This window comes from Plecotus auritus, assembly GCF_963455305.1.
Source record: "Plecotus auritus genome assembly, chromosome: 14".
Taxonomy (NCBI): domain Eukaryota; kingdom Metazoa; phylum Chordata; class Mammalia; order Chiroptera; family Vespertilionidae; genus Plecotus; species Plecotus auritus.
Window position 1 is genome coordinate 17,543,711 of NC_137780.1, and position 72,089 is coordinate 17,615,799.

Genomic DNA, 72,089 nt, shown 5'->3' on the forward strand with positions numbered 1-72,089 from the left:
GAGCACAAGAACAGGTCCCAGTCGCTGCTCTCTGAAATCCACCATAGTTTGCGCTGAAGACACATCTGTGCATGACTCCTAGACCAGGACTGAGCTGAGCGGTGACACAAGCGCAGGCCATCGCTGGGAGACACAGTGTCATGTGTCAGAAACATAGGGCTCAGGAAATCTCTAGTGGATTTGCTGGGCCTCCCTGAAACGCAAGCAGGTTAACCAAGTTCCACATTTCCTGGAGAGACTGTGATTGTGCGCTGATGGTTTCCCCAGTTCACCAACCCCTCTGCATTTTCCTTCCTCCATAAGAGATACATGAGTGTTTGCATGTGAGAATGTTCCTATTAATAGTGTAAATGTTTTAAAACACAAAGCCATCACTGGTATTCACTGCACCATGGTTCTAGACTCTTGGCAAAGTGTTATATGGAGAGGAAGGCAAGGACATTCAGAGAAATCAGCTATGAATACTACCTGCAACTCAGAAAGAGTGGGTCTTGAGCGCCTCCTGGTAGCCTGAGCGCCCATTGCAGCCCAGCCCTGCTGCCTCCCTCAAGGAGGTTTGTGTCAGGGCTCACACTGACTTCCCCTCACTGTGTCTCTGGCACAGTAATACATGGCCATGTCCTCGGCTCTGACACTGCTCATTTACAGATACAGTGTGTTCTTGGTGTTGTCTCTGGAGATGGTGAAGCGGCCCTTCACAGAGTCTGCATAGTATGTGCTACCACCAGTATTAGTAATGAGTGAGACCAACTCTAGCCCCTTTCCTGGAGCCTGGCAGACCCAGTTCATATGGTGGCTACTGAAGAGAGTCTCAGAGACCCCCCAAGCTGTACCACGCCTTCCCCAGACTCCGCCAGCTGCATCTCACACTGAACACCTGCAAACACAAAGATGTCCTGGTCAGGGAACTCTCACACATCCACTGTTTCTCTCACTCATGTCCAATCACACACTCAGTGTCTCTTGTTCTCCATAAATTACCTCTTTAAAAAGTCACAAGGAAAACGCAGCTGAGCCCAAAGCCCATGGTGAGTGGTCTGTGTTCAGTCCTGATCAGGGAATGGGAACCTGGGGATCCCAGGGCTGGACTCCTGTCCCAGAGCTGCAGGGTCAGGGCTGGGCTGTCTTTTATGAGCAGAGGGGGCCCTATTTGCATGTCCTCCTGCTATATTGGGAGCTCTGGGGTTGGAGACCTACTAGGAGGGCAGTGTCTCTTTGCAGGTGAAAGTGTCCTGCAGAGAATTGTGCTAAGCAAACAATTCAATAATGAAATACAGAATCATAAGGAAGTTTGGAACTTGACCAAGTGTCCACCTCTGGGTACCAGGGAGCCCAGCATGTGGCCTGTGTCCTCCCTACTTGTCCCCCCTGCTTCCCTGAACTGAATCCAGGGCAGAGTTTGGCAGGCCCACTGAGGGTACAGAAGCCCTGGTGTGAGATGAGAGCATGGGTGAGTGTCTGGTGTTACCCCCTTCAGGGCTGGTGACCAGCACACACCTGGGAAAGCGACCAGAGGCTTCAGGCCGCATAAGGGTGGACACCTTGCTCTCGGTGGGTTGGTGCCCTTGGGCCTGAGGTTCTCTGGGTGTCTGACCTTCAAGCAGACAAAGAAGACAGAGTGCTGAGAGATGCTTTTCTGTCCCTGGGGCTCATAGACACTGGGAAGCTGGAGAGACTCATGGAGCTGATGGGGAAGGTGTGGGTTCCCCACAACCAGACGTCCACTTACTGAATGGAAAACCTTAAGGATGTAACATAATAGAATAATTAGGGAGATAATATAAGTCAGGTTACCTGTGGTCAGTGAGAATGCTCAGATTTAAGGTACATTACTCATGTCTGAAATGTACATATTTGCAGTTTAAATTCACAGTCATGCCATGACGATATGAGTTTCAGTGATCATAGGGCCTGGTCCTTGGCAAGTTTGGTTATTACAGTTCTGAGAGTTTGTTGTAAAAAGAGGACAGCTCTGTGTTTGTATGGCGTTTAGATAATGGTTCGTAGTGACTGCGTGTAATAAAAATATTTCAGATCCAGGAGATGAAAACCTGAACATTAGAGAAACGCATAGCCCACCTCCTCCAGTGGGAGAGGAGTTCAGTGGATCATGAGTGCCCCCTGGTGTCCTGAGAGTACATTTTCCTTCAAAGCCCACAGAGGACCAGAGACTCCCCATTGCCCTCCCCTCATTCAGGCTGCCTGTGGGGTCCCTTCCTTCAGGACCACCATGGTCCCTGCTGTGCAGAGGATGTGATTGGATTTGGACTTTTCAGATGATGGCATTCAGATGAAATTGGACTTGGGTTCCTGCTTCATTGAGCAGCATTTGGGGGATGTTGGGATACCTGTAGGGTGGATGTGAATATGTGGATGACTGAGGAGGCTGTGGTCATCTGAATCAGGCTTGGAGCCTGTGAATGCTACATATTTAATTAATTCAGAGATCTTGAGATCCAACCATTTCCCAGGATAATCTGGGAGGTGGAGGGAGGTTAGACTCCAGGAGAACAAGAACCCCATTTGACCAGGGACCTCAGGTGACCTAGTCCTGGCTGTGGAGATGGAGGAGGAGGTCGAGGACAAGGGGTGCAGTTCTAGAAGCAGGAAAAGACCAGGACATGGACACCCCTGTCTGAAACTGTTCCATCAGCTGTCATAAAATGTCAAAAGCTGGGAAGGCAATAAACCCCAAACATGTGGGTCCCACAGTCCTGGAGATGCGAAGTCCTCGAGTAAGGTGGCAGCATGGTGCCTTCTGGGCAGGGAGTTCTTCCTGTGTTTCTTTTTAAAATATTTTGTATTGATTTCAGAGAGGAAGGGAGAGGGAGAAAGAGATAGAAACATCAAGGATGAGAGGGAATCATCAATCAGCTGTCTCCTGCATGCCCCCTACTGGGGATTAAGCCCGCAACCTGGGCATGCACCCCTGACCAGAATCAAACCTGGGACCCTTTAGTCAGCAGGCCGATGCTCTATCCACTGAAACACACCAGCCAGGGCTCCTCCTGGTTCTTATCTGACAACCTGGTGCTGAGTCCCCATGCAGTGGAGAAGGAATGTGGATAGCAGGACATTAGGAAGCAGAGAGCCCAATGTATAGCCCTACATGTACGTCCATGGGCATATTACACTCAAATAGTGATTATACCCTTTAATAAAAGGGAAAACGCCACCCTGTGCAGGAAAACGATGATCGCTGCTTATCACGACCTGTGAGTGAATTTCCCATCCTCTCCTTAAAAAACTGCATAATTGGAAAAAACATGTAAAATATAGGTTCTCTCTAGTCAGACACCTGCAGAGGCCTGCTGTGTCTTCAGGGTAGAGCTGGTCAGCACATGCAGATGAAGCAACTCTCAAAGGCCAGGAGAAAACCACAGGGAAGGACTCCAGGGAACATGCCCTGGGCTCCCACTGGGCCAGAAGTCCTTCCTCCTCGTCACCAGAGGAGGAAAAGGAAAATCTCATTCAGGAAGCCTCAGGTAGACACTGGGAGATGCTTAACTCACTAGGCCCCAAAGAGCTTTGAAGCAGCAATCAGCAGGAACTCATGGTTGAAAACTTCTTAGCTGCAGACCAGAAGAAGACACATATAGTTACAGAATTAAACCGTGTAAAGAACTACTAGGGTAAAATTAACAAAGCCCAGCTCACCTGCCAGAGACTTAGGGAGAAGCGGCCCCATAACAAGAACAACAGTGACCCTTGGGAAGTGACGCAGGTGCACCGTGGCAACAGTGTTGAAGGGACTTTAACTGCTGAAACTAAACAGCATGTGTGCAGGTTGCTAGAGGGAAGCCTGAGGTGTGCAGGGGAGTCCTGGCTCTGCTTCCTTCTCTATTTCCACCTTAGCATTCAGACCTGCCTCTCACCTCCCCCACCTCCACCCCAGCTGAATGCATGTCCAGCCCCACCCACTGCCACACCCTGTCATTGTCACCTCAGCTGACCCAACCAGGGTAGGTTTTCTGTCACTATCCCATTGGCAGGAAGTGTCCACGGCAGATAGTGAGGACCTGGATTCACTGAGGACCCTCCCTCCCTCGTTCCCATTGACAGTTCTCCCCCACCAAGGGCATGAGGCTGGCAAAGGACCCTGTCACCCTGAGGATGCCCCCTTGCTGCTTGGGCTCTGGGTGGTGCTGGCTCCCGCCCAGTATTCTCAAGGTTGTCACTCCTGGCACTACATCTTCTCAGAGGTGGTGATTCCCAGGAAGGAGCTGCACCATGGCAAAGCCGTGCAGGCAGCAGGATGGCTCTTCTATAGCCTGAGGTTTGGGGGCCAGAGACATGTCCTCCACATGCGGCGCAAGACTGTTTTGGCCTGGACAGCTGGTGGTGATGACTCAGGATGACCAGGGGGCCTTGCAGGTGGACTACCCCTTTTTCCCTCTCAACTGTTACTACCTGGGCTACCTGGAGGATGCCCCTCTCTCCATGGTCACCGTGGACATGTGCTATGGGGGCCTAGAAGGCATCATGAAAGTGGATGACCTGGCCTATGAAATCAAACCCCTCAAGGATTCCCAGAGATTTGAGCACATCATTTCTCAGATCATAGCCAACACCAACACCACAGGACCAGCGTCCAGGCTGGAACACAAGGCAGAGAGGCACCTCCTGTTCTCCAAAGTGAACACCAGGGAAGCCTCCAGGTCAGCAGTAAGCTCTAAGCATCCCACAGAGGAAACATGAAAGCCTGTCTCATGAGTTCCAATCCCATTTATAACCCTGTACACAAATATGTCAGAAAATATCCAATCCCTAGTATATCTAGGTAGTTTAATGGACTCCATGTTCCGAGGTCTTGACATAAGGTACTACATCAGCATCATGGTCATTTATAACATGACAACATAGGCTATGAACAACTTTTTCGTGCAGGTGGGTCCATTTGCTCAGAATTATCTGAACAATGTTTTTACTCCTTTTCATCCCTATTCAGGCTTAATGGTGCTTAAAGATGCATCCCATGAACTTAATTTTAATCTAGTTGTGAATAGTTTGTGCTGGTCCAACAGTCTGGTCTATGTAGGTCACCTGTACAGACATTATTTATTGTTGTTGGTTATAGCCCCCCATCAAGTTGTGAGGATTAATATTTGGATGAAAAGTCTTGTGTTTGCCAGCGAAGGACCACCTGTGTCATGAACAGGTACCCTGTGTTGACAGATGCCTTTAGCAACTGCTCCATGGTACACCTGCAAAACTCCTATAGTGCTGACCAGGCAGAATGCCTCTACTTAAGTGGATTTACATTTTTAAACTAAAGCCTGACAGTCACTTGATGAGGAAACTCTGTGGTGGAAGTCAAAGAGCAATGTGAGTGTGGATACTTCAAGGAGTGTTATAGCAACACCTGCTGTAAAACAGACTGCTGCTTCATGCCTGGAAGCATTGGTAACAGAGAAATATGCTGCACAAATTGCATCTTATACCCCCACAGGGACACTCTGTAGACCCATCCTGAACACCGGTGACCTTCCAGAGTACTGAGTTGGGAAGTACATGAGGTGCCCCAGGAATTTTTATCTACAAGATGGAACCCCGTCCACTGAGGACAGCTACTGCTATCATGAACATTATATCGACCGCAGTATGCACTTCAATGAGTGAAGGTGTGATGAATGCTCCAGACATCTGCTACTGCATCAACAGAAAGGCCGACCGATTTGGACACTGTAAAATGACTCATGTGTTCAATCCAACCGGTTGTGCTCCCGCTGATGCTAAATGTGGACGCCCAAAGTGTGTCAATGTCACTCATCTGCCTCGGTTGCAAGAACACATAGGTTTCCTTCAGTCTCTCTGGGGAACGACCTAGTATTTTGGGCTGAAAACACACTGTGGAGCAGAAACAGCTATCATTGGTTTTGTGAGATCTAGTATCCCCTGTGGTGAGAAAAACTTCAGTCTTGAGGGCTTCTGCAATGGTACCATATATAGAAGACATAAACTACAACCGCCCCCCTTCAAAATGCAACTACAAGGGAGTGTGCAGCAACAAAGGGAGCTGTCATTGCCATGTAGGCTGGGATCCTCCCCTGTGCATGAACAGTGGTACCGGGGAGGGGAGTGTGGACAGCGGACCCCCTCCAAGAAGAATACGGTCAGTGAGGGCTATTCCTATGTCAGTGGTGTATTTAAGAGTGGTATTTGGTCACTTGCTTGCCCTCATAGCTACATTCCTCTTCAGCATGGCCACAAATGTAAGAACAATCCAGACCATTGTAATTACTAAAGTGAGAGAGGTTGAAAACAAAACAGCAAGTCTGCCTTCTGACCCCCTATACAACTCAGTCAACATGAAGACACACCTGAGCCCTAGCCGGGTTGGCTCAGTGAATAGAGCGTCTACCTGTGGACTGAAGGGTCCTGGGTTCATTTCAGGTCAAGGACACATGGCAGAGCTGCAGACTCGGTCTCCAGTGGGGAGGCGTAGGACACATGCCCAGGTTTTGGGCTCAGTCTCCATTGGGGGGCATTCAGGAAGCAGCTGGTCAGTGGTTCTCTCTCAGCATTGATGTTTATGTCTCTCTCCCTCTCCCTTCCTCTCTGAAATCAATAAAAATATATTTTTAAAAAACTGCAAAAAGGTACCATAACCCAATGGCAGAACTGAAACCCACATTTCTAAGTGTCTTCAGGGTCCTGCCCCACATCCTGGGTGAGCGCTGTGTGGGTGTTTTCATGCCACTCTCTCTGACAGCTCGGTGGCCAGCGTCTGCAATAAAGCTTAAGCACCACACATTGCATCCTGTGCAGTTCTTGTAGGTCTGTAAGAGCCCTGAATGAGCCCCAGACTCTGGCCTGGATAGGAGACCTGGTCAGCAGCTGGTCTTGTGCTGTGAACGCTTGTCTCAAGATTAGTGACAGTGACCACAGGTCCCTTTAAGGCCAATTCCTGGCAGTTCTCCACAATCTGCCCTTGAGCACTGAGTGTCCCCCAGTCCCTAGGTAAGGTCTCCTACTCTAAACAAGTGTGGTTCAGGGCAATGGCGTGCTCCTGCCCCCCAACCTTGCCTGTTTCACACAGGTTGGCTGCAGGCTGTGGGCTGAGAGTGAGGGTCTTTGTCTGCTAGTGACACCTGAGCCCCCTGGAGAGCACCCTTCCCTGTGTGGAGGTGTACCAGTCAATGACACTCAATCAGAAAAGAGAAAGGAGTGGCCTTCCTGACTCTGGCCTAAGGGGAGCCTGAGCATGTGGACCCCTCCCCTGTGCACTGCAGAGAGTGGCAGTGAGTATGAGCTGAGTCCTGGGGAGGCACCGACACCCTCTTCCCTACAGGCCTGTGGGGCTGGAAATCTTCCTCCTCTGTGTCTTCATAGTTTCCCATGAAATGTCATTGTACAATGTCATGTAAACCTGATGGAAGTAAAACTTTATCTGAACATTAAAAATTAAATATTTTCTCCATGCAACACAGGAACATCATGTGGAATTTAAAAGCCAAAAATTCCCACAAATTCAAAGACCTGGGTGGCCGTGGTGGACAGACATGTCAGGTGGATGTTAGGAGCTGAAGTTGGGGCCCCTGTGGTCCCTTATTGATTGAAAGTTTCTTCTGTGACAGGTAATGTGGGGGAGCTGGGGAAAAAAGAGCAGAGCCCCAGGTTTGGGGCCCATGGAGCTCAGGTCAAGGTCCAAGTCGGTGAGAACTAGAACAGCAGGTGACAGCGGTTCCTGCTGGGGTGGCTTCTACATGCACCTGAGTAACTGAGCAGCCAGATGGACACACACTCGAAGGTGAAAGTCCCAGGGGATTATCATAACCCCTGTGGGTCAGGTGGGCCTGTCAGGAGGCAGGAGAGTGGGACAGGTGGGCATGTGGGGACAGGGTCTGAGCTCAGCACAAAGCTACTTGGACTAAGCTGGGGTTTCTCTTGGTGGGAAATGTTCCAATTACAGGCTCATGAGAGCACTTAGGATGGTCTCTCTTGAGGAAGAAAAGCAGAAAATATAGGAACGTGGGGAGGAGAGGCCCCAGTCACTGCCCATATGTCATCTGCCAACAGCAATGTGACCTCCTCCTCTGGTGTCTGCACTGAGAATGCAGGAGATTAGAGACACAGAGAAAACAAGAATCTTCCCTGGAGGCAGCTGAGAGCTTTGAGAGGAAATCCCTGATCCCAACAGGAAGGCCCTTCCCTCCCCACCTCCCTCTGCCCCTGTCCCTGGGAATCCTTTCTGTGCTGTGGGTCCTGTGCACCTCCTGGTGACACAACTTTTCCCTCAGGGAGATTCGTGTCTGGGCTCACACTGACTTTCCCTCACTCTGCCTCTCCAACACAAATACACAGCCTTGTTTTTTTGGCTCTCAGGCTGTTCAGTGTTAAATAAACTTGGCTCTTGGAGGTGTTCCTGGTGATGCTGAGTCTGGATCTCAGTGTTGAGTTATAGGCTGTACCTCCACCAGCCCATATAACCCCAACCCACTCCAGCCCCTTTCCCAGAGCCTGGCGGATCCATTTCACATCATAGTTCACTAAAGAGAATCCAGAGACAGAGCAGGTGAGGGAGAGGGTCTGTAAGGGCTTCACCAGTCCTAGGCCTGGTTCCTGCAGCTGCACCTGGGATAGGACACCTGGGGACAAGGAGCATCAGTCCCTGTCAGTCACCTGCAGTCACAGCCATCCCACCCCCTCCCTGACCCCTGAGACCCTCAGCTTGGGGGGCTGTCACCAGGCACAGGAGAAGACCCAGCAGCCCCATCTTCTTCTAGACCACAGCTCTGCCTTCCCAGAGACCTCAGCCCTGTGTGAGGGATAGCTGTTAGCCTGCACAGCCCAGGAGAGGATTTACCCTGGACCTTGAACAGAGATTTGCATGTGAGACAGCCTTTCCTATAAGTGTAGGCTGCCCTGGTAATTCTGGAGCTCCTCTTCAGTCATCTGTTCTCTTGACCACACTCACCGTATAAGTCAGGGACAGGGGATCACATGGGAAATGAAGAACATTTGAATTAGATCAAAAAATGCCTACACTTTCTCAGCATAAGAAGTAATAGTGGATTCGATGAGTAGGTTACACTTTTAATTTTCTTGCATCTTTCAAACAGGTATAATGGGGATTAGTATTTATTTGATCAGACCATTTCTGAATGTCAAAATGTTTTTTAATACACAGTTTACAATTTTTTGAATTGAATTTTATAGAAATAATTACTACTGTTGTGAAAAAAAAAATAAATGACAGCCATTCTCAATATCTTATACCTTAATTTATGATGTTACTTTGATCTGAAAAACTTCCTCCCAAGCTCAGGCAGGTGGGACATTCATGATTCTTGATGTTGGATATTTTGTGATTGTGTCTACTGCTTCTTGTGCAAATTATTGGATATGCAAGCCCATGGCCGATGGCAGAGACCTCTAACTAGTTATATCAGAAATAGTCATGGTTCTAAGCAGAGAAAAGACAAGAAATAAAAGCAGTGATCATGTATGTGCACAACTCAGAATCATTCATATGTTGAAATGATAATAGAAGGGGGTTTACCTGTTTTCTCAGTCTAGTGTTATCAGTGATGTTGGGGCTCAGAGGGAGGTGAGGGAAGAGAATTCTGGCCATAGCATTTCTCACAAGTAGGGAAACTTAAACCCTGAGAGGAATCCCTCACTCCAACCCTCCCTCTGCCCTTCCCCTGGGAGGTCACTGTGGACTGAGGTTTCTCCCATAAACATATAATGTCTTTAATGTATAATTCATTAATTGTCCCATCAGACATTTTATTTGGAAATATATATTTTATATTTATGTTTTAATTTTCTCAATGGAATCTTGGATGGGACAAAAGTCTTTAATTTAGACCAAGGCTAATCCTATATAATAAAAGCCTAATATGCAAATTGACTTAATGGCTGAACAACCAGTCACTATAATGCACACTGACCATCAGGAGCAAACAATCAACACAGGAGCTGCCCCTGGTGGTCAGTGTGCTTCCATAGGGGGAGCACCACTCAGCCAGAAGCCAGGCTCATGTCTGGCAAGCATAGCAGCAGTGGAGGGAGCCTCTCCAGCCTCCACTGCAGGCAGGTGGTAAGGAGCGAGGGGCGCTGAACTGCAAGAGCCCTGGACTGCAAGAAGGATGTCTGAGTGCCAACTTAGGCCTGAGGATCAAGCCTAAGCTGGCAGGCAGACATCCCCCGAGGTTTCCCAGACTATGAGAGGGCACAGGCTAAGCTGAGCCTCCCCCCCCCCAAGTGCAAGAATTCCATGCACTGGGTCTCTAGTTTAATAATATTTTATTTAATGGGACAAGTTTTGGGTGATTTTACAAAGAACTCCCCAGAAAATGCTGAGCTGCCACTGTCCATGTGGACTGGCTACATAAGCCACGGGGACTGGAGCAGGTTCTGGTACCAGAGGGGAACACTTCTGGGAAACTACCCATAAATCAGGAAGTGACTGTGGAACTGGGTGAGGGGAGGAAGCTGGACTGTTTTGAGTCACATGACAGAAATATGCCTGGTGTTCATAGGCAGAGAGTTACTGGGCATATGGATATATAGCATCTTCCTGTGAAAGCCCAGAAGGAAGTACAGGACATCATAGAGACAGCTTGTATCATTGTAGGGAATTTATAATAATAAAAGTGTGATATACTAATTAGGCTGGATGTCCTTCCTGTTGTCCTTCCTGATGATCTTCTAGATGTAGCTGAGGCAAGCAAGGGTCAAGGATGAGGTGGTCAACATGGTGGTGAGGGTCTGAGCCCCTTGCATGAATTTTGTGCTTCAGGTCTCTAGTACCTGAAAAATTATGAGCAGGAGTTGTTAGAAACAGAAACATTAAAGATCAAGCAGGTAGGGATCAAGAGAAATAAGGAACGTGACATTGCAAACCAGTAGTAAGGAAATCCCCTGTTTCCTACATGCACATTCTCACAGTGTCTCTGTTCTAGAAGGTAACACCTTTCCAGATCCAGGAGAACCGCACTTGGACAACTTTGGGGTCATTAGTTACATGGTCTCACCATGGATCATTCAAGCTGCATAATTCACTGTGGTCCCATTTATGAAATCTTTCAATACTTACAGGGAAGAGTGGACACCCCTCACTGGATTACTCATTTTGATGGTGTGTCTCTATGAGGAACTATCATTTCATTGGACCAGAACCTGTGTCACAGACCATTGTAGTGATCATTATCATCATCAACATCATCATCATCATCATCGCCATAGTCATCATCATCATTTGTTTACTTACAATCATTCTTCTAATTTTCTATAGACATGGGGGCTGTCCATACACAATGACATTTTATAGGAAAAGAAGGCAAGCTTCTTCTCTTTAGATGTTATTGGGAAATTGAAACCCCTATGACCCAACTGTAAGTTGATGCAAGGCCTTCTTAAAACTGATGTCCTTGGATAAAGTACAAACCCTACTAAGACATTGGACTAAAACTAGTGTCTAATTCTATCATCTCCATCACCACTACCATCACCATCATCACCAACATCATCATTATCATCATGATCATCCTCACTTGCTTACTTATAGTTATTTTTCTCATTTCCTGTACACCTGTTTTTTTAACACATGACACTTTATATCAATATTTACTTACTTTGTAAAGTTGTTAAATTCAATAGGGCCATACTCTATTTTATTTTTTGTTTGCTAATAACTGATGGCTTGTTCTTACCTTTTCTTCATCTGCCACTCAGGAGAAATATGATAAGAAATCATGGTTTTGTCTTTAGATGTCATTGGGAGATTAAAACCACAGAAGCCCCTGCAAGCAGAATTCTTCCTGCTTCCCCAGCACCTCAACAAAATAAAAGCCCCAAGCCAGACTCCTTTCCTGGCTCCATCAAAGCAGGTCTGACTTTCCTAGCATCCCAGAGGTTTCAACTCTGTGCACAATGAACATGCCATGTCCCCTTGGTGTGTGTGTATGTGTGTGTGTATGTGTGTGTGTGATTAGCCTGGACATCTGTACACAGCTGCTGTGGGTCCCTCTGCCTCTGCCTCATATCACCTGCTCTCCATGCTATAATTATGATCACAAGTCAATGACCTTCACCAACAAGTACTTTCTTCACTAGCTTTGAGGTCACAATCCTCTGGTGCCCACTGTCCAAGATGCTCATGCCTTTTGCTGCCTGATTGGGACCCTAAGCTGTGTGGGGCTGAGCTGCACTGTTAAATCAGCAACATCTCTGGTTGCATTTAGCTGACTTGGGCAGAAGACTTCATCATTAATTCATTCTTGGCACAAGAGTGTCTGAAAGAAACTACCTGTGGTTTCTCCACATGATAAAGTGGTCTCTGTTTACAACAGACATTCTAACTCAGAGATGTCAGAGGTAAGCATAGAATCAGGAATCCAGAGGTACCATGAGGAAACTATGACATGAAGTGGAATCCACACAGGAAACCAGCCCAAACCTCCAACTGTACCTGCTGCTGGGATGGTCCTTGTGTTCAGGGACCCTGAGCACCCCCTGGTGGTCACAACCTCTCCATCAGGGAGGTTTGTGTCTGACCTCACACTGACTTTCTCTCACTGTGTGTCTTGCACAGTAATACATGACCGTGTCTTCAGACCTCAGGCTGTTCATTTGCAGATACAGCATGTTCTTGGCATTGTCTCTGGAGATGGTGAATCGGCCCTTCACAGAGTCTGGGTAGTATGTGCTACCATCAGTATGAGTAATAGTAGAAATCCACTCCAGCCCCTTCCCTGGAGCCTGGCGGATCCAATTCATCCAGTAGCTACTGAAGGTGAATCCAGAAGCTGCACAGGATAGTCTCAGAGACCCCCCCCAGGCTTTACCAAGCCTCCCCCAGACTCCACCAGCTGCACCTCACACTGGACACCTGCAAACACAAAGATGTCCTGGTCAGGAAACTCTCACACATCCACTGTTTCTCTCACTCATGTCCACTCACATATTCAGTGTCTCTTGCTCTCTATAAATTACCTCTTAAAATAGCAACAAGGAAAACCCAGCTGAGCCCAAACCCCATGTTGAGTGGTCTGTGTTCAGTCCTGATCAGGGAATGGGAACACCTGGGCATCCCAGGGCTGGGCTCCTGTCCCAGAGCTGCAAGGGTCAGGGATGGGCTGGGTTTTATGAGCAGAAGGGGCCTTATTTGCATGTCTTCCTGCTATACAGGGAGCTCTGGGGTTGGACTCTGACATAAAGGACATAGTCCCATAGTGTGTCATGTCCAAGGATGCATGTCTGTTAACAATTACTCCCCACATCCGGGCCTGTGCCCTCCCCAGTGGACCCAAATTCTCCATGAGACCTGTACAGAGACCCAGGAGACAAAATTGTCATAAAAAGAAAGACACGAGGTTTAACCTGAGAGATACCTTTCACAGTCACCAGTAATGACAACCAAGAAAAATCAACCCTCACAACCATAGAAAGAAGTAAAAGTGCAGGAGGTTCATGTTCAGGAGACAGGAAGTTCCATCTGACACCATTTCCCCTACAGAGTGATCAGAGGATAAACTCAGACCAGAGTGTGAGCCTACAGCCAGTGGACCAAGTGTTGGGGGAGAGAAGCATCTGTTTGGGTTTCTGGGAGTCAGAAGCATGAACTATAGAGACACAGACAGAGCTCCATGTCCAATTCCTTCAGGGGAGTTTAGTGCTGAACTTGTAGCAGGTGCACTGCCTCCTTTGTGGCATTTATTCTTTAGTCTCTGTTGTAGATCCAGGTTCATCCATTGGCATATAGAAGAAAATAATCATGATGAGCTGTGTTTAGGAGAAGATGTGGGTAATGATTGAGGAATAATTAAGTTTAGGTTATGAAAATATTGTTATTGAAAACTTGATGTCAGCAATGTGACCCTTGGGACCACTGTCCTATGTCCCCACATGATGGGGGTCAACTGGAACATTCACATGACTCAGTGTCACATTGGGGGGCAGGAAAGCTCCCTGGGAGCATGATAGGGGATTAAACAAGACCGAGGACACACACGTCCAGGGTTCTTGTTTCATTAGGTTGTCATCTCCTTGGTGTTTATCCAGTTCAAGTTTTCATTCCTCACTTTCCTCTGAAACAGCCCCACATATTTCCTAGAGTCATGAAGACACTTTGTTGAGAGTGTGCAGGGGCACAAACCATTTGTGTGTAGATTCTGTACCTTACATTGTTCCTGAGTTTATTTTCTAACTTCTTCAGTTTTCTGTTGCAGTTTTTAGGTTTTTTTATGTTCAAAATAATATCAACTGCATAAAGATATAGAAAAACATTTGAACTTGGTTTTTTTCTGATATAGTTTTTATTTCTTTTTTCTTAATTTTTCATCTGAGCACTTCTAGTTTTGTAGAATAGAAGTAGTCACAATGGGCACTCTTTGTTGGTTCTGATATTTAGAAGAATAACGATCAATTTTCTGTGTTTAGTACTATGTTACTTGTTGGCTTCTTTAATGTGGCCTTTGTTATGTTGAGGCACGTACCTTGTATAACTAATTTATTTACAATTTAGTCATGAATGGATGTTTAATTTTTCTTTTTTTTTCTTTTTTCTATCTATTTGTATGATGATATAGTTTGTCTTTCATTCTATGGATGAGGTGTGGCTCAGTTATTGGTTTTAAATGCCGTGAACCATCCTTGCATTCTAAGATGATATTTCACTTGATCAAACTAAATGAGCATTTCAATGTGCTGTTAAATTTCCTTTTACATTGCTGACTTTGTACCTTTGCTAACTCAGGATGTTAGACTTGTTTTGAGTCACAGTATAGAAATACGGTTGATTTTTTAAAACAGAGAGTTACTAGACTTATGGGTTTAAAGCTTTCTCCAGTGAAGGCCCAGAAGGAAGTAGAGTGCATGATAGAGAGAGCTTGTATCATTGTAGGAAATACCAGAATAGTTATGAATAAGAGCTTCTTAGAAGTAGAAACAACATGCAGGTAGAAATCAAGAGAAATAAGGAACCTGTCATTGCAAACTGGTGGAAATGGGATTCCCTTTTACCTGCATGCACATTCTCACAGTGTCTCTGTTCTAGAAGGTAACAATTTCATAGGCATAGGGAGTTAGGACCTGGACACATTTGTGGTCATTACATGGTCACACCATAAATCACGCACGTTGCATATTTTGATTGAGTCTCTATTTATGAAATCTCTCAACACAGAAGAGTGGACAACCCTCACTGGAGAATCCATGATGATGGTGTGTCTGCGAGGAACCATCATTTCATTGGAACAGGGCCCCTGCCTCCGTCCATCTCCTCCATCATCATCATCATCATCATCATCATCATCATCATCATCATCATCATCATTTGCTTGGTTATAATCGTTCTCATTTTCTGTAGAGATGGTGTTTGTCCAAACACAATGACTTTTACTCAGAAAAGAAAGCAGGTGTCTCCTCTTCAGATGTCACTGGGAGATTAAAACACCGATGGCCAAACTGTATGTAGACACAGCCCTGCAAAAGAGCCAATGATCTTGGATAGCATACAGATTCCCACCAAGACATTGCACCAAGATTCCTTTTCCATTCTATCATCACCATCATCATCACAGCCATCACCACCATCACTATCATCATTGATATCACCAACATCATCCTCATTTGCCTACTTTTAATGATTCTTCTCATTTTCTATAGACCTGGTTTTTGTACATTCATAAGGACCCTTTATCTCAATTTGTGGTCATTTTTCATAGTTGTAAGTAAAATGGGGATCCATACACTATTTTATTTACCATTTGACTTCTGACAACTGATGGCTCATTGCTGCCTCTTTTCCATCTGCCCCCCTCTCCCCACCCCTCAGGCACAGGAAGATAAGAAATCAGTTTTCCTTTTAGATGTCATTGTGAGACTGACACTGCACAAGCCCCTGTTAGCAGAATTCCTTCCCCTCCTGATCATCTTTCCAAAATAAAAGCCCAATCCAGCTTCTTTTCTGGCTCCATCAAAACACATCTGACTTCTCAAGGGCCTTTCCTGTGCTTCTCGGGGATTTCATTCATATGCATAATAAACATTTTATGTCCCTTGGTGTGTATGTTTGTTATCAGTCTGGAAGTATGTACCAAGCTGTTGTGGTTCCCTATGCCTCTGCCTGGTGTCACCTACTCCCTGTGCTGTGAGCATGATTACACATCAATGACCTTCACCATCTGGGTTCTAATCTCTAGCTTTGGGTTCAAGTACCTTTGGTGGCTGCTGTCCAGCATTCAGGTGAGCTGCATTGTTAAGTCAGCAGAGCCCTTTGTAAGATTTAGGTGACATGGGTTGGAAAATTAGATGATTAATTGTCATTTGGGGACATGAGTGTCTGAAAGAGACTCTATGTCTTTTGTTCACATTAGAATATTGTCTCTCTTTACAGCAGACTTTTCTAACTCAGAGGTAAGTGCAGAATCAGGAATCCAGAGGTTTCCGGAGGGAAACTGTGACATGAAGAGGAAACCACACAGGAAACCAGCCAAAACCTCCAACTGCACCTGCTGCTGGGATGGTCCTTGTGTTCAGGGACCCTGAGTGCTCCCTGGTGGTCTTGGCCTCTCCTGCAGGGAGGTTTGTGTCTAGACTGACACTGACTTATCCTCACTGTGTCTTGCACAGTAATACACGGTTATATCCTCAGACTTGAGGCCATTGATCTACAGATAGGCCGTGCTGACAGAGGTGTCCATGGAGAAGACAAATCTTTCTGAAAAGCCATGAGCATACGTGGGTGTTTCAGTGTATGTGTTGATCCAGCCCATATACTGAAGGCCCTTTCCCAGGGCCTGTCACACCCAGTTCATAGAGTAGCTGATGACGGTGTATCCAGAAGCCTTGCAGGAGACCTTCACAGAGGCCCCAGGTGTCCTCACCTCAGCCCCAGACTGCAGCAGCTGCACCTGGGAGTGGACACCTGGGGAGAGGAGACAGGAGTGGGTAGAAATCTCCCTTCACTCTCCCTGGTGCCCCTTCAACCCAGGGACTCGGAAGCCCCTAACCTGTAGCCACAGCCACCAGAAGGAGGGTTCTCCAGCTCCAGTCCATGGTGAGGGCTGTGCTGTGAGCACTTCTGTAGGGGAGGGTGTGGCTGTGGGTGATGCCCTCAGGGCACAGACTTATCCATATTTAACCTAGTCCACCTCCTCTCTTTTGCATATTCAAGGGGCAGCATATTTCATAGCTAAGGTCTTGACCCCACCTGAGGGAAGATGAAAGACACAAAGACTAGGCTCCATGGGAGGGTCCAACCCCTAATACTTGTTGGAAGATGTGTTTCCCCTGCCAGGTCCCTGAGCTCTGTGCAGACAGAGTTCCTCCCTATGAGGAACCAGCCCCCACAGGACATGCTCCTCATTGTGGGCCCACCTTTGGGTGACATGGGGCCACCTCGACCAGCTCTGGGCTTTGAAACCTGAATGTCTTCTTCATGGATCAGTGTGTCTCCTAGTGAGGTAATAAATCCATCCCTGCCCCAGCCCCTTACAATTCAGATATCCTGAAGCTATAGAAACATCCCCCTGTGTGTGGTTCTCATGTCTCATTGAGTAGGGTAAATGCTCTGAGAGAACTGGATATTCACAGTCACCTCAGCAGTCAGGTTCAACTTTCGGTTTGGGTTATTTGCATGAAGAGAGGAAGCCTCAGGCCACAGAGGAAATTCATGCCTAGCTCCCTCTCACCTGCTCCTGGGGCAGCAGCCTGGGCTCCTGGGCCCTGAGTGACCCCTGCTGCCCAGCCTTGGCTCTGCAGGGGAGCATCCTGTCTGGGCTCACAGGGCATTGACCCCTCAGCTCATCTAATCCAGTAGTGAAGGCTGTGCCCTGACATCAGATTGCTTCCTCAGTGACACTGTGTGGTTTTGATGTCTGTGGCCAAACTAAACTGGCCTTACTGAGCCCCAATGGTTCTTAAAGAGATCTCAAACCAGGGCTTTAGGAAACCAGCAGGGAGCCCTTCCCTGGAGCTGCCAGATGCAGGGACACAGCCCATCCTCCCCTCATCCAGAAGCTCCCTGGGTCCTGGGGCCTCTTATATCATCAGGTTCTTCACATTAGAAGTCCCATCTGCACATCCCAGCCTGTGGCCAAATCCCACTGCACTTCTATTTAATAAATCACACACACACACACACACACACACACACACACACACACACTGATGATTTCTTTGCTATGAAATTCACATTTGCCCTTCCTCCCTGTACATAGCACATGGGCAGGGATCACACATGGATTCTAGGCCTTTGTGTGACTTTCTCTGGAAGCCGATCAAATGCACCCACAATAAAAACACAGACTTGGAAGAGCAGGCACTTGTGTGTCCGTGTTCTTGCAGTTCCTGTACAGGTTAGAACAGGTCAGGTTAGAACAGGTCAGGCTTGCACCAGGGAGAGTCAGAGGTGGGGCTGGGTCACCCTTTGACTGCAGGGGTGCGTTGCTGGGAGTCCCCTGGAAACCCCCCTCAGGAAGCAGGGAACACACCTCAGCACTGGGAGGGGAAGAGGCAGCAGCATTGTCAGCTGCCAGGTGAGGCTGCTCTCCCAGGTCACCTGATAGGCAGGGCTGCAGTGGCAGGTGAGTGAGGGGACCCTGGCTTCCTCAGGATCCTCGTTCCAGGATGAATTAGCAGTCTGTCTATTCTTGGTGTCCCCGTGAGCTCCCACCCTTTTGCCCTCAGTCCCCCATCTCCCACATGGAGATACTCACTGCTCAGAGACCCACAGCTGCACCGTCAGCCCCTGCAGGAGCCTCCATCTCCTCCGGCATCAGCGTCTCTGGTTCACCCTCATTGGTATTCCTGCCCTGAGTACACTGTTGGGAGTGAGAATTCAGACTCCACTGGTGTTTACTCAGGCTCCTACATGGAGAGTTCAGGGACACGCCCATTTCCTCGAGCCCATGGGTCTGTGCTGGTCCATCAAGCACCTGACAGGTGTGTGCCACCACTTCCTGTAAGTCAGTGTACACTTATGTGGCTCTTGTCCTGATAATGTGTTGTCACATGTGGGCCCTGCATCAAGCAACATCCTTCTAAACAATGTTCCCAGCAACGTGACTACTCAAATAAATCTCTATCGCTTCAGGAAATGTCCATCATGAGTGTCCCCCATGAAGGCATCTGGCAGATGGTCATTGTCTAAAGTCCAATGGATAAAGTCATTTGCAAGGTCATCGATTGAGGACCAGTGACCTGGGGCCATTGCAAGTGTTGTCCCACTGCAGGCACCCCATGAGCTCAGACGCTGAGTAGTGCTGCTCTGCTCTGCTCAGTCCTCAGCAACCCACTCAGAGTCTGCACGAAGCACCTGTATTGTCTAGGGACCTTACAGTTCTAGGGCACAAGGAGGGAGAGGCGCCAGCTTTGCAAGTTCTAACAGGTCAGTAGTTTTGCGATCTTCTCTGTTTGTGCCCCAGTGCCCGGTGCTGTTTCAGCTGAGCACCCATGAGGGCTCTGATGGGCAAAGGTGCATGCCCTAAGTTGAAGAGCTTTGTCGGTCAGTTCTCCAGGAAAGCAGAACCAGGGACATGAACATTTACATTTTCATTATCTGTACAAGAAACTGCCGCTCACATCATGGTGTGGGAAATGCCCCAAAGTCCCATGATCTGCTGTTGCAAGCAGCGGACCCCGGAGGGCTGCTGTCCTCACTCAGCCTGTTCTGAAGGCGTTGGACCAGGGGTGCCCAGGGCAGGAGACGTCCTTGTCGCAGCTCCGGGATCCAGCACACAGGCAGGAAGGGCTTAATGTTTCCTTCCATCACTGTTTTGTTCCAGTCAGTCCCTCAGTGGAGGGCAGGGCAGGGCTCTTGGGTGCAAGCTCATAGTCTATTGCAGAGACCCCAAACTAGTTATATCAGAAATAGCCATGGCTTTCAGTGAAAAAAAAAAAAAAAAAAAAAAAACAGAAGAAATGAAAATCCTGATCATGCATGTGCACAACTAAGAATCATTCATATGGGATGAGGAAGATGGCAGCTGGGAGGATAGAGGTGAGGAAGGGGATGTGAGTGAATGAGGGGGTGAAAGGGGAGTGTGTGGATGTGTGTGGTATGTGTGTGAATGGGTGAGGGACAGTTAAATCTGGCAAGAGTATCAGAGGCTGGCAGACCAGGCTTTTCTGGTCAGGGAACACCTACCTTGGCTGTGGGCACTCCCTGGACTATGGGAATCAGGCACAGAGCTCACACCATCTTGAAGGGAAGAGCAGCCTCTTCTAAAAACTCATCAGTGCCCTAGCTGGTTTGGCTCAGTTGATAGAGCATTGGCCTGTGGACTGAAGGGTCCCAGGTTCGATTCCAGCCAAGGGCACATGCCCGGGTTGTGGGCTCGATCCTCAGTAGGGGGCGTGCAGGAGGCGGCTGATTGGTGATTCTCTCTTATTATTGATGTTTCTATCTCTCTCTCCCTCTCCCTTCCTCTCTGAAATCAATAAAGAAATATATTTAAAAAATAAAAATAAAAACTCATCAGTACCACCACCAGGACTGGCCTTGGACACTGCCCGTGACCCTGCAGCCACTCCAGGCAAAATCCTGCTGCCCCACTCACAGACCAGCAGACCCTAGGACATCCACATTCAAGGGTGCATAGCTACTTCGGCAGTAAGTGTGACTTTTCCCTCCCTGGCTGCTGACAGCTGGACAATACAGTCATGCCTTTCCACTGCGTAGGGTTCCTGAGCCTGCTGCTCTGACAGGAGGCTCCTGGGTGCCTCTGTGAGCCCTCGCTGGATGTGCTCCTATTCAAACAACAGAGCGCATCCCCAGCAACAGAGAGCTGGTCTTCCCCCTCCCCACCTGCCTGCACACAGACACCACGGTCACCTGGCATTAGGACGAGGGCCCCTCTGTGTGTATTGCCCTGGCAAATGGCTCCTGGGTGCCTCTTTGAGCTGCTGCTGGGTGTGTGTGAATCCAACCAATGGCACAAGGCCCCTGCAGCAACAACTGAGTCTTCCCCCTCCCCAGAAGCTGACTGCCAGACACCACAGTTGTGCCTTTCTAATGTGCAGGCATCCTGAGCCCTGACACCCCTACAGGTGGCTCCTGGGTGCCTCTGTGAGCCCATGCTGGGTGCACGCAAATCTAACCAAAAGTGCAAGGCAGCACAGTTTGGGACTTCCCCCTCCCTGACTGCTGACCTTGGGACACCACAGTTGCGCCTTTCTAGCATGCAGGCCTCCTGAGCCTGCTGCCCTTACAGGGGGCTCTTGGGTGCCTCTTTGAGCCTCCGTTGGGCACACTCATATCCAAACAAGGGCACATGGCCCTGGCAGTAGAAATTCAGACTTCCCCCTGCCCAGTTGCCTGCTCACAGACACTGTGGTTGCTTGGTTTCAGCATACAGGCCCCCTGAGTCTGCCACCCTGGCAGGCAACTCCTGAGTGCCTCTGTGAGCTGTCACTAGGCACACTCATATCCAACCAGGGGTGCAAAGCTGAGGTAGCAGAAACTCGGACTTCCCCCTCTTCAGCTGCCAACCCCCAGTCACCGCAGTCACACTAATCCAGCATGCAAACTCCCTGAGCCCACTGCCCTGGCAGGCAGCCCCCTGGTGCCTCTCTGAGCTGCAGCAAGACACAAACCCAGCTGCCAGCATCCGGTCCCCATGTTAGCTCCACTCCAGCACATGGGCCCCCTGGGCCCACTGCCCCAGCAGACAACTCCTGAGTGCCTCTGTAAGCAGCCACTGGGTGCACATATCAAACCAAGGACACAAATCTCCTGAAGCAGAAATTGGGGTTTCTCTCTTGACAGGGCCAGTGGCACACCATAATCACTCAGATCCAGTGTGTGGGCCTCATGAGCACACACCCTTGCCAGATGGCTCCTGGGCCCCTCTGTGAGCTGCCACTGGGTGTGTGCTTCTCCAATCATAGGTGCATGGCTACCTCAGCAGGACTCATAACTTCCTCTCCTGGCTGCCTACCTCTGGACACCTTGGTGAGTTACTGAGGACTCGCCTCAAGACTATACTTTTAGGGATCATTTCTATAGTCCATTAATGAGGACTCGCCTCCCTGGACAAGGTCACATTTTTTCACCCACAGACTCCCAGCTGCTAGCTCCTGAACCCTTTCATGATTCAGAGATGGAAATCACTTTGGCCAGAGTCCCACTGCCTTAACCACAGACTACGAGACACCCACCCCCCACTGTCACAGGCTCTGGGACCCTCATAGTGAGTTGCAGAGTAATGCTACTCCAGGAAGAGTCACACAATACTGGCCAAAGTCACAATACCTATGCCTCAGGGCCCAAGACTCCTTCCTCCAAGGCCATGGACTCTTGGAACCCCCAGTGAGCACATACCAGGTAGACCTCAGGCAACCCTTTCCACAAGTGCCAGAACCACGATCACATCCAAAACAGCTTGCATAATGAAGCCGGGGGTGAGTCACATTGCAAATCTGTGACATGACTTCATCCACAAATAAGAAGCTAACATTAAAGACCCAGCTACATCAAAGGAACCTAAGTAGTTCAAGTAAGGAGCTCAGCTAGATCACCAAGCCCTGGAGATCCCCCAAAACAACCTGGATGCAAAGTAGTTGGATCTAAGACATAGAAATAATTAAAATGTTACAGCAAAATAAAAATAAAAATGGGGAGACAAAAAAAAAAAATCCCAAAGGGAAAGAAAAGCAGGAATCACCAGAAAGGGAATTAAACGAAATGGAGGCAAGGAACATGTCAGAGAAAGAATTTAGAGTGAAGGTAATAAGGATGTTCAAATGACTGGATGACAAATACCCACAACTCAATGAGAATTATAAGGAGCTGGATGAGAATGTCATCAACATGAAAAGTAACCAAGAGGAAATGAAGAGTGACCTACTTGCAATAAAGAACACAATGGAAGGCTTAAAGAGCAAACTAGCAGAGGCTGAGGACTACATCAGCGAATTAGAAGACAAGGTAGGAACAAACAGCAGCACTGGAAAGAAAACTTAAGAAGCAGGAGGAGAGCCTAAGGGAGCTTTGGGACAACATAAAATGAAACAACATCCACATAATAGAGGGGCAGAAGGAGAGGAAATGGAGCAAGGAAGAGAAAACCTTTTCGAAGAAATAATGACAGAAAACTTCCCTGATGTTGGCAAGAAAAAACAACAACACACAAATCCAAGAAGTACATAAAGGTGTACCGGTTAATAATGCAAATTTTGTAATCAAAGAAAACATGATAAATTTAAGAGAAACATCAAAAGTGCTTTATTTAAAGTAATGTCCATTGCTAGCTACACATTTCCCCCATCTTTCAGATAATTTGTGGATACTGTCGCAATACAACTTTTCTTGTTTTGAGGTAAACCATTCAGAGACTTAATATTCCACTTCTTCATACATTTTGAGTCCTGCTCAGAAAGTGCATGTGCCATCTATCAAAACAAGTGGTAATCTGAAGGAGTGAGGTCTAGCCAATATGGCAGTTGGGTTAATACTTCCCAGACAAGATCTTTTAACGTGTCTTTAACTGATTTTGAAGTGTGTGATGGTGCATTATCATGAAGCAAAATTACTTTGCCGTGTCTTCTGGTACATTCTGGTCATTTTATGATCAAAGTGTGGTTCAAATTGATTATTTGTTGTCGGTAGTGATCAGTATTAATGGTTTCACCTTATTTTAGAAGCTCATAATATACCACACCTTTCTGATCCCACCAAACGCAGAGCATTGACTTCTTTCCAAAGTGATTTGTCCTTACAGTTGATGTTGATGGCTGACCGGGGTCAACCCATGATTTTCTGCATTTGGGATTCTCAAAATAAATCCACTTTTCACCACCAGTCACAATTCAATGCAAACAAGACTTTCTTTCATGCTGTTGAAGCAACATTTTACTGATGACTTTTCGGTTTTCCATTTGTCTTTCTTTCAGTTGATGTGGTACCCATTTCCTTCTTTAAAATCTTTCCCATTGCCTATAAATGATCAGAAATTGTTTGCTGAGCAACATTTAATCTTTCTACAAGTTGTTTTTGAGTTTGACACGCATCTTAATTCAATAATGCTTGTAATTGTTGGTCTTCAAACTTTTGCAGTTGATCTGGACATTCTTTGTCTTTCACATTGAAATCATGACTTTTGAAGTGTTTAAACCAGCATTCACAAGTATCTTGAGATGAAGCATGTTCACCATCAGCTTCCCGAAGTATACGATAACTTTCAGCAGCACTTTTCTTCAAAATAACATAATGAATTAAAACTTCCTGCAAATGCTTGATTTGGTATGGAATTTGACATTTTTAAGAGTAAAAATATCTATGATGTTAATAACTTCAGAAAAATTGACATATGAAGTTCTGAAGCTTGCTGTCAATACAAAATAACATACATATCAATTTGCATATATATATATATATCAACATATGTGTAACTCCATCTATTGAAAAAAAAACAACAGTATTATTAGCCAGTACACCTGTAGAGTCCCAAACAAGATGAACCCAAACAGACCTACACCAAGACACATCATAATTAAATTGGCAAACATCAACAACAAAGCAAGAATTTTAAAGGCTGCCAGAGAGAGGAAGAAAGTTACCTACAAGGGATCTCCCATTAGAATATCAACTAATTTCCCAACAGAAACACACCAGACCAGAAGGTAATTGAATGAAATATACAAAGTGATGCAAAGCAAGGGACTGAATCCAAGAATACTATACCCAGTAAGGCTATCATTCAAAATTGAAGGTGGAATCAGGAGCTTCACAGACAAAAAAGGGCTAAGAGAGTTGATTACCACCAAGCCAGCGATGCAAGAAATGCTAAAGGGACTGCTGCAAAAAGAAATAGAAAGGCAAGAAAGAACATGAGAATAAAGAATAAAAGTGGTAACAAACAAGCACTTATCAATAATAACATTAAATGGAAATGGGTCAAATGTTCCAATCAAAAGACATAGGGTAGCTGAATGGATAATAAAACATGACCTATGTATTTGCTGTCTTCGAAAGACCTACCTCAGAACAAAGGATTCACACAGACTAATAGTGAAGGGATGGAAAAAAAATTTCAGGCAAATGGCAATGAGAAAACAGCTGGGGTAGCAATACTTATATCTGACAAAATAGACCTCAAAATAAAGGCCATAACAAGAGATAAGGAAGGCCACTACATAATACTAAAGGGAGCAATTCAACAAGAGGATATGACTCTTGTAAACATATATGCACCTATTACAGGAGCACACGAATACATTAAAAACAAACAAACAAACTTCTGGAAGACTTCAAGGGAGAGAACGGCAGCAATATAATCATCGTAGGGGAATTTAATACATCACTGACACCACTGGATAAATCCTCTAAACAAAAAAAATCAACAAAGAAACAGCAATCCTAAATGACTCACCAGATCAGATGAACTTAATTGACATCTTCAGAACATTTCACCCCAATGCTACAGAATATACATTCTTCTCAAGTGCATATGGGACATTTTCAAAGATAGACCACATATTAGGACACAAGCAAAGTCTCTTCAAATTCAAGAATATAGAAATCATACCAAGCATCTTCTCAGATCACAATGGCATAAAATTAGAAATCAACTACAGTAAAAACAATGAAAAAATCAAACACCTGGAGGCTAAGTAGTATGCTATTAAACAATGATTGGGTTACCAAAGAGATCAAAGAAGGAATAAAAGGCATCCTGGAAACAAATGACAATGAAAACACAACAATCCAAAATCTATGGGACACAATGAAAGCATTCCTATGAGGGACGTTCATAGCTCTACAAACCTACCTCAAGAAAACAAGAAAAAATGGTAATAAATTATCTAACCTTGCAACTTGAAGAACTGGAAAGCCCTAACCTGTTTGGCTCAGTGGATAGAGTGTCGGCCTGCAGATTAAAGGTCCCAGGTTAGGTTCCAGTCAAGGGCATGTACCTTGGTTGTGGGCACATTGCCAGTAGGAGGTGTGCAGGAGGCAGCTGATTTATGTTTCTTTCTCATCGATGTTTCTAAATATCTATCCCTCTCCCTTTCTCTCTGTAAAAAAACAATAAAATATATTTTTTAAAAAAATAATTAGAAAGAGAGAAACAAGAAAAGCCCAGAGTAACCAGAAGGAAGGAAATAATAACAATCAGAGCAGAAATAAATGACATAGAGATAAAAAAAAAATACAAAAGATCAATGAAACCAAGCACTGGTTCTTTGAAAGGATAAACAAGATTGATGAACCTCAGGAATCACCAAGAAACAAAGAGAAAGGAGCCAAATAAACAAAATCAGAAATGAAAGAGGTAAAGCAACAACCGACCCCATAGGCATACAAAGGATTATAAAAACAATTACGAACAACTCTACTCCAACAAACTGGACAATCTTGATGAAATGGACATATTCCTAGAAAAATATAACCTTCCAAAACTCAATCAGAGAGAATAAAAATGCCTGAATGGGCCAATAATTACTGATGAAATTGAAACAGTAATGAAAACGCTTCCAGCAAACAAAAGCCTTGGACTTGATGACTTCACAGAGGAGTTCTACCAAACATTTAAAGAAGAACTAAAACCAATCCTTCTCAGACTATTCCAAAAAAATTCAAGAGGAAGGCACACTTCCAAGCTCTTTCTATGAAGCCAGCATTACCTTAATTCCAAAACCAGATAAAGACACCACAAAGAAAGAGAATTACAGGCCAATATCCCTAATGAACATAGATGCTAAAATTCTCAACAAAATTCTAGAAAATCAGATCCAGCATTACATTAGAAAGATCATACACCATGACCAAGTGGGTTTTATTTCAAGGATGCAGGGCTGGTATAATATGTGCAAATCAATAAACGTGATACATCACATAAACAAATTGAGAGATAAAAACCACATAATCATATCAATTGGTACAGAAAAGGCATTTGACAAAGTCCAACAACCTTTTCTGATAAAAACTCTCAGCAAAGTGAGAATAGAGGTATGATCCCTCAACATAATAAAAGCCTTATATGAAAAACCTACAGTCAACATCGTACTCAATGGGCAAAAACTAACACCATTTCCCATAAGAACAATAGCAAGACAGGGATGCTCACTCTCACCACTCCTGTTCAACATAGTACTGGATTTGCTAGCAATAGTGATCTGAGAAGAAGAAGAAATAAAAGGCATCCACATTGGAAAAGAAGAAGTAAAATTGTCATTATTCACAGATGACATGATATTGTACATCGAAAAACCTAAAAACTCCATCAAAAATCTACTAGACTTAATAAATTAATTTGTCAGTGTAGCAGGATACAAAATAAACACCCAGAAATCTATGGCTTTTTTATACACCAGTAATGAACTCACAGAAAGAGAAACTAAAAAAAAAAAAAAAAAAAAAAAATCCCATTTACCATTGCAACAACAACAAAAAAATAATAAGATACCTAGGGATAAATTTAACCCAGGAGGTAAAGGACTTGCACTCAGCAAATTACAGGATGGAGTAAAAAGTGATAGAGGAAGGCATAAACAAATGGAAGAATACACCGTGTTCATGGATTGGTAGAATCAACATCAGTAAAATGTTCATACTACCTAAAGCAATCTGTAGATTCAATGCAATCTCCATTAAAATACCAACAGCATATTTCAAAGACCTAGAAGAAACTCTCCAAAAATTCAACTGGAGAAAAAAAAAAAAAGACCCCAATTAGCTGCAGTAATATTGAGAAAGAAGAACAATGTTGAAGGGATCACAATACCAGATATCAAGCTATATTACAAAGCCAATATTCTCAAAACTGCCTGATACTGGCATCAGAACAGACATATAGACCAATGGAACAGAACAGTGAACCCAGAAATCGACCCAAGCCCTTATGCTCAATTAGTATTTGACAAAGGAGGCAAGAGCATACAATGGAGTCAAGAAAGTTTCTTCAATAAATGGTGTTGGAAAAATTGGACAGATACTTGCAAAAAAATGAAACTAGAACACCAACTAACACCATACACAAAAATAAATTCAAAATGGATAAAGGACTTAAACATAAGATGGGAAACCATATAAATCTTAGAAGACTCCATAGGCAGCAAAATAGCAGACATATGTAGTAACAATATCTTTACCAATACAGCTCCTAGGGCAATGGAAACTAAGGAGAAAATAAACAATGGGACTATATCAAAATAAAAAGCTTTTGCACAGCCAAAGAAACCATCAACAAAACAACAAGAAAGCCCACTGCATGGGAGAACATATTTACCAATGTTATCTCTGATAAAGGTTTAATCTCCAACATTTACAGCGAACTCATACAACTTAACAAAAGGAACATAAATAATCAAATTAAAAATGGGCAAAAGACCTAACTAGACACTTTTCCAAAGAGGACATACAGAAGACCAAGAGACATATGAAAACATGCTCAAAGTCACTAACCATCTGAGAGATGCAAATCAAAACAACAATGAGGTACCATGTCACACCTGTCAGAATGGCTATCATCAACAATCAACAAATGACAAATTCTGGAGAGGATGCAGAGAAAAAGGAACCTTCATGCACTGCTGGTGGGAATGCAGACTGGTGCAGCCACTGTGGAGAACAGCATGGTGTTTCCTCAAAAAATTAAAAATGGAACTTCCATTTGACCCAGTAATCCCACTTCTAGGAATGTATCCCAAGAAAATAGAAATACCAATCAGAAAGGATATATGCACCCCTATGTTCATAGCAGCACAATTTATAATAGTTAAGATTTGGAAACAGCCTTCGTGCCCATCAGCAGAGGAGTGGATTAGAAAACTGTGCTACATCTACACAATGGAATTCTATGCTGCTGTAAAAAAGAAGAATTCTTACCATTTGCAACAGCATGGATGGAACTGGTGAGCATTATGCTAAGTGAAATAAGCCAGTCAGAGAAAGATAAATATCACATGATCTCACTCATTTGTGGAATATAATGGACAACATAAACTGATGAACAGAAATAGAACTAGAGACATAGAAGCATCGAACAGATTGTACAACCTATGAGGGAAAGCAGGGTGGGGGGAGGGGGTTGAAGAGGTTAGAGATCACCTAAAGGACTTGTATGCATGCATGTGAGCAAAACCAATGGACACAGACAGTAGGGGGGTGAGGGGTTGTGCTTGGAGGAGGGGGTGGCAGGAGAGAGGTCAATGGGGGGAAAGGAGACTCATGTAATACTTTAAACAATAAACATTTTATAAGGCAAAAAAGGAGAATCATTCATATGTTGAAATGATGATGGAAGGAGATTGGCCTGTTTTCTCAGTCTACTGTTATCAGTGATGTTGTGGTTAATAGGGTGGTGAGTAAAGGAATCCCTCAATTTCAACCTCTCTCTGCCCTTCCCCTGGGAGGTCACTGTGGTCATAGGAAGCTAGGCTCCCCCCATAACATATCACACCCTTAACATGTAATGTATATGTTCTCATATCAGACATATGATTTGGAAATATATTTTTTATTTTTATGTTTGTGTGTTCATTTGCTCAATGGAATCCATTGTAGGCAAAAGTACTTAATTTGAACCAAGGCTAATTTAACAATATTTTTTTTATTGGTCCTATTTTTTGGTGATTTTACAAAGAACTCCCAGAAAATGGCAAGCATCCACTGTCCATGTGGATTGGTTACAGCAGCCACATGGACTACAGCAGGTTCTGGTCCAGAGGAAAACACTGCTAGGAAATTACTCATAAATCTGGGCATGACTGTGGAACTAGGTGAGGGGAGGAAGCTGGACTTGTTTTGAATCACATGACAGAAATATGCCTGATTTTCTTGGACAGAGAGTTACTAACCATATGGATTTAAAGCCACCTTCAGCGAAGGCCCAGAAGGAAGTGCAGGGCATGATAAAGATAGCTTGTATCATCATAGGAGATACCTAATAATGATATCTAAAAGTAGAAATGTTAAAAATCCTACAGGTATGCATCGAGAGAAATAAAGAATGTGTGATTACAAATTGGTGGGAAAAGGATTCCTTAATTCCTACATACACAGTCTCACAGTGTCTCTGTTCTAGAGGGTAACACCTTCCCAGGTCTAGGGAATCCGCACTTGGACCCCTTTGGGGTCATTACTGATCTGGTCTCACCATGAATCACCAAAGTTGCATAATTCATTGGGGTCCCATTTATGAAATCTTTCAACACTGACAGGGATGAGTGGAAACCCCTCACTGGAGAAACCATGGAGATGATGTGTCTTTATGAGCTGCTTTCATTCTTTAGGGAGTGGCTATAGGGTCAAGCCACAGATTGACTTGTGGCAGGGCCACAAACAAGTCCCAGGTTGGAGGGCAGAGTCATCTTAGCATAAATAAGGTTAACCTTATAACCCTCCCTAGTTCCTTCCTAGGTAGCTAATGGGCTGTGGAAGGTTCAGCGAGTGCTGCTAAAAATAAGGTGAAATTCACAAGAACATTGTAAACATGTTGACCACTACCCTTGTTTTGATCTGACTGTAAAATAAAGCCTTGAATTGTAGGCTGGGTCTTGCTGTGTCCTCATCCAGGCACAGGAGATCCACCAAGCCCCATCTGTATTCTCTTGTCTATCTTCTTTAATCCTTCACTGCCCCTCCTCAGGATCACTGAACCTGGCAGTGCTGGCACGGCATATGTCGCACCCAATGTGGGGCCTGAGTATGGGGGAACTACAATTGCAAGGCGAAAGGACACTCCAGTGAAGCACGTGAAGAAAGCAAAAAGTAAGGTAAGGAGCACAGTTTAGTAATAGCTAGGCATAAAACATGGGAAATTCAGGATCTCAGGAAAGGGATCTCTAAAACAATGCTCAAAAAAGTGTAGTAAAATTCTTAAATTTTTTAAGGTGTCAAAAGCTACTCCCTTAAATCAGACTCAAGGAAAATGAGTGCTCTTGTCATCTTTAACTGTGTGGGCTCTTGTTCAAACTGCATTATGCCCACTTAGTTTTGAGGATCAAAAGTCTGTAACACCTAAGGCCCTGGGCCATCCACCTCTAGTGTGGGAAGGCTCAAAGGCTAGAGAAGATGGGGCTAATAGTCATCTTACAAGGGTACTCTTTAATGCTTTGTCTGACGGTTGCCATATGATGCTTTGGGACAGGCAGATTTTAGCAAAAATAACTTTAGATACCAGGCAATGCTCTGGAGAGCATAATATGATAAGATCTGTGAACAACAGGCTGAGATCTAGGCTGCATTCTGGCTGTAAGTCCCAGGCAATATAAAACACATCTGAAAGATCCATAAAAAAAGCTCTGATTTATTAAGTCTTGTCTAAGTGTTATGGGTGCTTGTCTGTTGATTGCTGTTTTATCTGTCTTTGTTATTTGGTTTAATTTGTTGTTAGTCTATTAAGCATGCCTTTAATTTAATTTTAAAGAAACAGTCGATGGCCAGACTATTACTAAATTTCCCCAGAGCAAACAGAATGTGGGGGTGGGGAGAAAGAATATGAGCAGTACAGGTGGCAGATATCACAGGTTCTATGAAAATACCCTAGACAAAGGGATGTAACGAAAAAAGGCCCAACCCAATAATTACTAGTCTTCTGGTGATTCTATGAAATGGACACAAATTCTTGGGAGTGTTATTAAAAGTCTCATTTTTGCCATGTTTTTATTTCCCAGTCCGTCTTTTGAAATTTGGATAGATGAGACATTTCTCACAATTTAGGGATATGTCCGGGATTTCTGTACCCATGAAGAGAAAAAGGCTAGCTTAAGAGAAGGCATGCCCCACCCGATTATGGGGGCCTCTGAAAATGAGCCCCATACTCAATAAACTTGTATTCCTATTGTTTCAGGCACATTCTTATATATTTCCCTGCTCTTTCCTTTGAATTAACAGTGTTTGACCTACTTTTGACCAGGGATTGAAGCTCATTCACTGGATTTCCAAGTATTTACACAGTGTTTTCCCAAATATACCAGACTTTAAATGTAAATTCTTACTACACTGAACACTGGCTTGACTATCATGGTGATTTCTAAGAGTTTTCAATACATTGATACTGTTATATCAGCTCTGTGAAGAAGAAGTGATGTTTCATCAACTTCTTGCTAAATCGCCAGGCTTTTACACTGAAATATAGAATTAACCAGTATCGCACTCAGTTTTCTGCGATTTGAACACAGTTTTCCCGTGAAAAACAGTGTTTTTCAGATATTAAGGCTCAATAAACTTGTATTCCTATTGTTTCAGGCACTTTCCTATATATTTCCCTAGCCTTTCCTTTGAATTCACAGTGTTTGACCTACTTTTGACCAGGGATTGAAGCTCATTCACTGGATTTCCAAGTATTTACACAGTGTTTTCCCAAATATACCAGACTTTAAATGTAAATTCTTACTACATTGAACACTGGCTTGACTATCATGGTGATTTCTAAGAGTTTACAATACATTTATACTGTTATATCAGCTCTGTGAAGAAGAACTGATGTTTTATCATCTATATTCCTAAATTTAGAGCCCAATTACACTAAATTATAGAAGTAACCAGTATCGCACTCAGTTTTCTGCGATTTGAACAGTTTTCCCATGAAAAACAGTGTTTTTCAGATATTAAGGCTCAATAAACTTGTATTCCTATTGTTTCAGGCACATTCTTATATATTACCCTGCTCTTTCCTTTGAATTCACAGTGTTTGACCTACTTTTGACCATGGATTGAAGCTCATTCACTGGATTTCCAAGAATTTACACAGTGTTCTCTCAAATATAAGAGACTTTAAATGTAAATTCTTACTACATTGAACACTGGCTTGACTATCACGGTGATTTCTAAGAGTTTCACAATACATTCATACTTTTATATCAGCTCTGTGAAGAAGAACTGATGTTTTATCATCTATATTCCTAAATTTAGAGCCCAATTACACTAAATTATAGAAGTAACCAGTATCGCACTCAGTTTTCTGTGATTTGAACACAGTTTCCCCTGGAAAAACAGTGTTTTTCAGATATTAAGGCTCAATAAACTTGTATTTCTATTGTTTCAGGCACCTTCTTATATATTTCCTTGCTCTTTCCTTTGAATTCACAGTGTTTGTCCTACTTTTGACCATGGATTGAAGCTCATTCACTGGATTTCCAAGTATTTACAGTGTTTTCCCAAATATACCAGACATTAAATGTAAATTCTTACTACATTGAACACTGGCTTGACTATCATGGTGATTTCTTAGAGTTTTCAATACATTTATACTCTTATATCAGCTCTGTGAAGAACTTATGATTCATCAACTTCTTGCTAAATCGCCAAGCTTTTACACTGAAATATAGAAGTAACCAGTATCGCACTCAGTTTTCTGCCTTTTGAACACAGGTTCTGCGGGAAAAAAGAGTGTTTATCAGATATTAAGGCTCAATAAACTTGTATTCCTATTGTTTCAGTCACATTCTTATATATTTCCCTACTCTTTCCTTTGAATAAACAGTGTTTGACTTAGTTTTGACCAGTTATTGAAGCTCATTCCAAGGATTTCCAAGTATTTATACAGCGTTTTGCCAAATATACCAGACTTTAAAGTAAATTCTTACTACATTGAAGACTGGCTTTACTATCATGGTGATTTCTAAGAGTTTTCCATACATTTATACTGTTATATCAGCTCTGTGAAGAAGAACTGATGTTTGATCAACTTCTTGCTAAATCGCCAAGCTTTTACACTGAAATATAGAAGTAACCAGTATCGCACTCAGTTTTCTGCGACTTGAACACAGTTTCCCCTGGAAAAACAGTGTTTTTCAGATATTAAGGCTCAATAAACTTGTATTCCTATTGTTTCAGGCACATTCTTATATATTACCCTGCTCTTTGCTTTGAATTCACAGTGTTTGTCCTACTTTTGACCATGGATTGAAGCTCATTCACTGGATTTCCAAGTATTTACACAGTGTTTTCTCAAATATAACAGACTTTAAATGTAAATTCTTACTACATTGAAGAGTGGCTTGACTATCACGGGGATTTCTAAGAGTTCACAATACATTCATACTTTTATATCAGCTCTGTGAAGAAGAACTGATGTTTTATCATCAATATTCCTAAATTTAGAGCCCAATTACACTAAATTATAGAAGTAACCAGTATCGCACTCAGTTTTCTGCGATTTGAACACAGTTTTCCCGTGAAAAACAGTGTTTTTCATATATTAAGGCTCAATAAACTTGTATTCCTATTGTTTCAGGCACATTCTTATATTTTTCCCTGCTCTTTCCTTTGAATTCACAGTGTTTGACCTACTTTTGACCATGGATTGAAGCTCATTCACTGGATTTCCAAGTATTTACAGTGTTTTCCCAAATATACCAGACTTTAAATGTAAATTCTTACTACATTGAACACTGGCTTGACTATCATGGTGATTTCTTAGAGTTTTCAATACATTTATACTGTTATATCAGCTCTGTGAAGAAGAACTTATGATTCATCAACTTCTTGCTAAATCGCCAAGCTTTTACACTAAAATATAGAAGTAACCAGTATCGCACTCAGTTTTCTACCTTTTGAACACAGTTTCTGCGGGAAAAAAGAGTGTTTATCAGATATTAAAGCTCAATAAACTTGTATTCCTATTGTTTCAGTCACATTCTTATATATTTCCCTACTCTTTCCTTTGAATAAACAGTGTTTGACCTACTTTTGACCAGGGATTGAAGCTCATTCACTGGATTTCCAAGTATTTACACAGTGTTTTCCCAAATATACCAGACTTTACATGTAAATTCTTACTACATTGAAGACTGGCGTTACTATCATGGTGATTTCTAAGAGTTTTCCATAAATTTATACTGTTATATCAGCTCTGTGAAGAAGAACTGATGTTTTATCATCTATATTCCTAAATTTAGAGCCCAATTACACTAAATTATAGAAGTAACCAGTATCGCACTCAGATTTCTGCGATTTGAACACAGTTTCTGCGGGGAAAAAAGAGTGTTTATCAGATATTAAGGCTCAATAAACTTGTATTCCTATTGTTTCAGGCACATTCTTATGTATTTCCCTGCTCTATCCTTTGAATTCACAGCGTTTGACATACTTTTGACCAGGGATTGAAGCTCATTCACTGGATTTCCAAGTATTTACACAGTGTTTTCCCAAATATACCAGATTTTAAATGTCAATTTTTACTACATTGAACACTGGCTTGACGATCATGGTGATTTTTTAGAGTTTTCAATACATTTATACTGTTATATCAGCTCTGTGAAGAAGAACTGATGTTTGATCAACTTCTTGCTAAATCGCCAAGCTTTTACACTGAAATATAGAAGTAACCAGTATCGCACTCAGTTTACTGCGATTTGAACACAGTTTCACCTGGAAAAACAGTGTTTTTCAGATATTAAGGCTCAATAAACTTGTATTCCTATTGTTTCAGGCACTTTCCTATATATTTCCCTAGCCTTTCCTTTGAATTCACAGTGTTTGACCTACTTTTGACCAGGGATTGAAGCTCATTCACTGGATTTCCAAGTATTTACACAGTGTTTTCCCAAATATACCAGACTTTAAATGTAAATTCTTACTACATTGAACACTGGCTTGATTATCATGCTGATTTCTAAGAGTTTACAATACATTTATACTGTTATATCAGCTCTGTGAAGAAGAACTGATGTTTTATCATCTATATTCCTAAATTTAGAGCCCAATTACACTAAATTATAGAAGTAACCAGTATCGCACTCAGTTTTCTGCGATTTGAACAGTTTTCCCATGAAAAACAGTGTTTTTCAGATATTAAGGCTCAATAAACTTGTATTCCTATTGTTTCAGGCACATTATTATATATTTCCCTGCTCTTTCCTTTGAATTCACAGTGTTTGACCTACTTTAAACCAGAAATTGAAGCTCATTCACTGGATTTCCAAGTATTTACACAGTGTTTTCCCAAATATACCAGACTTTAAATGTAAATTCTTACTACATTGAACACTGGCTTGACTATCATGGTGATTTCTAAGAGTTTACAATACATTTATACTGTTATATCAGCTCTGTGAAGAAGAACTGATGTTTTATCATCTATATTCCTAAATTTAGAGCCCAATTACACTAAATTATAGAAGTAACCAGTATCGCACTCAGATTTCTGCGATTTGAACACAGTTTCTGCGGGGAAAAAAGAGTGTTTATCAGATATTAAGGCTCAATAAACTTGTATTCCTATTGTTTCAGTCACATTCTTATATATTTCCCTACTCTTTCCTTTGAATAAACAGTGTTTGACCTACTTTTGACCAGGGATTGAAGCTCATTCACTGGATTTCCAAGTATTTACACAGTGTTTTCCCAAATATACCAGACTTTACATGTAAATTCTTACTACATTGAAGACTGGCTTTAGTATCATGGTGATTTCTAAGAGTTTTCCATACATTTATACTGTTATATCACCTCTGTGAAGAAGAACTGATGTTTGATCAACTTCTTGCTAAATCGCCAAGCTTTTACACTGAAATATAGAATTAACCAGTATCACACTCAGTTTTCTGTGATTTGAACACAGTTTCCCCTGGAAAAACAGTGTTTTTCAGATATTAAGGCTCAATAAACTTGTATTTCTATTGTTTCAGGCACATTCTTATATATTTCCTTGCTCTTTCCTTTGAATTCACAGTGTTTGTCCTACTTTTGACCATGGATTGAAGCTCATTCACTGGATTTCCAAGTATTTACAGTGTTTTCCCAAATATACCAGACATTAAATGTAAATTCTTACTACATTGAACACTGGCTTGACTATCATGGTGATTTCTTAGAGTTTTCAATACATTTATACTCTTATATCAGCTCTGTGAAGAACTTATGATTCATCAACTTCTTGCTAAATCGCCAAGCTTTTACACTGAAATATAGAAGTAACCAGTATCGCACTCAGTTTTCTGCCTTTTGAACACAGGTTCTGCGGGAAAAAAGAGTGTTTATCAGATATTAAGGCTCAATAAACTTGTATTCCTATTGTTTCAGTCACATTCTTATATATTTCCCTACTCTTTCCTTTGAATAAACAGTGTTTGACTTAGTTTTGACCAGTTATTGAAGCTCATTCCAAGGATTTCCAAGTATTTATACAGCGTTTTGCCAAATATACCAGACTTTAAAGTAAATTCTTACTACATTGAAGACTGGCTTTACTATCATGGTGATTTCTAAGAGTTTTCCATACATTTATACTGTTATATCAGCTCTGTGAAGAAGAACTGATGTTTTATCATCTATATTCCTAAATTTAGAGCCCAATTACACTAAATTATAGAAGTAACCAGTATCGCACTCATTTTTCTGCGATTTGAACACAGTTTCACCTGGAAAAACAGTGTTTTTCAGATATTAAGGCTCAATAAACTTGTATTCCTATTGTTTCAGACACTTTCCTATATATTTCCCTAGCCTTTCCTTTGAATTCACAGTGTTTGACCTACTTTTGACCAGGGATTGAAGCTCATTCACTGGATTTCCAAGTATTTACACAGTGTTTTCCCAAATATACCAGACTTTAAATGTAAATTCTTACTACACTGAACACTGGCTTGACTATCATGGTGATTTCTAAGAGTTTTCAATACATTGATACTGTTATATCAGCTCTGTGAAGAAGAAGTGATGTTTCATCAACTTCTTGCTAAATCGCCAGGCTTTTACACTGAAATATACAATTAACCAGTATCGCTCTCAGTTTTCTGCGATTTGAATACAGTTTTCCCGTGAAAAACAGTGTTTTTCAGATATTAAGGCTCAATAAACTTGTATTCCTATTGTTTCAGGCACATTATTATATATTTCCCTGCTCTTTCCTTTGAATTCACAGTGTTTGACCTACTTTAAACCAGAAATTGAAGCTCATTCACTGGATTTCCAAGTATTTACACAGTGTTTTCCCAAATATACCAGACTTTAAATGTAAATTCTTACTACATTGAACACTGGCTTGACTATCATGGTGATTTCTAAGAGTTTACAATACATTTATACTGTTATATCAGCTCTGTGAAGAAGAACTGATGTTTTATCATCTATATTCCTAAATTTAGAGCCCAATTACACTAAATTATAGAAGTAACCAGTATCGCACTCAGATTTCTGCGATTTGAACAGTTTTCCCATGAAAAACAGTGTTTTTCAGATATTAAGGCTCAATAAACTTGTATTCCTATTGTTTCAGGCACATTCTTATATATTACCCTGCTCTTTCCTTTGAATTCACAGTGTTTGACCTACTTTTGACCATGGATTGAAGCTCATTCACTGGATTTCCAAGAATTTACACAGTGTTCTCTCAAATATAAGAGACTTTAAATGTAAATTCTTACTACATTGAACACTGGCTTGACTATCACGGTGATTTCTAAGAGTTTCACAATACATTCATACTTTTATATCAGCTCTGTGAAGAAGAACTGATGTTTTATCATCTATATTCCTAAATTTAGAGCCCAATTACACTAAATTATAGAAGTAACCAGTATCGCACTCAGTTTTCTGCGATTTGAACACAGTTTCCCCGGGAAAAACAGTGTTTTTCAGATATTAAGGCTCAATAAACTTGTATTTCTATTGTTTCAGGCACATTCTTATATATTTCCCTGCTCTTTCCTTTGAATTCACAGTGTTTTTCCTACTTTTGACCATGGATTGAAGCTCATTCACTGGATTTCCAAGTATTTACAGTGTTTTCCCAAATATACCAGACATTAAATGTAAATTCTTACTACATTGAACACTGGCTTTACTATCATGGTGATTTCTTAGAGTTTTCAATACATTTATACTGTTATATCAGCTCTGTGAAAAACTTATGATCATCAACTTCTTGCTAAATCGCCAAGCTTTTACACTGAAATATAGAAGTAACCAGTATCGCACTCAGTTTTCTGCCTTTTGAACACAGGTTCTGCGGGAAAAAAGAGTGTTTATCAGATATTAAGGCTCAATAAACTTGTATTCCTATTGTTTCAGTCACATTCTTATATATTTCCCTACTCTTTCCTTTGAATAAACAGTGTTTGACTTAGTTTTGACCAGTTATTGAAGCTCATTCCAAGGATTTCCAAGTATTTATACAGCGTTTTGCCAAATATACCAGACTTTAAAGTAAATTCTTACTACATTGAAGACTGGCTTTGCTATCATGGTGATTTCTAAGAGTTCACAATACATTCATACTTTTATATCAGCTCTGTGAAGAAGAACTGATGTTTTATCATCAATATTCCTAAATTTAGAGCCCAATTACACTAAATTATAGAAGTAACCAGTATCGCACTCAGTTTTCTGCGATTTGAACACAGTTTTCCCGTGAAAAACAGTGTTTTTCATATATTAAGGCTCAATAAACTTGTATTCCTATTGTTTCAGGCACATTCTTATATTTTTCCCTGCTCTTTCCTTTGAATTCACAGTGTTTGACCTACTTTTGACCATGGATTGAAGGTCATTCACTGGATTTCCAAGTATTTACAGTGTTTTCCCAAATATACCAGACTTTAAATGTAAATTCTTACTACATTGAACACTGGCTTGACTATCATGGTGATTTCTTAGAGTTTTCAATACATTTATACTGTTATATCAGCTCTGTGAAGAAGAACTTATGATTCATCTACTTCTTGCTAAATCGCCAAGCTTTTACACTAAAATATAGAAGTAACCAGTATCGCACTCAGTTTTCTACCTTTTGAACACAGTTTCTGCGGGAAAAAAGAGTGTTTATCAGATATTAAGGCTCAATAAACTTGTATTCCTATTGTTTCAGTCACATTCTTATATATTTCCCTACTCTTTCCTTTGAATAAACAGTGTTTGACCTACTTTTGACCAGGGATTGAAGCTCATTCACTGGATTTCCAAGTATTTACACAGTGTTTTCCCAAATATACCAGACTTTAAATGTAAATTCTTACTACACTGAACACTGGCTTGACTATCATGGTGATTTCTAAGAGTTTTCAATACATTGATACTGTTATATCAGCTCTGTGAAGAAGAAGTGATGTTTCATCAACTTCTTGCTAAATCGCCAGGCTTTTACACTGAAATATAGAATTAACCAGTATCGCACTCATTTTTCTGCGATTTGAACACAGTTTTCCCGTGAAAAACAGTGTTTTTCAGATATTAAGGCTCAATAAACTTGTATTCCTATTGTTTCAGGCACATTATTATATATTTCCCTGCTCTTTCCTTTGAATTCACAGTGTTTGACCTACTTTAAACCAGAAATTGAAGCTCATTCACTGGATTTCCAAGTATTTACACAGTGTTTTCCCAAATATACCAGACTTTAAATGTAAATTCTTACTACATTGAACACTGGCTTGACTATCATGGTGATTTCTAAGAGTTTACAATACATTTATACTGTTATATCAGCTCTGTGAAGAAGAACTGATGTTTTATCATCTATATTCCTAAATTTAGAGCCCAATTACACTAAATTATAGAAGTAACCAGTATCGCACTCAGTTTTCTGCGATTTGAACAGTTTTCCCATGAAAAACAGTGTTTTTCAGATATTAAGGCTCAATAAACTTGTATTCCTATTGTTTCAGGCACATTCTTATATATTTCCCTGCTCTTTCCTTTGAATTCACAGTGTTTGACCTACTTTAAACCAGAAATTGAAGCTCATTCACTGGATTTCCAAGTATTTACACAGTGTTTTCCCAAATATACCAGACTTTAAATGTAAATTCTTACTACATTGAACACTGGCTTGACTATCATGGTGATTTCTAAGAGTTTACAATACATTTATACTGTTATATCAGCTCTGTGAAGAAGAACTGATGTTTTATCATCTATATTCCTAAATTTAGAGCCCAATTACACTAAATTATAGAAGTAACCAGTATCGCACTCAGTTTTCTGCGATTTGAACAGTTTTCCCATGAAAAACAGTGTTTTTCAGATATTAAGGCTCAATAAACTTGTATTCCTATTGTTTCAGGCACATTCTTATATATTACCCTGCTCTTTCCTTTGAATTCACAGTGTTTGACCTACTTTTGACCATGGATTGAAGCTCATTCACTGGATTTCCAAGAATTTACACAGTGTTCTCTCAAATATAAGAGACTTTAAATGTAAATTCTTAATACATTGAACACTGGCTTGACTATCACGGTGATTTCTAAGAGTTTCACAATACATTCATACTTTTATATCAGCTCTGTGAAGAAGAACTGATGTTTTATCATCTATATTCCTAAATTTAGAGCCCAATTACACTAAATTATAGAAGTAACCAGTATCGCACTCAGTTTTCTGTGATTTGAACACAGTTTCCCCGGGAAAAACAGTGTTTTTCAGATATTAAGGCTCAATAAACTTGTATTTCTATTGTTTCAGGCACCTTCTTATATATTTCCTTGCTCTTTCCTTTGAATTCACAGTGTTTGTCCTACTTTTGACCATGGATTGAAGCTCATTCACTGGATTTCCAAGTATTTACAGTGTTTTCCCAAATATACCAGACATTAAATGTAAATTCTTACTACATTGAACACTGGCTTGACTATCATGGTGATTTCTTAGAGTTTTCAATACATTTATACTCTTATATCAGCTCTGTGAAGAACTTATGATTCATCAACTTCTTGCTAAATCGCCAAGCTTTTACACTGAAATATAGAAGTAACCAGTATCGCACTCAGTTTTCTGCCTTTTGAACACAGGTTCTGCGGGCAAAAAGAGTGTTTATCAGATATTAAGGCTCAATAAACTTGTATTCCTATTGTTTCAGTCACATTCTTATATATTTCCCTACTCTTTCCTTTGAATAAACAGTGTTTGACTTAGTTTTGACCAGTTATTGAAGCTCATTCCAAGGATTTCCAAGTATTTATACAGCGTTTTGCCAAATATACCAGACTTTAAAGTAAATTCTTACTACATTGAAGACTGGCTTTACTATCATGGTGATTTCTAAGAGTTTTCCATACATTTATACTGTTATATCAGCTCTGTGAAGAAGAACTGATGTTTGATCAACTTCTTGCTAAATCGCCAAGCTTTTACACTGAAATATAGAAGTAACCAGTATCGCACTCAGTTTTCTGAGACTTGAACACAGTTTCCCCTGGAAAAACAGTGTTTTTCAGATATTAAGGCTCAATAAACTTGTATTCCTATTGTTTCAGGTACATTCTTATATATTACCCTGCTCTTTGCTTTGAATTCACAGTGTTTGTCCTACTTTTGACCATGGATTGAAGCTCATTCACTGGATTTCCAAGTATTTACACAGTGTTTTCTCAAATATAACAGACTTTAAATGTAAATTCTTACTACATTGAAGAGTGGCTTGACTATCACGGGGATTTCTAAGAGTTCACAATACATTCATACTTTTATATCAGCTCTGTGAAGAAGAACTGATGTTTTATCATCAATATTCCTAAATTTAGAGCCCAATTACACTAAATTATAGAAGTAACCAGTATCGCACTCAGTTTTCTGCGATTTGAACACAGTTTTCCCGTGAAAAACAGTGTTTTTCATATATTAAGGCTCAATAAACTTGTATTCCTATTGTTTCAGGCACATTCTTATATTTTTCCCTGCTCTTTCCTTTGAATTCACAGTGTTTGACCTACTTTTGACCATGGATTGAAGCTCATTCACTGGATTTTTAAGTATTTACAGTGTTTTCCCAAATATACCAGACTTTAAATGTAAATTCTTACTACATTGAACACTGGCTTGACTATCATGGTGATTTCTTAGAGTTTTCAATACATTTATACTGTTATATCAGCTCTGTGAAGAAGAACTTATGATTCATCAACTTCTTGCTAAATCGCCAAGCTTTTACACTAAAATATAGAAGTAACCAGTATCGCACTCAGTTTTCTACCTTTTGAACACAGTTTCTGCGGGAAAAAAGAGTGTTTATCAGATATTAAAGCTCAATAAACTTGTATTCCTATTGTTTCAGTCACATTCTTATATATTTCCCTACTCTTTCCTTTGAATAAACAGTGTTTGACGTACTTTTGACCAGGGATTGAAGCTCATTCACTGGATTTCCAAGTATTTACACAGTGTTTTCCCAAATATACCAGACTTTACATGTAAATTCTTACTACATTGAACACTGGCTTGACTATCATGGTGATTTCTAAGAGTTTTCCATAAATTTATACTGTTATATCAGCTCTGTGAAGAAGAACTGATGTTTTATCATCTATATTCCTAAATTTAGAGCCCAATTACACTAAATTATAGAAGTAACCAGTATCGCACTCAGATTTCTGCGATTTGAACACAGTTTCTGCGGGGAAAAAAGAGTGTTTATCAGATATTAAGGCTCAATAAACTTGTATTCCTATTGTTTCAGGCACATTCTTATGTATTTCCCTGCTCTATCCTTTGAATTCACAGTGTTTGACATACTTTTGACCAGGGATTGAAGCTCATTCACTGGATTTCCAAGTATTTACACAGTGTTTTCCCAAATATACCAGATTTTAAATGTAAATTCTTACTACACTGAACACTGGCTTGACTATCATGGTGATTACTAAGAGTTTTCAATACATTGATACTGTTATATCAGCTCTGTGAAGAAGAAGTGATGTTTGATCAATTTCTTGCTAAATCGCCAAGCTTTTACACTGAAATATAGAATTAACCAGTATCACACTAAGTTTTCTGTGATTTGAACACAGTTTCCCCTGGAAAAACAGTGTTTTTCAGATATTAAGGCTCAATAAACTTGTATTTCTATTGTCTCAGGCACATTCTTATATATTTCCTTGCTCTTTCCTTTGAATTCACAGTGTTTGTCCTACTTTTGACCATGGATTGAAGCTCATTCACTGGATTTCCAAGTATTTACAGTGTTTTCCCAAATATACCAGACATTAAATGTAAATTCTTACTACATTGAACACTGGCTTGACTATCATGGTGATTTCTTAGAGTTTTCAATACATTTATACTCTTATATCAGCTCTGTGAAGAACTTATGATTCATCAACTTCTTGCTAAATCGCCAAGCTTTTACACTGAAATATAGAAGTAACCAGTATCGCACTCAGTTTTCTGCCTTTTGAACACAGGTTCTGCGGGAAAAAAGAGTGTTTATCAGATATTAAGGCTCAATAAACTTGTATTCCTATTGTTTCAGTCACATTCTTATATATTTCCCTACTCTTTCCTTTGAATAAACAGTGTTTGACTTAGTTTTGACCAGTTATTGAAGCTCATTCCAAGGATTTCCAAGTATTTATACAGCGTTTTGCCAAATATACCAGACTTTAAAGTAAATTCTTACTACATTGAAGACTGGCTTTACTATCATGGTGATTTCTAAGAGTTTTCCATACATTTATACTGTTATATCAGCTCTGTGAAGAAGAACTGATGTTTGATCAACTTCTTGCTAAATCGCCAAGCTTTTACACTGAAATATAGAAGTAACCAGTATCGCACTCAGTTTTCTGCGACTTGAACACAGTTTCCCCTGGAAAAACAGTGTTTTTCAGATATTAAGGCTCAATAAACTTGTATTCCTATTGTTTCAGGCACATTCTTATATATTACCCTGCTCTTTCCTTTGAATTCACAGTGTTTTTCCTACTTTTGACCATGGATTGAAGCTCATTCACTGGATTTCCAAGTATTTACACAGTGTTTTCTCAAATATAACAGACTTTAAATGTAAATTCTTACTACATTGAAGAGTGGCTTGACTATCACGGGGATTTCTAAGAGTTCACAATACATTCATACTTTTATATCAGCTCTGTGAAGAAGAACTGATGTTTTATCATCAATATTCCTAAATTTAGAGCCCAATTACACTAAATTATAGAAGTAACCAGTATCGCACTCAGTTTTCTGCGATTTGAACACAGTTTTCCCGTGAAAAACAGTGTTTTTCATATATTAAGGCTCAATAAACTTGTATTCCTATTGTTTCAGGCACATTCTTATATTTTTCCCTGCTCTTTCCTTTGAATTCACAGTGTTTGACCTACTTTTGACCATGGATTGAAGCTCATTCACTGGATTTCCAAGTATTTACAGTGTTTTCCCAAATATACCAGACTTTAAATGTAAATTCTTACTACATTGAACACTGGCTTGACTATCATGGTGATTTCTTAGAGTTTTCAATACATTTATACTGTTATATCAGCTCTGTGAAGAACTTATGATTCATCAACTTCTTGCTAAATCGCCAAGCTTTTACACTAAAATATAGAAGTAACCAGTATCGCACTCAGTTTTCTACCTTTTGAACACAGTTTCTGCGGGAAAAAAGAGTGTTTATCAGATATTAAAGCTCAATAAACTTGTATTCCTATTGTTTCAGTCACATTCTTATATATTTCCCTACTCTTTCCTTTGAATAAACAGTGTTTGACCTACTTTTGACCAGGGATTGAAGCTCATTCACTGGATTTCCAAGTATTTACACAGTGTTTTCCCAAATATACCAGACTTTACATGTAAATTCTTACTACATTGAAGACTGGCGTTACTATCATGGTGATTTCTAAGAGTTTTCCATAAATTTATACTGTTATATCAGCTCTGTGAAGAAGAACTGATGTTTTATCATCTATATTCCTAAATTTAGAGCCCAATTACACTAAATTATAGAAGTAACCAGTATCGCACTCAGATTTCTGCGATTTGAACACAGTTTCTGCGGGGAAAAAAGAGTGTTTATCAGATATTAAGGCTCAATAAACTTGTATTCCTATTGTTTCAGGCACATTCTTATGTATTTCCCTGCTCTATCCTTCGAATTCACAGCGTTTGACATACTTTTGACCGGGGATTGAAGCTCATTCACTGGATTTCCAAGTATTTACACAGTGTTTTCCCAAATATACCAGATTTTAAATGTCAATTTTTACTACATTGAACACTGGCTTGACGATCATGGTGATTTTTTAGAGTTTTCAATACATTTATACTGTTATATCAGCTCTGTGAAGAAGAACTGATGTTTGATCAACTTCTTGCTAAATCGCCAAGCTTTTACACTGAAATATAGAAGTAACCAGTATCGCACTCAGTTTACTGCGATTTGAACACAGTTTCACCTGGAAAAACAGTGTTTTTCAGATATTAAGGCTCAATAAACTTGTATTCCTATTGTTTCAGGCACTTTCCTATATATTTCCCTAGCCTTTCCTTTGAATTCACAATGTTTGACCTACTTTTGACCAGGGATTGAAGCTCATTCACTGGATTTCCAAGTATTTACACAGTGTTTTCCCAAATATACCAGACTTTAAATGTAAATTCTTACTACACTGAACACTGGCTTGACTATCATGGTGATTTCTAAGAGTTTTCAATACATTGATACTGTTATATCAGCTCTGTGAAGAAGAAGTGATGTTTCATCAACTTCTTGCTAAATCGCCAGGCTTTTACACTGAAATATAGAATTAACCAGTATCGCTCTCAGTTTTCTGCGATTTGAACAGTTTTCCCGTGAAAAACAGTATTTTTCAGATATTAAGGCTCAATAAACTTGTATTCCTATTGTTTCAGGCACATTATTATATATTTCCCTGCTCTTTCCTTTGAATTCACAGTGTTTGACCTACTTTAAACCAGAAATTGAAGCTCATTCACTGGATTTCCAAGTATTTACACAGTGTTTTCCCAAATATACCAGACTTTAAATGTAAATTCTTACTACATTGAACACTGGCTTGACTATCATGGTGATTTCTAAGAGTTTACAATACATTTATACTGTTATATCAGCTCTGTGAAGAAGAACTGATGTTTTATCATCTATATTCCTAAATTTAGAGCCCAATTACACTAAATTATAGAAGTAACCAGTATCGCACTCAGATTTCTGCGATTTGAACACAGTTTCTGCGGGGAAAAAAGAGTGTTTATCAGATATTAAGGCTCAATAAACTTGTATTCCTATTGTTTCAGTCACATTCTTATATATTTCCCTACTCTTTCCTTTGAATAAACAGTGTTTGACCTACTTTTGACCAGGGATTGAAGCTCATTCACTGGATTTCCAAGTATTTACACAGTGTTTTCCCAAATATACCAGACTTTACATGTAAATTCTTACTACATTGAAGACTGGCTTTAGTATCATGGTGATTTCTAAGAGTTTTCCATACATTTATACTGTTATATCACCTCTGTGAAGAAGAACTGATGTTTGATCAACTTCTTGCTAAATCGCCAAGCTTTTACACTGAAATATAGAATTAACCAGTATCACACTCAGTTTTCTGTGATTTGAACACAGTTTCCCCTGGAAAAACAGTGTTTTTCAGATATTAAGGCTCAATAAACTTGTATTTCTATTGTTTCAGGCACATTCTTATATATTTCCTTGCTCTTTCCTTTGAATTCACAGTGTTTGTCCTACTTTTGACCATGGATTGAAGCTCATTCACTGGATTTCCAAGTATTTACAGTGTTTTCCCAAATATACCAGACATTAAATGTAAATTCTTACTACATTGAACACTGGCTTGACTATCATGGTGATTTCTTAGAGTTTTCAATACATTTATACTCTTATATCAGCTCTGTGAAGAACTTATGATTCATCAACTTCTTGCTAAATCGCCAAGTTTTTACACTGAAATATAGAAGTAACCAGTATCGCACTCAGTTTTCTGCCTTTTGAACACAGGTTCTGCGGGAAAAAAGAGTGTTTATCAGATATTAAGGCTCAATAAACTTGTATTCCTATTGTTTCAGTCACATTCTTATATATTTCCCTACTCTTTCCTTTGAATAAACAGTGTTTGACTTAGTTTTGACCAGTTATTGAAGCTCATTCCAAGGATTTCCAAGTATTTATACAGCGTTTTGCCAAATATACCAGACTTTAAAGTAAATTCTTACTACATTGAAGACTGGCTTTACTATCATGGTGATTTCTAAGAGTTTTCCATACATTTATACTGTTATATCAGCTCTGTGAAGAAGAACTGATGTTTTATCATCTATATTCCTAAATTTAGAGCCCAATTACACTAAATTATAGAAGTAACCAGTATCGCACTCATTTTTCTGCGATTTGAACACAGTTTCACCTGGAAAAACAGTGTTTTTCATATATTAAGGCTCAATAAACTTGTATTCCTATTGTTTCAGACACTTTCCTATATATTTCCCTAGCCTTTCCTTTGAATTCACAGTGTTTGACCTACTTTTGACCAGGGATTGAAGCTCATTCACTGGATTTCCAAGTATTTACACAGTGTTTTCCCAAATATACCAGACTTTAAATGTAAATTCTTACTACACTGAACACTGGCTTGACTATCATGGTGATTTCTAAGAGTTTTCAATACATTGATACTGTTATATCAGCTCTGTGAAGAAGAAGTGATGTTTCATCAACTTCTTGCTAAATCGCCAGGCTTTTACACTGAAATATACAATTAACCAGTATCGCTCTCAGTTTTCTGCGATTTGAACACAGTTTTCCCGTGAAAAACAGTGTTTTTCAGATATTAAGGCTCAATAAACTTGTATTCCTATTGTTTCAGGCACATCATTATATATTTCCCTGCTCTTTCCTTTGAATTCACAGTGTTTGACCTACTTTAAACCAGAAATTGAAGCTCATTCACTGGATTTCCAAGTATTTACACAGTGTTTTCCCAAATATACCAGACTTTAAATGTAAATTCTTACTACATTGAACACTGGCTTGACTATCATGGTGATTTCTAAGAGTTTACAATACATTTATACTGTTATATCAGCTCTGTGAAGAAGAACTGATGTTTTATCATCTATATTCCTAAATTTAGAGCCCAATTACACTAAATTATAGAAGTAACCAGTATCGCACTCAGATTTCTGCGATTTGAACAGTTTTCCCATGAAAAACAGTGTTTTTCAGATATTAAGGCTCAATAAACTTGTATTCCTATTGTTTCAGGCACATTCTTATATATTACCCTGCTCTTTCCTTTGAATTCACAGTGTTTGACCTACTTTTGACCATGGATTGAAGCTCATTCACTGGATTTCCAAGAATTTACACAGTGTTCTCTCAAATATAAGAGACTTTAAATGTAAATTCTTACTACATTGAACACTGGCTTGACTATCACGGTGATTTCTAAGAGTTTCACAATACATTCATACTTTTATATCAGCTCTGTGAAGAAGAACTGATGTTTTATCATCTATATTCCTAAATTTAGAGCCCAATTACACTAAATTATAGAAGTAACCAGTATCGCACTCAGTTTTCTGCGATTTGAACACAGTTTCCCCGGGAAAAACAGTGTTTTTCAGATACTAAGGCTCAATAAACTTGTATTTCTATTGTTTCAGGCACATTCTTATATATTTCCCTGCTCTTTCCTTTGAATTCACAGTGTTTTTCCTACTTTTGACCATGGATTGAAGCTCATTCACTGGATTTCCAAGTATTTACAGTGTTTTCCCAAATATACCAGACATTAAATGTAAATTCTTACTACATTGAACACTGGCTTTACTATCATGGTGATTTCTTAGAGTTTTCAATACATTTATACTGTTATATCAGCTCTGTGAAAAACTTATGATCATCAACTTCTTGCTAAATCGCCAAGCTTTTACACTGAAATATAGAAGTAACCAGTATTGCACTCAGTTTTCTGCCTTTTGAACACAGGTTCTGCGGGAAAAAAGAGTGTTTATCAGATATTAAGGCTCAATAAACTTGTATTCCTATTGTTTCAGTCACATTCTTATATATTTCCCTACTCTTTCCTTTGAATAAACAGTGTTTGACTTAGTTTTGACCAGTTATTGAAGCTCATTCCAAGGATTTCCAAGTATTTATACAGCGTTTTGCCAAATATACCAGACTTTAAAGTAAATTCTTACTACATTGAAGACTGGCTTTGCTATCATGGTGATTTCTAAGAGTTTTCCATACATTTATACTGTTATATCAGCTCTGTGAAGAAGAACTGATGTTTGATCAACTTCTTGCTAAATCGCCAAGCTTTTACACTGAAATATAGAAGTAACCAGTATCGAACTCAGTTTTCTGCGACTTGAACACAGTTTCCCCTGGAAAAACAGTGTTTTTCAGATATTAAGGCTCAATAAACTTGTATTCCTATTGTTTCAGGCACATTCTTATATATTACCCTGCTCTTTGCTTTGAATTCACAGTGTTTGTCCTACTTTTGACCATGGATTGAAGCTCATTCACTGGATTTCCAAGTATTTACACATTGTTTTCTCAAATATAACAGACTTTAAATGTAAATTCTTACTACATTGAAGAGTGGCTTGACTATCACGGGGATTTCTAAGAGTTCACAATACATTCATACTTTTATATCAGCTCTGTGAAGAAGAACTGATGTTTTATCATCAATATTCCTAAATTTAGAGCCCAATTACACTAAATTATAGAAGTAACCAGTATCGCACTCAGTTTTCTGCGATTTGAACACAGTTTTCCCGTGAAAAACAGTGTTTTTCAGATATTAAGGCTCAATAAACTTGTATTCCTATTGTTTCAGGCACATTCTTATATTTTTCCCTGCTCTTTCCTTTGAATTCACAGTGTTTGACCTACTTTTGACCATGGATTGAAGCTCATTCACTGGATTTCCAAGTATTTACAGTGTTTTCCCAAATATACCAGACTTTAAATGTAAATTCTTACTACATTGAACACTGGCTTGACTATCATGGTGATTTCTTAGAGTTTTCAATACATTTATACTGTTATATCAGCTCTGTGAAGAAGAACTTATGATTCATCTACTTCTTGCTAAATCGCCAAGCTTTTACACTAAAATATAGAAGTAACCAGTATCGCACTCAGTTTTCTACCTTTTGAACACAGTTTCTGCGGGAAAAAAGAGTGTTTATCAGATATTAAGGCTCAATAAACTTGTATTCCTATTGTTTCAGTCACATTCTTATATATTTCCCTACTCTTTCCTTTGAATAAACAGTGTTTGACCTACTTTTGACCAGGGATTGAAGCTCATTCACTGGATTTCCAAGTATTTACACAGTGTTTTCCCAAATATACCAGACTTTAAATGTAAATTCTTACTACACTGAACACTGGCTTGACTATCATGGTGATTTCTAAGAGTTTTCAATACATTGATACTGTTATATCAGCTCTGTGAAGAAGAAGTGATGTTTCATCAACTTCTTGCTAAATCGCCAGGCTTTTACACTGAAATATAGAATTAACCAGTATCGCACTCATTTTTCTGCGATTTGAACACAGTTTTCCCGTGAAAAACAGTGTTTTTCAGATATTAAGGCTCAATAAACTTGTATTCCTATTGTTTCAGGCACATTATTATATATTTCCCTGCTCTTTCCTTTGAATTCACAGTGTTTGACCTACTTTAAACCAGAAATTGAAGCTCATTCACTGGATTTCCAAGTATTTACACAGTGTTTTCCCAAATATACCAGACTTTAAATGTAAATTCTTACTACATTGAACACTGGCTTGACTATCATGGTGATTTCTAAGAGTTTACAATACATTTATACTGTTATATCAGCTCTGTGAAGAAGAACTGATGTTTTATCATCTATATTCCTAAATTTAGAGCCCAATTACACTAAATTATAGAAGTAACCAGTATCGCACTCAGTTTTCTGCGATTTGAACAGTTTTCCCATGAAAAACAGTGTTTTTCAGATATTAAGGCTCAATAAACTTGTATTCCTATTGTTTCAGGCACATTCTTATATATTTCCCTGCTCTTTCCTTTGAATTCACAGTGTTTGACCTACTTTAAACCAGAAATTGAAGCTCATTCACTGGATTTCCAAGTATTTACACAGTGTTTTCCCAAATATACCAGACTTTAAATGTAAATTCTTACTACATTGAACACTGGCTTGACTATCATGGTGATTTCTAAGAGTTTACAATACATTTATACTGTTATATCAGCTCTGTGAAGAAGAACTGATGTTTTATCATCTATATTCCTAAATTTAGAGCCCAATTACACTAAATTATAGAAGTAACCAGTATCGCACTCAGTTTTCTGCGATTTGAACAGTTTTCCCATGAAAAACAGTGTTTTTCAGATATTAAGGCTCAATAAACTTGTATTCCTATTGTTTCAGGCACATTCTTATATATTACCCTGCTCTTTCCTTTGAATTCACAGTGTTTGACCTACTTTTGACCATGGATTGAAGCTCATTCACTGGATTTCCAAGAATTTACACAGTGTTCTCTCAAATATAAGAGACTTTAAATGTAAATTCTTAATACATTGAACACTGGCTTGACTATCACGGTGATTTCTAAGAGTTTCACAATACATTCATACTTTTCTATCAGCTCTGTGAAGAAGAACTGATGTTTTATCATCTATATTCCTAAATTTAGAGCCCAATTACACTAAATTATAGAAGTAACCAGTATCGCACTCAGTTTTCTGTGATTTGAACACAGTTTCCCCGGGAAAAACAGTGTTTTTCAGATATTAAGGCTCAATAAACTTGTATTTCTATTGTTTCAGGCACCTTCTTATATATTTCCTTGCTCTTTCCTTTGAATTCACAGTGTTTGTCCTACTTTTGACCATGGATTGAAGCTCATTCACTGGATTTCCAAGTATTTACAGTGTTTTCCCAAATATACCAGACATTAAATGTAAATTCTTACTACATTGAACACTGGCTTGACTATCATGGTGATTTCTTAGAGTTTTCAATACATTTATACTCTTATATCAGCTCTGTGAAGAACTTATGATTCATCAACTTCTTGCTAAATCGCCAAGCTTTTACACTGAAATATAGAAGTAACCAGTATCGCACTCAGTTTTCTGCCTTTTGAACACAGGTTCTGCGGGAAAAAGAGTGTTTATCAGATATTAAGGCTCAATAAACTTGTATTCCTATTGTTTCAGTCACATTCTTATATATTTCCCTACTCTTTCCTTTGAATAAACAGTGTTTGACTTAGTTTTGACCAGTTATTGAAGCTCATTCCAAGGATTTCCAAGTATTTATACAGCGTTTTGCCAAATATACCAGACTTTAAAGTAAATTCTTACTACATTGAAGACTGGCTTTACTATCATGGTGATTTCTAAGAGTTTTCCATACATTTATACTGTTATATCAGCTCTGTGAAGAAGAACTGATGTTTGATCAACTTCTTGCTAAATCGCCAAGCTTTTACACTGAAATATAGAAGTAACCAGTATCGCACTCAGTTTTCTGAGACTTGAACACAGTTTCCCCTGGAAAAACAGTGTTTTTCAGATATTAAGGCTCAATAAACTTGTATTCCTATTGTTTCAGGTACATTCTTATATATTACCCTGCTCTTTGCTTTGAATTCACAGTGTTTGTCCTACTTTTGACCATGGATTGAAGCTCATTCACTGGATTTCCAAGTATTTACACAGTGTTTTCTCAAATATAACAGACTTTAAATGTAAATTCTTACTACATTGAAGAGTGGCTTGACTATCACGGGGATTTCTAAGAGTTCACAATACATTCATACTTTTATATCAGCTCTGTGAAGAAGAACTGATGTTTTATCATCAATATTCCTAAATTTAGAGCCCAATTACACTAAATTATAGAAGTAACCAGTATCGCACTCAGTTTTCTGCGATTTGAACACAGTTTTCCCGTGAAAAACAGTGTTTTTCATATATTAAGGCTCAATAAACTTGTATTCCTATTGTTTCAGGCACATTCTTATATTTTTCCCTGCTCTTTCCTTTGAATTCACAGTGTTTGACCTACTTTTGACCATGGATTGAAGCTCATTCACTGGATTTTTAAGTATTTACAGTGTTTTCCCAAATATACCAGACTTTAAATGTAAATTCTTACTACATTGAACACTGGCTTGACTATCATGGTGATTTCTTAGAGTTTTCAATACATTTATACTGTTATATCAGCTCTGTGAAGAAGAACTTATGATTCATCAACTTCTTGCTAAATCGCCAAGCTTTTACACTAAAATATAGAAGTAACCAGTATCGCACTCAGTTTTCTACCTTTTGAACACAGTTTCTGCGGGAAAAAAGAGTGTTTATCAGATATTAAAGCTCAATAAACTTGTATTCCTATTGTTTCAGTCACATTCTTATATATTTCCCTACTCTTTCCTTTGAATAAACAGTGTTTGACGTACTTTTGACCAGGGATTGAAGCTCATTCACTGGATTTCCAAGTATTTACACAGTGTTTTCCCAAATATACCAGACTTTACATGTAAATTCTTACTACATTGAACACTGGCTTGACTATCATGGTGATTTCTAAGAGTTTTCCATAAATTTATACTGTTATATCAGCTCTGTGAAGAAGAACTGATGTTTTATCATCTATATTCCTAAATTTAGAGCCCAATTACACTAAATTATAGAAGTAACCAGTATCGCACTCAGATTTCTGCGATTTGAACACAGTTTCTGCGGGGAAAAAAGAGTGTTTATCAGATATTAAGGCTCAATAAACTTGTATTCCTATTGTTTCAGGCACATTCTTATGTATTTCCCTGCTCTATCCTTTGAATTCACAGTGTTTGACATACTTTTGACCAGGGATTGAAGCTCATTCACTGGATTTCCAAGTATTTACACAGTGTTTTCCCAAATATACCAGATTTTAAATGTCAATTTTTACTACATTGAACACTGGCTTGACGATCATGGTGATTTTTTAGAGTTTTCAATACATTTATACTGTTATATCAGCTCTGTGAAGAAGAACTGATGTTTGATCAACTTCTTGCTAAATCGCCAAGCTTTTACACTGAAATATAGAAGTAACCAGTATCGCACTCAGTTTACTGCGATTTGAACACAGTTTCACCTGGAAAAACAGTGTTTTTCAGATATTAAGGCTCAATAAACTTGTATTCCTATTGTTTCAGGCATTTCCTATATATTTCCCTAGCCTTTCCTTTGAATTCACAGTGTTTGACCTACTTTTGACCAGGGATTGAAGCTCATTCACTGGATTTCCAAGTATTTACACAGTGTTTTCCCAAATATACCAGACTTTAAATGTAAATTCTTACTACACTGAACACTGGCTTGACTATCATGGTGATTACTAAGAGTTTTCAATACATTGATACTGTTATATCAGCTCTGTGAAGAAGAAGTGATGTTTCATCAACTTCTTGCTAAATCGCCAGGCTTTTACACTGAAATATGGAATTAACCAGTATCGCTCTCAGTTTTCTGCGATTTGAACACAGTTTTCCCGTGAAAAACAGTGTTTTTCAGATATTAAGGCTCAATAAACTTGTATTCCTATTGTTTCAGGCACATTATTATATATTTCCCTGCTCTTTCCTTTGAATTCACAGTGTTTGACCTACTTTAAACCAGAAATTGAAGCTCATTCACTGGATTTCCAAGTATTTACACAGTGTTTTCCCAAATATACCAGACTTTAAATGTAAATTCTTACTACATTGAAAACTGGCTTGACTATCATGGTGATTTCTAAGAGTTTACAATACATTTATACTGTTATATCAGCTCTGTGAAGAAGAACTGATGTTTTATCATCTATATTCCTAAATTTAGAGCCCAATTACACTAAATTATAGAAGTAACCAGTATCGCACTCAGTTTTCTGCGATTTGAACAGTTTTCCCATGAAAAACAGTGTTTTTCAGATATTAAGGCTCAATAAACTTGTATTCCTATTGTTTCAGGCACATTATTATATATTTCCCTACTCTTTCCTTTGAATAAACAGTGTTTGACTTAGTTTTGACCAGTTATTGAAGCTCATTCCAAGGATTTCCAAGTATTTATACAGCGTTTTGCCAAATATACCAGACTTTAAAGTAAATTCTTACTACATTGAAGACTGGCTTTACTATCATGGTGATTTCTAAGAGTTTTCCATACATTTATACTGTTATATCAGCTCTGTGAAGAAGAACTGATGTTTGATCAACTTCTTGCTAAATCGCCAAGCTTTTACACTGAAATATAGAAGTAACCAGTATCGCACTCAGTTTTCTGAGACTTGAACACAGTTTCCCCTGGAAAAACAGTGTTTTTCAGATATTAAGGCTCAATAAACTTGTATTCCTATTGTTTCAGGTACATTCTTATATATTACCCTGCTCTTTGCTTTGAATTCACAGTGTTTGTCCTACTTTTGACCATGGATTGAAGCTCATTCACTGGATTTCCAAGTATTTACACAGTGTTTTCTCAAATATAACAGACTTTAAATGTAAATTCTTACTACATTGAAGAGTGGCTTGACTATCACGGGGATTTCTAAGAGTTCACAATACATTCATACTTTTATATCAGCTCTGTGAAGAAGAACTGATGTTTTATCATCAATATTCCTAAATTTAGAGCCCAATTACACTAAATTATAGAAGTAACCAGTATCGCACTCAGTTTTCTGCGATTTGAACACAGTTTTCCCGTGAAAAACAGTGTTTTTCATATATTAAGGCTCAATAAACTTGTATTCCTATTGTTTCAGGCACATTCTTATATTTTTCCCTGCTCTTTCCTTTGAATTCACAGTGTTTGACCTACTTTTGACCATGGATTGAAGCTCATTCACTGGATTTTTAAGTATTTACAGTGTTTTCCCAAATATACCAGACTTTAAATGTAAATTCTTACTACATTGAACACTGGCTTGACTATCATGGTGATTTCTTAGAGTTTTCAATACATTTATACTGTTATATCAGCTCTGTGAAGAAGAACTTATGATTCATCAACTTCTTGCTAAATCGCCAAGCTTTTACACTAAAATATAGAAGTAACCAGTATCGCACTCAGTTTTCTACCTTTTGAACACAGTTTCTGCGGGAAAAAAGAGTGTTTATCAGATATTAAAGCTCAATAAACTTGTATTCCTATTGTTTCAGTCACATTCTTATATATTTCCCTACTCTTTCCTTTGAATAAACAGTGTTTGACGTACTTTTGACCAGGGATTGAAGCTCATTCACTGGATTTCCAAGTATTTACACAGTGTTTTCCCAAATATACCAGACTTTACATGTAAATTCTTACTACATTGAACACTGGCTTGACTATCATGGTGATTTCTAAGAGTTTTCCATAAATTTATACTGTTATATCAGCTCTGTGAAGAAGAACTGATGTTTTATCATCTATATTCCTAAATTTAGAGCCCAATTACACTAAATTATAGAAGTAACCAGTATCGCACTCAGATTTCTGCGATTTGAACACAGTTTCTGCGGGGAAAAAAGAGTGTTTATCAGATATTAAGGCTCAATAAACTTGTATTCCTATTGTTTCAGGCACATTCTTATGTATTTCCCTGCTCTATCCTTTGAATTCACAGTGTTTGACATACTTTTGACCAGGGATTGAAGCTCATTCACTGGATTTCCAAGTATTTACACAGTGTTTTCCCAAATATACCAGATTTTAAATGTCAATTTTTACTACATTGAACACTGGCTTGACGATCATGGTGATTTTTTAGAGTTTTCAATACATTTATACTGTTATATCAGCTCTGTGAAGAAGAACTGATGTTTGATCAACTTCTTGCTAAATCGCCAAGCTTTTACACTGAAATATAGAAGTAACCAGTATCGCACTCAGTTTACTGCGATTTGAACACAGTTTCACCTGGAAAAACAGTGTTTTTCAGATATTAAGGCTCAATAAACTTGTATTCCTATTGTTTCAGGCACTTTCCTATATATTTCCCTAGCCTTTCCTTTGAATTCACAGTGTTTGACCTACTTTTGACCAGGGATTGAAGCTCATTCACTGGATTTCCAAGTATTTACACAGTGTTTTCCCAAATATACCAGACTTTAAATGTAAATTCTTACTACACTGAACACTGGCTTGACTATCATGGTGATTACTAAGAGTTTTCAATACATTGATACTGTTATATCAGCTCTGTGAAGAAGAAGTGATGTTTCATCAACTTCTTGCTAAATCGCCAGGCTTTTACACTGAAATATGGAATTAACCAGTATCGCTCTCAGTTTTCTGCGATTTGAACACAGTTTTCCCGTGAAAAACAGTGTTTTTCAGATATTAAGGCTCAATAAACTTGTATTCCTATTGTTTCAGGCACATTATTATATATTTCCCTGCTCTTTCCTTTGAATTCACAGTGTTTGACCTACTTTAAACCAGAAATTGAAGCTCATTCACTGGATTTCCAAGTATTTACACAGTGTTTTCCCAAATATACCAGACTTTAAATGTAAATTCTTACTACATTGAAAACTGGCTTGACTATCATGGTGATTTCTAAGAGTTTACAATACATTTATACTGTTATATCAGCTCTGTGAAGAAGAACTGATGTTTTATCATCTATATTCCTAAATTTAGAGCCCAATTACACTAAATTATAGAAGTAACCAGTATCGCACTCAGTTTTCTGCGATTTGAACAGTTTTCCCATGAAAAACAGTGTTTTTCAGATATTAAGGCTCAATAAACTTGTATTCCTATTGTTTCAGGCACATTATTATATATCTCCCTGCTCTTTCCTTTGAATTCACAGTGTTTGACCTACTTTAAACCAGAAATTGAAGCTCATTCACTGGATTTCCAAGTATTTACACAGTGTTTTCCCAAATATACCAAACTTTAAATGTAAATTCTTACTACATTGAACACTGGCTTGACTATCATGGTGATTTCTAAGAGTTTACAATACATTTATACTGTTATATCAGCTCTGTGAAGAAGAACTGATGTTTTATCATCTATATTCCTAAATTTAGAGCCCAATTACACTAAATTATAGAAGTAACCAGTATCGCACTCAGTTTTCTGCGATTTGAACAGTTTTCCCATGAAAAACAGTGTTTTTCAGATATTAAGGCTCAATAAACTTGTATTCCTATTGTTTCAGGCACATTCTTATATATTACCCTGCTCTTTCCTTTGAATTCACAGTGTTTGACCTACTTTTGACCATGGATTGAAGCTCATTCACTGGATTTCCAAGAATTTACACAGTGTTCTCTCAAATATAAGAGACTTTAAATGTAAATTCTTACTACATTGAACACTGGCTTGACTATCACGGTGATTTCTAAGAGTTTCACAATACATTCATACTTTTATATCAGCTCTGTGAAGAAGAACTGATGTTTTATCATCTATATTCCTAAATTTAGAGCCCAATTACACTAAATTATAGAAGTAACCAGTATCGCACTCAGATTTCTGCGATTTGAACACAGTTTCTGTGGGGAAAAAAGAGTGTTTATCAGATATTAAGGCTCAATAAACTTGTATTCCTATTGTTTCAGGCACATTATTATATATTTCCCTGCTCTTTCCTTTGAATTCACAGTGTTTGACCTACTTTAAACCAGAAATTGAAGCTCATTCACTGGATTTCCAAGTATTTACACAGTGTTTTCCCAAATATACCAGACTTTAAATGTAAATTCTTACTACATTGAACACTGGCTTGACTATCATGGTGATTTCTAAGAGTTTACAATACATTTATACTGTTATATCAGCTCTGTGAAGAAGAACTGATGTTTTATCATCTATATTCCTAAATTTAGAGCCCAATTACACTAAATTATAGAAGTAACCAGTATCGCACTCAGTTTTCTGCGATTTGAACAGTTTTCCCATGAAAAACAGTGTTTTTCAGATATTAAGGCTCAATAAACTTGTATTCCTATTGTTTCAGGCACATTCTTATATATTACCCTGCTCTTTCCTTTGAATTCACAGTGTTTGACCTACTTTTGACCATGGATTGAGCTCATTCACTGGATTTCCAAGAATTTACACAGTGTTCTCTCAAATATAAGAGACTTTAAATGTAAATTCTTACTACATTGAACACTGGCTTGACTATCACGGTGATTTCTAAGAGTTTCACAATACATTCATACTTTTATATCAGCTCTGTGAAGAAGAACTGATGTTTTATCATCTATATTCCTAAATTTAGAGCCCAATTACACTAAATTATAGAAGTAACCAATATCGCACTCAGTTTTCTGCGATTTGAACACAGTTTCCCCGGGAAAAACAGTGTTTTTCAGATATTAAGGCTCAATAAACTTGTATTCCTATTGTTTCAGGCACATTCTTATATATTTCCCTGCTCTATCCTTTGAATTCACAGTGTTTGACCTACTTTTGACCATGGATTGAAGCTCATTCACTGGATTTCCAAGTATTTACACAGTGTTTTCCCAAATATACCAGACTTTAAATGTAAATTCTTACTACATTGAACACTGGCTTGACTATCGTGCTGATTTCTTAGAGTTTTCAATACATTTATACTGTTATATCAGCTCTGTGAAGAAGAACTTATGATTCATCAACTTCTTGCTAAATCGCCAAGCTTTTACACTGAAATATAGAAGTAACCAGTATCGCACTCAGTTTTCTGCCTTTTGAACACAGTTTCTGCGGGAAAAAAGAGTGTTTATCAGATATTAAGGCTCAATAAACTTGTATTCCTATTGTTTCAGTCACATTCTTATATATTTCCCTACTCTTTCCTTTGAATAAACAGTGTTTGACCTACTTTTGACCAGGGATTGAAGCTCATTCACTGGATTTCCAAGTATTTACACAGTGTTTTCCCAAATATACCAGACTTTACATGTAAATTCTTACTACATTGAAGACTGGCTTTAGTATCATGGTGATTTCTAAGATTTTTCCATACATTTATACTGTTATATCAGCTCTGTGAAGAAGAACTGATGTTTGATCAACTTCTTGCTAAATCGCCAAGCTTTTACACTGAAATATAGAATTAACCAGTATCACACTCAGTTTTCTGTGATTTGAACACAGTTTCCCCTGGAAAAACAGTGTTTTTCAGATATTAAGGCTCAATAAACTTGTATTTCTATTGTTTCAGGCACATTCTTATATATTTCCTTGCTCTTTCCTTTGAATTCACAGTGTTTGTCCTACTTTTGACCATGGATTGAAGCTCATTCACTGGATTTCCAAGTATTTACAGTGTTTTCCCAAATATACCAGACATTAAATGTAAATTCTTACTACATTGAACACTGGCTTGACTATCATGGTGATTTCTTAGAGTTTTCAATACATTTATACTCTTATATCAGCTCTGTGAAGAACTTATGATTCATCAACTTCTTGCTAAATCGCCAAGCTTTTACACTGAAATATAGAAGTAACCAGTATCGCACTCAGTTTTCTGCCTTTTGAACACAGGTTCTGCGGGAAAAAGAGTGTTTATCAGATATTAAGGCTCAATAAACTTGTATTCCTATTGTTTCAGTCACATTCTTATATATTTCCCTACTCTTTCCTTTGAATAAACAGTGTTTGACTTAGTTTTGACCAGTTATTGAAGCTCATTCCAAGGATTTCCAAGTATTTATACAGCGTTTTGCCAAATATACCAGACTTTAAAGTAAATTCTTACTACATTGAAGACTGGCTTTACTATCATGGTGATTTCTAAGAGTTTTCCATACATTTATACTGTTATATCAGCTCTGTGAAGAAGAACTGATGTTTGATCAACTTCTTGCTAAATCGCCAAGCTTTTACACTGAAATATAGAAGTAACCAGTATCGCACTCAGTTTTCTGCGACTTGAACACAGTTTCCCCTGGAAAAACAGTGTTTTTCAGATATTAAGGCTCAATAAACTTGTATTCCTATTGTTTCAGGCACATTCTTATATATTACCCTGCTCTTTACTTTGAATTCACAGTGTTTGTCCTACTTTTGACCATGGATTGAAGCTCATTCACTGGATTTCCAAGTATTTACACAGTGTTTTCTCAAATATAACAGACTTTAAATGTAAATTCTTACTACATTGAAGAGTGGCTTGACTATCACGGGGATTTCTAAGAGTTCACAATACATTCATACTTTTATATCAGCTCTGTGAAGAAGAACTGATGTTTTATCATCAATATTCCTAAATTTAGAGCCCAATTACACTAAATTATAGAAGTAACCAGTATCGCACTCAGTTTTCTGCGATTTGAACACAGTTTTCCCGTGAAAAACAGTGTTTTTCATATATTAAGGCTCAATAAACTTGTATTCCTATTGTTTCAGGCACATTCTTATATTTTTCCCTGCTCTTTCCTTTGAATTCACAGTGTTTGACCTACTTTTGACCATGGATTGAAGCTCATTCACTGGATTTCCAAGTATTTACAGTGTTTTCCCAAATATACCAGACTTTAAATGTAAATTCTTACTACATTGAACACTGGCTTGACTATCATGGTGATTTCTTAGAGTTTTCAATACATTTATACTGTTATATCAGCTCTGTGAAGAAGAACTTATGATTCATCAATTTCTTGCTAAATCGCCAAGCTTTTACACTAAAATATAGAAGTAACCAGTATCGCACTCAGTTTTCTACCTTTTGAACACAGTTTCTGCGGGAAAAAAGAGTGTTTATCAGATATTAAAGCTCAATAAACTTGTATTCCTATTGTTTCAGTCACATTCTTATATATTTCCCTACTCTTTCCTTTGAATAAACAGTGTTTGACCTACATTTGACCAGGGATTGAAGCTCATTCACTGGATTTCCAAGTATTTACACAGTGTTTTCCCAAATATACCAGACTTTACATGTAAATTCTTACTACATTGAAGACTGGCGTTACTATCATGGTGATTTCTAAGAGTTTTCCATAAATTTATACTGTTATATCAGCTCTGTGAAGAAGAACTGATGTTTTATCATCTATATTCCTAAATTTAGAGCCCAATTACACTAAATTATAGAAGTAACCAGTATCGCACTCATTTTTCTGCGATTTGAACACAGTTTCACCTGGAAAAACAGTGTTTTTCAGATATTAAGGCTCAATAAACTTGTATTCCTATTGTTTCAGGCACTTTCCTATATATTTCCCTAGCCTTTCCTTTGAATTCACAGTGTTTGACCTACTTTTGACCAGGGATTGAAGCTCATTCACTGGATTTCCAAGTATTTACACAGTGTTTTCCCAAATATACCAGACTTTAAATGTAAATTCTTACTACACTGAACACTGGCTTGACTATCATGGTGATTTCTAAGAGTTTTCAATACATTGATACTGTTATATCAGCTCTGTGAAGAAGAAGTGATGTTTCATCAACTTCTTGCTAAATCGCCAGGCTTTTACACTGAAATATACAATTAACCAGTATCGCTCTCAGTTTTCTGCGATTTGAACACAGTTTTCCCGTGAAAAACAGTGTTTTTCAGATATTAAGGCTCAATAAACTTGTATTCTTATTGTTTCAGGCACATTATTATATATTTCCCTGCTCTTTCCTTTGAATTCACAGTGTTTGACCTACTTTAAACCAGAAATTGAAGCTCATTCACTGGATTTCCAAGTATTTACACAGTGTTTTCCCAAATATACCAGACTTTAAATGTAAATTCTTACTACATTGAACACTGGCTTGACTATCATGGTGATTTCTAAGAGTTTACAATACATTTATACTGTTATATCAGCTCTGTGAAGAAGAACTGATGTTTTATCATCTATATTCCTAAATTTAGAGCCCAATTACACTAAATTATAGAAGTAACCAGTATCGCACTCAGTTTTCTGCGATTTGAACAGTTTTCCCATGAAAAACAGTGTTTTTCAGATATTAAGGCTCAATAAACTTGTATTCCTATTGTTTCAGGCACATTCTTATATATTACCCTGCTCTTTCCTTTGAATTCACAGTGTTTGACCTACTTTTGACCATGGATTGAAGCTCATTCACTGGATTTCCAAGTATTTACAGTGTTTTCCCAAATATACCAGACATTAAATGTAAATTCTTACTATATTGAACACTGGCTTGACTATCATGGTGATTTCTTAGAGTTTTCAATACATTTATACTGTTATATCAGCTCTGTGAAGAACTTATGATCATCAACTTCTTGCTAAATCACCAAGCTTTTACACTGAAATATAGAAGTAACCAGTATCGCACTCAGTTTTCTGCCTTTTGAACACAGGTTCTGCGGGAAAAAAGAGTGTTTATCAGATATTAAGGCTCAATAAACTTGTATTCCTATTGTTTCAGTCACATTCTTATATATTTCCCTACTCTTTCCTTTGAATAAACAGTGTTTGACTTAGTTTTGACCAGTTATTGAAGCTCATTCCAAGGATTTCCAAGTATTTATACAGCGTTTTGCCAAATATACCAGACTTTAAAGTAAATTCTTACTACATTGAAGACTGGCTTTGCTATCATGGTGATTTCTAAGAGTTTTCCATACATTTATACTGTTATATCAGCTCTGTTTAGAAGAACTGATGTTTGATCAACTTCTTGCTAAATCGCCAAGCTTTTACACTTAAATATAGAAGTAACCAGTATCGAACTCAGTTTTCTGCGACTTGAACACAGTTTCCCCTGGAAAAACAGTGTTTTTCAGATATTAAGGCTCAATAAACTTGTATTCCTATTGTTTCAGGCACATTCTTATATATTACCCTGCTCTTTGCTTTGAATTCACAGTGTTTGTCCTACTTTTGACCATGGATTGAAGCTCATTCACTGGATTTCCAAGTATTTACACATTGTTTTCTCAAATATAACAGACTTTAAATGTAAATTCTTACTACATTGAAGAGTGGCTTGACTATCACGGGGATTTCTAAGAGTTCACAATACATTCATACTTTTATATCAGCTCTGTGAAGAAGAACTGATGTTTTATCATCAATATTCCTAAATTTAGAGCCCATTTACACTAAATTATAGAAGTAACCAGTATCGCACTCAGTTTTCTACCTTTTGAACACAGTTTCTGCGGGAAAAAAGAGTGTTTATCAGATATTAAAGCTCAATAAACTTGTATTCCTATTGTTTCAGTCACATTCTTATATATTTCCCTACTCTTTCCTTTGAATAAACAGTGTTTGACCTACTTTTGACCAGGGATTGAAGCTCATTCACTGGATTTCCAAGTATTTACACAGTGTTTTCCCAAATATACCAGACTTTACATGTAAATTCTTACTACATTGAAGACTTGCTTGATTATCGTGGTGATTTCTAAGAGTTTAGCATACATTTATACTGTTATATCAGCTCTGTGAAGAAGAACTGATGTTTTATCACCTATATTCCTAAATTTAGAGCCCAATTACACTAAATTATAGAAGTAACCAGTATCGCACTCAGTTTTCTGCGATTTGAACACAGTTTTCCGGTGAAAAACAGTGTTTTTCAGATATTAAGGCTCAATAAACTTGTATTCCTATTGTTTCAGGCAAATTCTTATATATTTCCCTACTATTTCCTTTGAATAAACAGTGTTTGACTTAGTTTTGACCAGTTATTGAAGCTCATTCAAAGGATTTCCAAGTATTTACACAGTGTTTTCTCAAATATAACAGACATTAAATGTAAATTCTTACTACATTGAAGAGTGGCTTGATTATCGTGATGATTTCTAAGAATTCACAATACATTCATACTTTTATATCAGCTCTGTGAAGAAGAACTGATGTTTTATCATCTATATTCCTAAATTTAGAGCCCAATTACACTAAATTATAGAAGTAACCAGTATCGCACTCAGTTTTCTGCGAGTTGAACCCAGTTTTCCCGTGAAAAACAGTGTTTTTCAGATATTAAGGCTCAATAAACTTGTATTCCTATTGTTTCAGGCACATTCTAATATATTTCCCTGCTCTTTCCTTTGAATTCACAGTGTTTGACCTACTTTTGACCATGGATTGAAGCTCATTCACTGGATTTCCAAGTATTTACACAGTGTTTTCCTAAATATACCAGACTTTACATGTAAATTCTTACTACATTGAAGACTGGCTTTACTATCATGGTGATTTCTAAGAGTTTTCCATACATTTATACTGTTATATCAGCTCTGTTAAGAAGAACTGATGTTTGATCAACTTCTTGCTAAATCGCCAAGCTTTTACACTGAAATATAGAAGTAACCAGTATCGCACTCAGTTTTCTGCCATTTGAACACAGTTTCCCCTGGAAAATCAGTGTTTTTCAGATATTAAGGCTCAATAAACTTGTATTCCTATTGTTTCAGGCACTTTCCTATATATTTCCCTAGCCTTTCCATTGAATTCACAGTGTTTGACCTACTTTTGACCAGGGATTGAAGCTCATTCACTGGATTTCCAAGTATTTACACAGTGTTTTCCCAAATATACCAGACTTTAAATGTAAATTCTTACTACATTGAAGACTGGCTTGATTATCGTGGTGATTTCTAAGAGTTTACCATACATTTATACTGTTATATCAGCTCTGTGAAGAAGAACTGATGTTTTATCATCTATATTCCTAAATTTAGAGCCCAATTACACTAAATTATAGAAGTAACCAGTATCGCACTCATATTTCTGCGATTTGAACACAGTTTCTGCGGGGAAAAAAGAGTGTTTATCAGATATTAAGGCTCAATAAACTTGTATTCCTATTGTTTCAGGCACATTCTTATGTATTTCCCTGCTCTATCCTTTGAATTCACAGTGTTTGACATACTTTTGACCAGGGATTGAAGCTCATTCACTGGATTTCCAAGTATTTACACAGTGTTTTCCCAAATATACCAGATATTAAATGTCAATTTTTACTACATTGAACACTGGCTTGACGATCATGGTGATTTTTTAGAGTTTTCAATACATTTATACTGTTATATCAGCTCTGTGAAGAAGAACTGATGTTTGATCAACTTCTTGCTAAATCGCCAAGCTTTTACACTGAAATATAGAAGTAACCAGTATCGCACTCAGTTTACTGTGATTTGAACACAGTTTCACCTGGAAAAACAGTGTTTTTCAGATATTAAGGCTCAATAAACTTGTATTCCTATTGTTTCAGGCACTTTCCTATATATTTCCCTAGCCTTTCCATTGAATTCACAGTGTTTGACCTACTTTTGACCAGGGATTGAAGCTCATTCACTGGATTTCCAAGTATTTACACAGTGTTTTCCCAAATATACCAGACTTTAAATGTAAATTCTTACTACATTGAAGACTGGCTTGATTATCGTGGTGATTTCTAAGAGTTTACCATACATTTATACTGTTATATCAGCTCTGTGAAGAAGAACTGATGTTTTATCACCTATATTCCTAAATTTAGAGCCCAATTACACTAAATTATAGAAGTAACCAGTATCGCACTCAGTTTTCTGCGAGTTGAACCCAGTTTTCCCGTGAAAAACAGTGTTTTTCAGATATTAAGGCTCAATAAACTTGTATTCCTATTGTTTCAGGCACATTCTTATATATTTCCCTGCTCTTTCCTTTGAATTCACAGTGTTTGACCTACTTTTGACCATGGATTGAAGCTCATTCACTGGATTTCCAAGTATTTACAGTGTTTTCCCAAATATACCACACTTTAAATGTAAATTCTTACTACATTGAACACTGGCTTGACTATCATGGTGATTTCTTAGAGTTTTCAATACATTTATACTGTTATATCAGCTCTGTGAAGAAGAACTTATGATTCATCAACTTCTTGCTAAATCGCCAAGCTTTTACACTGAAATATAGAAGTAACCAGTATCGCACTCAGTTTTCTGCGATTTGAACTCAGTTTCTGCGGGAAAAAAGAGTGTTTATCAGATATTAAGGCTCAATAAACTTGTATTCGTATTGTTTCAGGCACATTCTTATATATTACCCTGCTCTTTCCTTTGAATTCACAGTGTTTGTCCTACTTTTGACCATGGATTGAAGCTCAATCACTGGATTTCCAAGTATTTACACAGTGTTTTCTCAAATATAACAGACTTTAAATGTAAATTCTTACTACATTGAAGAGTGGCTTGACTATCACGGTGATTTCTAAGAGTTAACAATACATTCATACTTTTATATCAGCTCTGTGAAGAAGAACTGATGTTTTATCATCTATATTCCTAAATTTAGAGCCCAATTACACTAAATTATAGAAGTAACCAGTATCGCACTCAGTTTTCTGCGATTTGAATACAGTTTTCCCGTGAAAAACAGTGTTTTTCAGATATTAAGGCTCAATAAACTTGTATTCCTATTGTTTCAGGCACATTCTTATATATTTCCCTGCTCTTTCCTTTGAATTCACAGTGTTTGACCTACTTTTGACCATGGATTGAAGCTCATTCACTAGATTTCCAAGTATTTACAGTGTTTTCCCAAATATACCAGACTTTAAATGTCAATTTTTACTACAATGAACACTGGCTTGACTATCATGGTGATTTCTTAGAGTTTTCAATACATTTATACTGTTATATCAGCTCTGTGAAGAAGAACTGATGTTTGATCAACTTCTTGCTAACTCGCCAAGCTTTTACACTGAAATATAGAATTAACCAGTATCGCACTCAGTTTTCTGCGATTTGAACACAGTTTCCCCTGGAAAATCAGTGTTTTTCAGATATTAAGGCTCAATCAACTTGTATTCCTATTGTTTCAGGCACATTCTTATATATTTCCCTGCTCTTTCCTTTGAATTCACAGTGTTTGACCTACTTTTGACCATGGATTGAAGCTCATTCACTAGATTTCCAAGTATTTACAGTGTTTTCCCAAATATACCAGACTTTAAATGTCAATTTTTACTACAATGAACACTGGCTTGACTATCATGGTGATTTCTTAGAGTTTTCAATACATTTATACTGTTATATCAGCTCTGTGAAGAAGAACTGATGTTTGATCAACTTCTTGCTAACTCGCCAAGCTTTTACACTGAAATATAGAATTAACCAGTATCGCACTCAGTTTTCTGCGATTTGAACACAGTTTCCCCTGGAAAATCAGTGTTTTTCAGATATTAAGGCTCAATCAACTTGTATTCCTATTGTTTCAGGCACATTCTTATATATTTCCCTGCTCTTTCCTTTGAATTAACAGTGTTTGACCTACTTTTGACCATGGATTGAAGCTCATTCACTGGATTTCCAAGTATTTACAGTGTTTTCCCAAATATACCAGACTTTAAATGTCAATTTTTACTACAATGAACACTGGCTTGACTATCATGGTGATTTCTTAGAGTTTTCAATACATTTATACTGATATATCAGCTCTGTGAAGAAGAACTGATGTTTGATCAACTTCTTGCTAACTCGCCAAGCTTTTACACTGAAATATAGAATTAACCAGTATCGCACTCAGTTTTCTGCGATTTGAACACAGTTTCCCCTGGAAAATCAGTGTTTTTCAGATATCAAGGCTCAATAAACTTGTATTCCTATTGTTTCAGGCAAATTCTTATATATTTCCCTGCTCTTTCCTTTGAATTCACAGTGTTTGAACTACTTTTTACCAGGGATTGAAGCTCATTCACTGGATTTCCAAGTATTTACACAGTGTTTTCCCAAATATACCAGACTTTAAATGTAAATTCCTACTACATTGAAGACTGGCTTGATTATCGTGGTGATTTCTAAGAGTTTACCATACATTTATACTGTTATATCAGCTCTGTGAAGAAGAACTGATGTTTTATCATCTATAATCCTAAATTTAGAGCCCAATTACACTAAATTATAGAAGTAACCAGTATCGCAATCAGTTTTCTGCGATTTGAACACAGTTTTCCCGTGAAAAACAGTGTTTTTCAGATATTAAGGCTCAATAAACTTGTATTCCTATTGTTTCAGGCACATTCTTATATATTTCTTTGCTCTTTCCTTTGAATTCACAGTGTTTGACCTACTTTTGACCATGGATTGAAGCTCATTCACTGGATTTCCAAGTATTTACACAGTGTTTTCCCAAATATACCAGACTTTAAATGTAAATTCTTACTACATTGAACACTGGCTTGACTATCATGGTGATTTCTTAGAGTTTTCAATACATTTATACTGTTATATCAGCTCTGTGAAGAAGAACTTATGATTCATCAACTTCTTGCTAAATCGCCAAGCTTTTACACTGAAATATAGAAGTAACCAGTATCGCACTCAGTTTTCTGCGATTTGAACACAGTTTCCCCTGGAAAATCAGTGTTTTTCAGATATTAAGGCTCAATAAACTTGTATTCCTATTGTTTCAGGCACATTCTTATATATTTCCCTGCTCTTTCCTTTGAATTCACAATGTTTGACCTACTTTTGACCATGGATTGAAGCTCATTCACTGGATTTCCAAGTATTTACAGTGTTTTCCCAAATATACCAGACTTTAAATGTCAATTTTTACTACAATGAACACTGGCTTGACTATCATGGTGATTTCTTAGAGTTTTCAATACATTTATACTGTTATATCAGCTCTGTGAAGAAGAACTGATGTTTGATCAACTTCTTGCTAACTCGCCAAGCTTTTACACTGAAATATAGAATTAACCAGTATCGCACTCAGTTTTCTGCGATTTGAACACAGTTTCCCCTGGAAAATCAGTGTTTTTCAGATATTAAGGCTCAATCAACTTGTATTCCTATTGTTTCAGGCACATTCTTATATATTTCCCTGCTCTTTCCTTTGAATTCACAGTGTTTGACCTACTTTTGACCATGGATTGAAGCTCATTCACTGGATTTCCAAGTATTTACAGTGTTTTCCCAAATATACCAGACTTTAAATGTCAATTTTTACTACAATGAACACTGGCTTGACTATCATGGTGATTTCTTAGAGTTTTCTATACATTTATACTGATATATCAGCTCTGTGAAGAAGAACTGATGTTTGATCAACTTCTTGCTAACTCGCCAAGCTTTTACACTGAAATATAGAATTAACCAGTATCGCACTCAGTTTTCTGCGATTTGAACACAGTTTCCCCTGGAAAATCAGTGTTTTTCAGATATCAAGGCTCAATAAACTTGTATTCCTATTGTTTCAGGCACATTCTTATATATTTCCCTGCTCTTTCCTTTGAATTCACAGTGTTTGAACTACTTTTTACCAGGGATTGAAGCTCATTCACTGGATTTCCAAGTATTTACACAGTGTTTTCCCAAATATACCAGACTTTAAATGTAAATTCCTACTACATTGAAGACTGGCTTGATTATCGTGGTGATTTCTAAGAGTTTACCATACATTTATACTGTTATATCAGCTCTGTGAAGAAGAACTGATGTTTTATCATCTATAATCCTAAATTTAGAGCCCAATTACACTAAATTATAGAAGTAACCAGTATCGCAATCAGTTTTCTGCGATTTGAACACAGTTTTCCCGTGAAAAACAGTGTTTTTCAGATATTAAGGCTCAATAAACTTGTATTCCTATTGTTTCAGGCACATTCTTATATATTTCTTTGCTCTTTCCTTTGAATTCACAGTGTTTGACCTACTTTTGACCATGGATTGAAGCTCATTCACTGGATTTCCAAGTATTTACACAGTGTTTTCCCAAATATACCAGACTTTAAATGTAAATTCTTACTACATTGAACACTGGCTTGACTATCATGGTGATTTCTTAGAGTTTTCAATACATTTATACTGTTATATCAGCTCTGTGAAGAACTTATGATTCATCAACTTCTTGCTAAATCGCCAAGCTTTTACACTGAAATATAGAAGTAACCAGTATCGCACTCAGTTTTCTGCGATTTGAACACAGTTTCCCCTGGAAAATCAGTGTTTTTCAGATATTAAGGCTCAATCAACTTGTATTCCTATTGTTTCAGGCACATTCTTATATATTTCCCTGCTCTTTCCTTTGAATTCACAGTGTTTGACCTACTTTTGACCATGGATTGAAGCTCATTCACTGGATTTCCAAGTATTTACAGTGTTTTCCCAAATATACCAGACTTTAAATGTCAATTTTTACTACAATGAACACTGGCTTGACTACCATGGTGATTTCTTAGAGTTTTCAATACATTTATACTGATATATCAGCTCTGTGAAGAAGAACTGATGTTTGATCAACTTCTTGCTAACTCGCCAAGCTTTTACACTGAAATATAGAATTAACCAGTATCGCACTCAGTTTTCTGCGATTTGAACACAGTTTCCCCTGGAAAATCAGTGTTTTTCAGATATCAAGGCTCAATAAACTTGTATTCCTATTGTTTCAGGCACATTCTTATATATTTCCCTGCTCTTTCCTTTGAATTCACAGTGTTTGAACTACTTTTTACCAGGGATTGAAGCTCATTCACTGGATTTCCAAGTATTTACACAGTGTTTTCCCAAATATACCAGACTTTAAATGTAA

The 72,089-nt window shown here is 38.7% G+C and overlaps 1 pseudogene across 1 annotated transcript; it reads left to right on the forward strand.

Annotated features, from left to right (window-relative positions):
- The first annotated feature begins 4,080 nt into the window (after window positions 1–4,080).
- LOC308238753 (disintegrin and metalloproteinase domain-containing protein 21-like) lies at window positions 4,081–30,828 on the forward strand (annotated as a pseudogene). The gene is made up of 6 exons: window positions 4,081–4,665; window positions 5,106–6,245; window positions 22,739–22,879; window positions 23,227–23,270; window positions 30,543–30,669; window positions 30,787–30,828. The product of its transcript is annotated as a disintegrin and metalloproteinase domain-containing protein 21-like (transcript).
- Window positions 30,829–72,089: the final 41,261 nt, after the last annotated feature.